This window comes from Pyxicephalus adspersus, chromosome 3, assembly GCF_032062135.1.
Source record: "Pyxicephalus adspersus chromosome 3, UCB_Pads_2.0, whole genome shotgun sequence".
NCBI lineage: Eukaryota > Metazoa > Chordata > Amphibia > Anura > Pyxicephalidae > Pyxicephalus > Pyxicephalus adspersus.
Genome location: NC_092860.1, coordinates 24,808,954 through 24,870,602, shown reverse-complemented (window position 1 = coordinate 24,870,602; position 61,649 = coordinate 24,808,954). Strand labels below are relative to the sequence as shown.

The 61,649-nt window shown below is 36.6% G+C and overlaps 1 protein-coding gene across 1 annotated transcript; it reads right to left on the bottom strand.

Annotated features, from left to right (window-relative positions):
* Positions 1–4,445: 4,445 nt before the first annotated feature.
* RAMP2 (receptor activity modifying protein 2) lies at positions 4,446–49,183 on the bottom strand. Its single transcript, XM_072403988.1, has 5 exons — positions 49,137–49,183; positions 48,864–49,009; positions 13,170–13,268; positions 11,138–11,234; positions 4,446–7,626 (listed from the first exon to the last, which is right to left on the bottom strand). Exons 2-5 carry the CDS (start codon positions 48,916–48,918, stop codon positions 7,374–7,376), a joined length of 504 nt encoding a protein of 167 aa, XP_072260089.1. The 5' UTR covers positions 48,919–49,009; positions 49,137–49,183; the 3' UTR covers positions 4,446–7,373.
* Positions 49,184–61,649: the final 12,466 nt, after the last annotated feature.

The window sequence follows — 61,649 nt, the reverse complement described above, 5'->3', positions numbered from 1 at the left end:
AGACACACAGGCTGCAGCCAGCATAAAGGACACACACGCAGGATCAGATATCTGGAGCTGTCTTATAAACAGGTGAGTGTCTTATTTTATTAATTTATTATTTTTTTTAAAAATCTGGGGGTGGCTTACTTAATGGGGATGTCCTAAAATCGGGGAAACACGGTATGTTCTGCACACAGCGAGCAGGGAAGCCCCATTTGTATTTAGGAGGCGTCCGTATGTCGGATGTCCTTAACCCTGGGACTACCAGTATAAAAGTCTACCCACATATATAAAAAAATCCATCCACATATTCATTAAAACCAAATCTGCATGGAGGAATATATAAGAATATATTTTGCATGTAGAATGTTATTATACATTATGGCAGCTCAAGGCATCCTGTTGAAAAACACTACAGATTGTGGTTAGGAACAGAACACGCATTATATTAGGCTATCCAAATAAATACTTTACTTTTCTTGCACTCTTCCTCCAAACAATGGATCTGCCAGCAATAGATTGATGATGTACACATCTAAATCAGGATATACAATAGTAAAATCATGCTTTACATAAATGTATATAGACTGTGTGTAAAATTAAAATGTAATCATGACCATTTCTTTACAATACCAAAGCTTAGTTTCCTAAATAGATGATGAAAAGTTCAGTCGATGCTGTCCGTGCCTTTTATTTATATTGCAACAAAAGTCTTGAGGATATTGAATTAAGTTCAGGTGTAATCTGAAGCGAATATAATGAACAAAGAAACTCTGTGTAAAACAGCTGTTACTCGATATATGCTCAGAAATCATTTTATTTATGATTGTAAAGTCATTTGAGATATTGGTTTCCCTATAGCTTTCCATCTTCCTATCCTCATGCCTTTCAACGCACTCATTTATAAAACAGAATGAATTATATAACATCCAAGTTTGCTCACATTTCTGCATTTGTCTTGGCAACACACGTTTACCACAAAGAAACACCTTTTTGTGCTGCCAGAAGAAAGAGGATTTTGTGGTTTTCTAACAAATATACTTCCCCCAAGGCCAACCGCCATAATGGTTCTAAATTGTGTTATTGATCCACTCGGATATTCTGATCTCATCTACAGCAAGCATTAAATACAACAGTTTCTCAGTTGTATGTGCACTTTTATAAATTAAAAAATTTGGTTGTTTGTGTGCCAGCATCCTGTAAGATAAACCTTAATAAAACCATTTAAATACTGAGACTTACAGGGTACTTGAATCGTATTTTGTACAAGGCATAGAAAGTTACTTTTTATTATTGGCCTATACTGTAAAAGAATATATTTTTATTCCAATTATACTTAAGAAACAATATCATGAGTGGTATAAATTGTGGCACAACACAAGCTACACTTTGGAGCCTAGGGTCCCAGGCTAGACTCCAACAAACAGACATATAAAAGATAGCCAAACCATTTTCTGTTCGACAGCAACAATTACAGCCAACACGATTCAGGGGCCAAAAGAACTCGCCCTTTATCAGAGCACTATAGTAATGTATGGACTGTTCTTTTTTTTGGACTGTTTTTTTTTAATGGAAATGGAAAAACCATTTAATTTCCTTTAAAATTGTTCACATTATTGCATATATTAAAAATAAATAAAAATATCCCTATTTAATGTACAGCGCTTCGTAATATGTTGGCGCTATATAAATCCTGTTTATTAACCTCCTGGGCGTTACACTGATGTCTAGATTTCTGTACCAAAAGCGTTACACTGTTTTTCATGAATTTTTTTTTTTTAATTTTAGACCTGTAAGTTACAGAAATATGTCCGAGCAAGGGTCTAGTAGATATCATGAATATAAAAAAATGTTTGAAACACACAATCATGTAAAACAAAAAAAATGTACTTTTAATAAAATCCTATCCTATTTTTTTTGCATAGAAATTTTTGTTTATATTGTGGGCTTGTAATTCTTAGGATTAACTCCCGGGAATGATAATTATATTTATTTATTATATTATAATCATAAATTATAATATAATACATAAATATAAATAATAATTTAAAACAATAATGAAATATTAGACAACAATGTAATCTAAAAATAAAATTAAAAATGTACTTTTATTTTTATTTCATGTTGTGTGGTGTTTTTGTACTGTAAAAACCATTTAAAAGCAGATTACATTGGATTTCTGCATTGTGCTTCACATCTCACTGCAGATGCCAGCAGCAATAGCAAATCTTTTATTTCTGCTAGAGGAGCTGTGGACACTGGGTAAGTATTTCCTTACGGGTTAACGATAATTGCAACTTTTTTTAGCACGGAAAAGTTCGGGTTTAACGGTTGGGAGGTTAATAATATTAATAATAATAATAATAATGTTCAGATCAGTAAAACACCTAGCATAGATTGCCTCTATCCCTGAGGAAATAGGCACATTCATGAATTACGTCTTAATATGTCTGAATTTTCTTTTACCCAAGTTGGTTCTATATGAGTGATATGTGATTTTTAACTTGGTAAACTTTGGCCCAGAAGGCCTAACTTTTTTCTAGGCCTCAGATTGTGCACTCGGGATGCCAATAAGATACATCAGGCTGCACGGCTAAAGAGAAGCAGAGGCCGCTGCTGCTATTTCTTTGTTCTTCTTGCTGTTGCAAGTGCTATTGCTGGACAGAATAAACAGTGTTTGATACTGCGATGGTGGACAGCAGGGGGATTGCAGGACACGGAGAGCCGCATGCATTCCCCCATCTGACAATCTGCCCTGATTCCCAGTCAATGTTAGGTGAGTAACAAGTTAATGTCTCTTGTGTCCAATGGCAAGCATTTGTTACACAATTTAAATGAAGCCACAGTGCCATCTACTGGTGAGACCAAAGTATAAACCGTGATTCTTAGTTCTAGTGGTATTTTGAAGGAAAAATATTGGTATATATGGCAAATTGCATTTTACCTTTTTCTAGATGTGGTCTTTGGCGGTATGATGGGCAGTAAGTGTGTTATTGTCTTTGCTATTTTACATGTTTTTTTTTTTTTAGTCAATAGATAGATACAAATTAGAAAGCAAGTTACTGTGCCTAGGCTGTGAGAAACATACTTTATAGGACTACTGAAACACTGAGCTCTCCAAGACTGGAGAAGATACTCTTTTATCAGCGAACCTGGGTGATCCAAAAAATCTGGTATGGATCTGGTCAATGAATGAAAACATTTGCTAACAAATAGCAAATGACTTTAATAAATCCATTCCAGGTTTGCTGGATCACCCAGGTTCACTGATACAAGTGTACTTTCTCCAGCCTGGGAGAGCTTTAGTAAAGGCCCATTAAGGCAGACCAAAGAAGTTGAGAATCTTCACTCAATAAACTGTAGCTTTATTCACTTTGAATAATCAGTCATATGCAGATGAAATACAGAAAAATACATTAACTTTTGGCTTGGTTGGTGTATCCTCATTCAGTTTATTAAGTAAAGATTCCTAACTCAGAAGAAAGGATTAAATCAGCTTCAGCGTATTATTCTCCCTGGCAGTTTACAAGGTGAGAGGCAGTAGATGATTTGTTTGAGACAACATGTGAACACACAACCAAAAGTATAAAAATGACTGTAAATAATTACGTCCTCCTGGGCCAAAAATGTAATCCAAGAAAAAGATAATCTTTTTAAATGTCTAAACAAAGTTGGAGAGAGGGAAGATAAGACATTGTTAGGAGATATACAGTGATCTCTTCCTAAATAAATTATACCTACACTTACACAGTATTTAGTACACATTTACTTAAGCTTAGAATTTTTTTTGTATGTTAAGCGGAGATTTAATTTACTAAATTTAAGATTATTGTCATTGACAATACGAAAGTCAATTTTTGCTTATCTTGCAGCTTTTCAAATGCTGGTAGAAATGTAAAAGGGAATATTTATGTGCTGCATTGTGGTGCCCTACACACCACAATGGGTCTGATATACTAGAGCTCTCCAAGACTAGCGAAGATATACTATCATGGGTGAACCTGGGTGATCCATCCACTCAAAATAATATATATATATATATCTACCTTTGGTGCTGGAAAGGATATATATATGCAGATTTATAATAATTAGGTAGAGCTATGTACACACTTTAAATTATTGTCGTTGGAAAGGATCTTTCACAATCCTTTCTATCAACAAAAGATTGAACGATGCATGAACCAGCGCTGTACATACTGCACCATTCTGCTTTATGTAGAAGGGAGGGGGAAAATGACGGAGCTGCGCCCCACTGTGCTCTCTCCTCTTCTCTTTCTTTTTAATTGTTTGTGGATCTGCCAGGACGGATCCATGAATGACGAACGCTATACACATGGCAGATTCTAAGCCTCAAGGTGATTATCAGACGAGAATCATCTTACGTGTACGTAGCCTAAGATTTACACATTATCCTATTTTCCATTTCCCAAACAAGGCCTCAATGAAGGAAACAGACACAGGCAAAGCAAAATTAGAAATTTTATTTCTAAAAATACTCAATGTAGGCAAAAATTGTTTAATTAGCATTGCACGTATGCACATGTTCACACAAAATATTTTCATTTGTAAAATCCATTATATCTGCAGGTGGAAAACCCCTGTTATCAAATACAAAACATCACAGCAGAAAAGAAGCATATCCACAGACCACATATATACATAAAACTATAAAGTGTTTACTCACTGACTGGCTCAGTATGTGATATATTTAGCAGACAACCTGTTTGTACAAATACACAATTACTAACTGCTTAATAACTAGTTCAGATATTTAACAAGTTTACAGTCTTTCTGACCTAACTTTTAAAGTGTATGGCACAGAAACAAATTTAAATCAGCAATACATTTACATTTGCCTATGTTTTTTGTTGTAAGTTCAGAAAACTACATGTTGAAAATCTAATAAGCGCCTAACTTCCTAAAATAGGATGATGGCATTGGCTGCATTGAATGTAAATCCCAAATAAGGGGGAAGGGTTCTGTAGTAAAGCAGGAAAATCAGAACAGATACAACTTCTTGGCAATTCAGTGCAGCAAAGGCAGAGTTGTCAGCTAAACTAGGAATTTATCAGATTGCTGGGAGATGTGGGAACCAGGGCAAATGTACATGATTCCTGAAAAAAAAAAAAAAAAAAAAAAAAATATATATATATATATATATATTGGAGTGCTTTTTTTTTTAGGCATACACTTTAGGTAAACCATTCAGAACAGTTTATTGATTACACTCAGAGTATATTTTCAGAAGTAGAGTGGACTGGACAAAGTTATGTTATCATGAGCTTGAATGATGCCAAGGGAGTAAATGTCTCATATTCCATTCTACCAAGCTTTTTCTTTCACATACTGTTTTGATTCCTTCCACATAGTGGAATAATCAGCAATTATTAAGCCTCATATCATTGATTGTCGTTCATTTAAAATTTCACATGTAGTGCAAGGGCCTGCCTTATTGAGTACAGATTAAATTGAATTTTTAGGTAGGAAATTAACATTAAATAGTTTTGAGAAATCTAAAGGGGATTGTACACAAAAAATATCTATTATGTCTGGCCAGCTGTAGAGTTCACAATAAATGTAATTTGTTGGATCTCTCAGAAGTCCAATTTTAGGAACCCCTTTTTCACATGTGAATATTATACAACACATTCAGATTATTTACTAAATGAACGTAAGCTGTTGCTTGAGCAATGTGGATTTTCACTTTACAAGGTTACATTTTACTTAGGTAAGTGGATAAAGTAAAACTGCATTGATGTTATTCAAATTATGTGTAACTTCTGTTTTACTTCTGGGCAAATAAAGGAAAGTAAGAATACGTGGACCCTGTTTAGTAGGAAGTGGAAGGTGAAATAGATTGGAAACCAGAAAGTATTTATCAAAATAATTGTCCTGCATTTGTTATTTACAGAGTTAAACCATTTAAGGATGAAATGAAAGATATGTGTTGGGAATAGTTTAATCACCTTTCAATATCAAAAGACTAGAAATGTTGATATCATTTATCCATAGGGCTATTAGACTGGTCAAAGAAGAAATACAACCACCTTGTCTGTTCTTGTGTCCAATCAATGTACTTCTACTGTTCCAAGTGTCATCTAAAAGTATGACACTGATCTCAAAATAAAACAGGAACTATTTGAGTCAAATTGCCTTATCTACACTTCAAAGGCATCCTTTAGGTTAATTGATGCTTTAAAGTATATGATTCTTACACCCATCAAGCATACCACTCTACTCATTCATTCACAAACATTATATTCAAAAGAATCTTAATTTTAAAAAAATATATATTTAGTACAGATAAAATTAATTTCACCATTTTTTTTGTATTTTCAGTATATTCATTCCGTTAGAATGACACAGGAGTTATTCTCACAATTTTCTTCCAACCAAGGAACAGAAATGGAAGTGTCTTCAACATTTTCTTTCTGACATGAATCAGAATTAGCAGTGTTTGATCCAACCAAGATGTTTCCTTAGAATTTGTATGTCAGGAAATCCAATTCCTCAGCTGTAGCACAGATGACTTCCAAAATACTTGTAAAATTCTGATTGTAGTTTAAATATGGCTAAATGATATATGTTTGTTTATATACAAAATATCAAGTTAGAGGCTTCACCATCTCCAACCAGTTCTCTCAGGCTGGAAGTACACCCTTCGTCTTAAATCATTTATCATTTTGAGATATTACTGTATTTTTATAAATATTGAAGAGATGATGCCAGAAAAAAAAAAAGTTTCCAGTATTTTGCAAAACAGTAATTTCCATCTGTACGATTGACTTTGTCTTTCAATGCGAAGACTATATATCTTCTAAGCAATAAAATGCCACAGTGCTTATTAATTTGCAGTCAGTGCTAGGAACCATGCTGTTCCCTACTTTACATACTGCTGTCAGATTTCCATGGTAGACTATTGTGCAATGTTTTCAATAGGTATTGTCTTCTACTTTCTTCATTCTTCTGACGGTAGTTCAAAAAGTAAAATCCTCTTGGGGTTACTTTAAAAAGAAATATATATATATCCAAGCAAAAGTAATTTTTATGAAGATGGATCCAATACAGCTATGAAATCCAAGAAAAGATCAGAATGATCCCACATAAGCTTTCTGGTTAAATGACATCTAATAAAAAGGCCATCATTGATATACAGTAGGTAGAGAGCTTCAAGGAGTCAGGTCAGAATTTGAGGTAAGTCATTTAAATTACTACTGAAGAACATATATGTTTGATGTGCTGGACAGTCTAAAACTGAATGCTGAAAATCCAAAACATAAGCAATAGGCGTGGTCTTAAAATTGACCAAATTCCATCCAAGCTTTCTGGTAACACCTTAACAAACAGTTCTGGTGCTTAATCACAGTGTTTAGTGGAGTCAGCAGTAAAGATTACGTTTGTGGTTTGCTAGTATTGCTCTTATAGACTACAAGGGTGACCAAAAATGGAATTATACAAATCGGTGTAAATATTAAAGCCAATAATACATTTTCTGGTGGATCTATGAATTCTTCAGACATTGCACAATTGGTAAAAAACTTTATATGAGCATTCAGAATGGCGTCATGTGCCAAGTCATTTGGGTAGCCGACAAGGAGGTGGTCAGCATAACCTTCCAGGCATTCCTGTAAGTCACTGTAGAATCTAGAGTGTAAAAAAAAAAGGTGTCAAGATTTCAGATACTGAATTCCTGTGAATCTGTTCACCATACAAACTCACCCTGACCTTAAGTTGTAGTGGTGAACAAGCTCTAAGTAAATCTATACATTTTATTGATATAATATGATCAAAGTCACCTTTTTCTTAGGTCTATATGTAAAGTATATGGTTAGGACTAAAAAAATTGTGGATTTAAGAATTACAATTTAGGAGTTAATTATATAAATAAAAAAATAATTATTTATGAAGAAGTTATTAATTAAAGTTCTGAAGTTTGATTATGTATTATGAGTAATATGAGATAATATTCTTTCCCCAGCTTATGTGAGGGTGACAACATCCTCCTTTTGGCCTGATTCCAGAGAATAGTGCTTAGCCAAAATTTCAGCATTGTGTGAAAGTGACTTCTCGGATATTTTGGCTTATTTGACATTCCCAGGGATCTTGCCATCAATAGGATGAAATTACCTCCCGTTCTATAAAAACTAAGGAAGGGCAAGTATCAGTAAAAATTTTTTACCCCCAAATTACCTTTTTATTTTTTGCATTGTTTTCATAGGAGGGCCACACTTAAGCAAACTCTGTCTGAAATGTAGGGTTTGTTTTAATCCTAGAACTGATGGCTTTCAACAATAAACTCTAGTCTTCACTAAGCCCATAAAAATTAATCACTTTACTTCTGGACTTTTTGTTCTTCTGTACAGAGCTGAATAATGTCATCAGCTCAAACAGGGGAATATAGAATATAGAACATTTTTCCCTAACTACCGATACTAACTCTACTCTCTCTATACTCTCCCATATCCCATATCATTTTAGTTCTTTTTTCTTTCTCGGTGGTGGTTTTCTCTCCTCCTTTTGTTTTTTCTGTATCCTCACATTTATTATATTTTATTGAAAAAAAATGATGGTTCTCTGAGAGCCTATTTATTTACTTACTACACACAACTATTTACCTACTACAAGCAGAGCCATAAAGTGCAACTAGTTCTGGGTTCACTGTGCACTTTTCTTTCTCATATTTGCATTGTTGTATTGTCTTAGTTATGTAAATTTGTGTTTATTTGTATTTAAGTTTTTCTTTAAAATTGACAAAAGTATACATTTCCAATATGCAGCATGTCCCCCTTTACCACACCCCAGACCTGGTCAATGGCAAAGAGATATCCATAACCTCGACCACAACCTTTTCTCAAACTGCCTTGCGTCCCTAACCCCCGCTCTTTCCAAAATCACCTCCCCAGATGAAGCTGCCACCCTTTTAAACCACTCTCTTTCCTTTCCTGGCACAGCATTCACACCAAACAGCTACAAAAGACTGTTCGTGCAGCTGAGCGCAAGTGGAGAAAATCTGGCCTCAGCGCTGACTTCATGGACTACAAAGCCAAGCTACAAAGCTTTACCACTAAGCTCACTCACACCAAACAAACTTATTTCTCCGCTGTTATTTCCTCCCAAGCTTCCAACCCACACAACTTTTTCTCAACAATTGACTCCCTCCTAAACCCAATACCTGCTCCCCCCACAACAGCCTTCTCTGCCCAAGACATAGCCACCTACTTTAGAGATAAAATAGACAAAATCAGACATGATGTCTCTGCTCACCAAGCCACTCCAACCATACCCACCCCTTCCACCTGTAAATCATCACTGGCCTCCCTCAGCCCTGTTACTGTGGACGAAGTCTCTTCTCTTCTCCCATCATCTCCATCTACTACCTGTCTGCTTGACCCAATTCCCTCTGATCTACTCTGTGCCCATTTCTCCACTCCCCTGCCCCTGCCCTAACCGAACTATTCAACCTCTCCCTTTCTACTGGTAAATACCCCTCCGCTTTCAAACATGCCATATTTCTCCCTATCCTAAAGAAACCCTCACTGGACCCCTCCCTACCCTCTAACTACCGTCCTATCTCCCTTCTCCCATATGTCTCCAAACTTCTTGAGCACCTTGTCCACAAAAGACTCACCGATTACCTGAGCACCAACTCTCTCCTTGACCCCCTCCAGTCTGGTTTTAGAGCTGCCCACTCCACTGAAACAGCCCTTACTAAAGTGGCCAAAGACCTCATCAGAGCTAAGTCTCAAGGCAACTTTTCCCTGCTCCTTCTCCTTGATCTTTCCTCTGCTTTTGACACTGTTGATCATCCCCTTCTAATACAAATCATGCGCTCCATTGGTATCTGTGACACTGCTCTCTCTTGGTTTGCTTCCTATCTGTCTGACCGCTCCTTTCAAGTTTATTTCAATGGTAACTCCTCCTCACCCACTCTCCTCCCTGTTGGTGTTCCCCAAGGGTCAGTCCTTGGACCAGTTCTTCTCTGTCCTCCTCTCTCGGTAGTCTCATATCATCCTTTGGCTTACAGTACCATCTGTATGCTGATGACACTCAAATTTATCTGTCCACCACTGACTTGTCTCCCTCAGTCCTGGATAAGGTCTCATGCTGCCTGTCAGCCATCTCATCATGGATGTCTGACCGATTCCTGAAACTCAACCTGGATAAAACAGAACTCAACATCACCCCCCCCTCAAATTCCAAATCTCCCTCTGACATATTTTTAATTGTTAATAACACTGTTATTCGTCCCTCCCCTCAGGCACGTTGTCTTGGTGTCACCTTTGACTCTGCCCTCTCATTTACCCCCCATATTTAGAACATTTCGAGGTCCTGTCACTTTCACCTACGCAACATCTCCAAAATCTGCCCCTACCTGTCCCCTGAGACCACCAAACTCCTTGTACATGCTCTTATCATCTCCCGTCTGGACTACTGTAACATCCTTCTCGCTGGTATTCCACTAACCCGACTCTCTCCTCTACAATCTATTTTGAATCCTGCAGCCAGACTCATCCATCCATCCCTCCGCTCCTCTTCCGCTGCATCTCTTTGTAGTTCTCTTCATTGGCTTCCATTTCACCTGAGAATCAAATTTAAGCTCCTGTGCTTTGCCTTCAAATCCATCCACAGTTCTTGTCCTACTTACATTTCTGGTAAAAAAATATTCCCCCAGCCGCTCTCTTCACTCCTCCAATGACCTACTAATGGCTTTCTCTCTCATAACCTCATCACACACACGGATACAAGACTTCTCTAGAGCTGCCCCAACTCTCTGGAATGGTCTTCCTCATCCTATTTGGCTTGCTGCTACTTTCTGCTCATTTAAAAGAGCACTTAAACCCATTTTTTCAAACTTGCCTACCCATCTTCTTCTTTCTTTTGAAACCACCACTACTTCCCACACTACATATCTCTCATCCTATTGTGTGTAAATTCCCTGACCTACTAGATTGTAAGCTCTTTGGGGGAGGGTCCTCTCCTCCTGTATCACTGTCTGTATTAGTCTGTCATTTGCAACCCCTATTTAATGTACAACATTGTGTAATATGTTGGCGCTATATAAATCCTGTTTATTATTATTAAAAATAATAATAATAATAATAATAACAATATAATATAATATGCACATAAGATTTTAATTTTACATTCAAAATACCTGACAATAGAATGCCATGAACACCATTGGCCATGTAGAGTCTTATTCATTTGAAAATCAAAATGGTTCCAACACATCTGAACTATATAAGGATAATCTGCAGAAAAGACATAAAAAGAATAGCATCTATAAAGCTAGCTATTGACAATTACTATAAAACTATAGGTTTTGAGCCTTTACTAAACACAACAGTTTTCACATTTCTGAGTGTATGTATACCCCCAAATTTAAACATACCCCTAACAGAATTTAAGCTCTTTGTTTGATTTTAAAACTAATCTGATACTTTTACATTATTTACCACTCACCACCAACATATGTACTGATGAATATATCTTTTACTCATATTCATAATTTATATCTATTATATGTTCAATTTATTAGTCCATGTATGTCTCAAGCTCCCCTGAGGAAGCTGATATGGAGAAACGCATCTTGATTTAGGGGACTTCACCCACTAGTGTATATAAAAGGATACGGTTTGTCTATTGAACCTACCAGGATCTACCTTCATCGTTTTCATATAGTGCATCTTTAGTACTAGAAAAAAACAATAAAATGCTTCCAAAGCTAAAGGAATGGGATTTGTAAGTTTCAAATTATGTCATATTGTATTTTTTTCACTTATTGTTTTGCCTTGTCTGACTAATGTAAGTCAGTCACTAATATATACAGTCAGCCAAAACCCCTCTTTCTCTGCTTTATTTCTTGAATATGTTTTATTGTATAACTGCATTAGATAAAAAGTAAATATTGCATTTTAAAGTCGCTAGAAAGGTATTCTTCTGCGGCCAGCAATGAAGCCCTTGATGAACGGAACAACCTGCAGACAGTGGCAGAATCAGAATCCAGCAGCCCTGTAATATACAGCACATCCACTTCCAGGTGGTGGGGGTAGCCAATGTGTTTGGGGCTTCCTGGCCCTTTCCTAAGCCTAATACAATTTTGGTGGTAATACAATACAATGCAAAATGTCTGGAAAGCCTGAAATGTGTGGCCTAGCACTTGCTACCTATGACCTCAAAGTAGACTTGTGTTGACCAGGGTTCTGATCCATGCCACTGTCTGCAGGCCATTTCATTTTCCAGCAAGGGCTCCATTGCTTACCATTGTTGGGAAAGACTTTCTGGCTGCTCATAGGAGCTACTCCCTTGGTTCACTTGTAAGTACAATATATATATATTTAACTAGTAGATATGGTGCATGCATTTTTTCCTTTTTTTTTTCTTCTTTTTCAGTCTTCTTTTTTGCTTCAATTAATAAACCTGTCTGTTGAACCAGCTACAGTATCTAACTTTAGATATCCTTTTTGCCCTTCCTATCCAGCTTTGGAATATTTTGCCAGCTCATATTGAGTTTTTTGGGTTTAGTTCACTAATCCGTTTTTACAGTGCTTTGATTGGTGTTTTTGTTACAACAATGTATTTATTACAATTTAGTTAACATTTAATTTTAGCAGGCAAAGATTACAACACCTTAGGTAGGATATGTTTAAGAACTCTACGCCAACATGTAAGGTATACATATGTTGATGTATGCATGGTTTTGTTATCCCTCTTTTGCAACCCAATGGTTTACAGTGAAGTACTAGAAATCTACCCTGACAAAACAGACACTGGTACATCACAGCACATATTTATATTACTTGTAAATTAACCACTTTTTTCACCTGAATATGATTTGAAAAAATGTTGTTCGAAACTTACAATATTTTTCCTTTTTCTCACCAACTCCACGACACCATCATATGATGACATGAAGCAGACAGAAAACATTTATATAAAGTTGAAATCAAACATTTGCTTACAGCTAAAAAACTATTTATATGCTTCAATAGAGCTTTTCAGAACAGGAAACAATGGTAAGTGTTAGACATCTATCAGAATGTATAATATTCTGATATTATACATACTTTGGAAAGCAACTAGGCTTTAAACAGTTATTGTTATGAAATAATGGTGGCAGCAGCCATTTAAACACTGAAAAAGAAAGCAAAGAGTGTACTAATAGTGATCACATCTGCATAGCTTACGTTCAGCTGTTAAATTGCGTGCACCAGTATCATTTCTGTGGGCAGTCGTGTTTCCCGATGTCACTGTCACGTTCCCAGGTGCTATTGTGGAGCCTGTAGCTGTTGGGAAAAACAAATTATTATTATTACACAGTAATTATATAGCACCATCATATTACGGAGCACTTTGCAAAATCCATAGTCATGTTACTAGCTGTCCCTCAATGGGGCTCACAATCTAATGTTTCTACTATAGTCATATGTCTTTAATACAGTCTAAAATCAATTTTGGGGGGTAGCCAATTAACCCAACTGCATGTTTTTGGAATGTTTGAGAAACAAGAGGAAACCCACAGAAACACAGGGAATACCTGCAAACTCCATGCAGATAGTGCCCTGGTTGAGATTTGAACCTGGGACCTAGCCCTGCAAAGGCCAGAGTACAACAAAGTTAAAACATGTGCATAATTTTCATATCCTACTGATAATCTTACCCATATTTTTTACTAACATCTCCCTTCACAATTAGACAGGGCAGTCCATATTAACGTATACTGTGAATATGCAGCTACTGACCCCTTAGGGGGTAAGTGCCTTGGTCAATCATTTATGTTCCTCAATATTGTGAGGTTCACTGCACAATATTGTGATACAAGGTTGAAGCTCTGGAGCAGTGGTATTTACATTTTGAATATACTCCTAAAACAAATTTGTAGAGGGAATAACCTCTGCTATTTACAGTGGTAAACCATACATGGGGCCTAATTTTTAAAGCTCTTCAAGGCTGGAAAAAATACAGTTTCATCAGTGAAGCAGAGTGATCCAGCAAATCTGGAACTGATTTCCTCAAAGCCATTTGCTATTTGCTAGCAAATGTTTTGAATCCTGGACCAGATCCTATCCAGGTTTGCTGGATCACCCTGCTTCACTGATGAAAGTGTATTTTCTCCAGCCTTGGAGAGCTTTAATAAATCAGGCCCTAGGGGTCTAATTTAATAAAGCTCTCCAAGGCTGGAGAGGATACACTTTCATCAGTGGAACTGAGTGATCCGGAAAACCTGGAATGGTTTGGGTCCAGGATTCAAGACATTTGCAAGCAAATTGCAAATGATTTTGAAGAAATCCATTCCAGGTATGTGTGATCACCCAGCCTCAGTGAGGAAAGTGTATCCCCTCCAGCCTTGGAGAATTTACTGGTTGTAATTCACTGCCATTTAAAAAAACATACAACGGAAATGTTCACTTGAGCTGAATGATTGTTGAATGTCAAATTCACTAAATAAATGTCACAAATTTCAGAGGCATTTTGTAGTCATTGAATACTAAAAAATGGTTTTAATAAGGGCTTCCCTGAGACTAGAACATTATTTCAAGGGTTCCTCAGGGGTGAAATGGTTGAGACAGGCTGGTGTAGATTACTTCTTCTTATTATTATTATTATTAATAATAAACAGGATTTATATAGCGCCAACATATTACGCAGTGCTGTACATTAAATAGAGGTTGCAAATGACAGACGAATACAGACAGCAACACAGGTGGAGAGGACCCTGCCCCGAAGAGCTTACAATCTTCTTCTAGTGAAATTCCCAAGTGGACTCCTAAACAACCCATATACACCTAACAGTTTCTGTTCAGGCAGCCTTTGTGGGATTTAATGCTGCCTATAAAGGAATAATTCTATACCATTGTAATAGTGCTTGTGTGGACACTTTAGCCTGTTGGCCTCTGTTGCTTTGAAGATAAAATTAAACTAGACCAATACTAAAAGATCAGGCTGTTCACTTCTCTTGGTCTAAATATGTGTGGAAGAGAATGGGTGGTGCTGGAACTTTTAAACATACCAGCTTTAATTTCCCAGCGCTCAGATTTAAGGCATATTTAGAGGATGAATGTATAGGCAGTAATAGAGAATTTCCTACCGTGACAGCTAGGAACAGAAAATCAAGTCCAGGATGAAAATTAGCCCCATAAAAAAGAACATAATACGTCCCTTGAGATGGGTAAATGTTGGACCTGAAGGTTTTTTTAATGAGCAATTTGAGTGAGTGAGCAACGAATGCTATCCAGTAAACATTACAGCTGTGCCAACATTGGAAATTATAAACCTCTTACAGGATAAGTACACACTACTTTATACAAAATCAATAGGTGCGCACTTTTTGAAAGTCTTTACCAATGGCTGCTTCCCACACCAAGTATTTACACATTGAAGAAACCATCTAAAAGCTATACATTTAATCAATTGGTCTATATTACTTGATAATGCTGAAAATTTTTGTACACTGAGCTTTCTATATATGAAAGACAAGACAAATGATGTTTTAACGTGACAAGTTCTAGGGTCTGCAGGAAACAGTTTACAGGGAGTGGGGAAAACTATGAAATACAGAAATATTTAATGAAAAATCAAGCTACTAGATTGCCCATACCCTCCTTAGGATGTAAAGAATATGTAAATGCTTTCAAACAAAAATATTGTATGTCAGTATAGTGCATGCTGGGCACTACAAAAATGTCTAAACAATACCGCTCCAAAAATGGTATATTTAGGTCACTTTTACAAATAGTCAAATAAAGTTCTGTACTATAAATAGAGTAATTACACCAAACTGTAATATGCCCAAACTGGCACTGAAACATGAAAAAATGGCTGATTTTATTAACATGCGCATAGTAATTCATTATTTTATTGAATATAATTATTAATTGCATACACTTTGTTCATTTTAACTGAGGTGCAACTTTAAAACTTACATTCTGCAGAACATGAATTGGTTTGCAAAGGAAATTGTTTGTAATGCTATTACATTCCTACACAAACTGTATATTCTTTTCTGATAAATTAATAACTTATGAATCCTAAACCAAACTTTTTGCTTTATTATTTTACATACAATGCATACTTAGTATTTAACAAGAATGACAACCTAATAAGTACACTTTAAAGTGTGATAGATTGTTTTAATGCCTGTTTTGCACCCCTCCTGATCAACTGTTCCACATTTCCATCAGGTTATTTGTAAAGTAATACTTCAACACATTTCCCCTGCACCGCCCAGCCATCAGTTTTAAAGCATGACCTTGTTCTGACACCTCTTTTCCTGAGCTTCCTTCCTGCACTGTGCTGAGTCCATTAATGTATCTGCAAGTTTCTGTCCTCCCTTCAGTGCTAGTTTTACCTCCACAAACAGGGCTTATTAAGATAATTCAGACTTTCTTCTCCTAATGTTCTACCAGCTCGTAAAATCCTCACCTCCTTTCAATTGCAATTACAGAAAACATTTTTAAAGAAAAAAAAAATCAGGATTACTTTTTCCACAAGGACGTACAGAGGGAACGCCAAATGAAAACCACTGAGATTTCATGCAGGCCCCCCTCTCTTTTTTTTCCTTGGCAAGAGAGCAAAGGAAGGTCGAACTCACAGGGGGATGACCAAGCCAGCCAATTTACTATAAAGACCTCTAGAGCTTGACATATGAAAAACATTATACTAAGAATATAGTCAGTGGCCTGTTACATGCTGCAAACAATCAAGGTGTTTTGTATTATCTTTATTCTTGGTTGTAATATCGGAAATGAGAACCAAGCAGAAATTTGATGTCGTTTGTATCATCCTGTCCTACTTGAAATGGAGATTATATATATATATATATATATATATATATATATATATTAAAAAATATGTATTTAAATTGAAAAACTAAGAACGTAAAATGATATTTAAACAATTACCAAAGAGGCGTATTGAATCAACTTTTTTCAAAGGATTTTCCAGGAAACTGTCTACTTACTTATAATAAGCATGCATTAATTGTAATCAGAACTCAAGATCAAATATTAGTTACAAATAGAGGTTGTTGGACTGGCATGTCAGGGAGAGAGATTCTTCAAAATGAAAGGTCAGCAAAAATGAATCCACATATTTCTTTCAGAGTAGGTTTTGGACAAAATCCGTTTACTTTTAAATTTACCGCTAGAAAACCCTGCTGTCTGTTTGTTGTTTAGGGTGAAATATGAAGTCTCACTGGTAGAAATAACATCTATTAAACACTTTATTACTGAGTGCTGTTGTAAAAGACTATCTGGTAGTAATTCTCTGCCAAAGCATAATTTCAAAATGGCATGTCAGAAATTAAAAAAAACATATGGCAGCAGCAGCTGTGGTTTATTTTCCTTGTAATGAAGGCTCTGCTTAACAATTTATTTGGGAAACTTTAAAGCTACCCAATAAATTTCCTAATGTGTTGTACTGCCCCTACCTGATACCCCCCCCTTCCTCCATTTGATCCAAGCTTACCTGATCTCTCTGTTGGATGGCAGCATGGGTAGTGTCCGTATGGTATGATAACCCAGAAATGTGCTTCAGAGCTTCAAAGTTGTGCAATCTGCAGTCTAAAAGGCCCCTGATATCCCCCAAAAGAGGACTTGTCTTCTGAATTGTGCTTATAACCACTATTGATATAGCAATAGGGCTAATGTTAAAAAACACAGTGTACACTTATAGACAAATGCATAGAGTGATGCAAATGCTTTGTGATCACCATTTTAAGGGCATACACAAGATTTTTTATTATTATTGTTATTATTATGAATAATATTAATAATAATAATAATAATAATAATAAACAGGATTTAAATAGCGCCAACATATTACACAGTGATGTACATTAAATAGCAAATTGCAAATGACAGACAAATGTAGACATTGACACAGGAAAGATTTAGGACAAATTACTCTGCAAAGCCTAAATTTACATAAACTGCATATCTACAAATATGCTTCCTAAATATGACACCTGAATTTCCTATTCTACAAAAATATTTGAGGTGCACTTGTAATTTGGTTGTTCCAAGCATACCTGACCCCCCTCCTTTCCACTGATCAGTAATGTGCAGCTAGGAGGCCCCAAAGCTAGATATCTGGAATTTTCAACAAAATAGTTATGCTAAGGGTGCCTGGGGGGGAAAGTGATTTTGCCTATAATGATAGTGTGATAAGTTTGATTTAAAACATTTTATGTGGCTGCTCAGCAGAATACCTTTGTTTATTATGTTCATGAGGCATTTGACATTACCAGAGTGTTGGATGCATGTGTCCTTCATAAGTCTATTTACCAATAGATCCATAATTTTTGGCAGGGGTCACAGGCACTGAACATTTGTAAATGAGTTAAATGCCAAACAGACTGGTGGAAGCTGAAGAGCTTGAAAGGACAGAAATATAAAAGACACAAAGGTGAGTATATTATCCTTTGTTTATTGGGAAATGTTATGTTTTGGTAATCAAAACCTGGCGTTTTGATACTTTATGTGATCCAAGACCTGACACTCTGAAATATTTCTGGGTCTGTGTTCACCACTTCCAGTACAATAAGCTGAAAGCACTTCTATACTATCACTGTTTTATGGCTTATGCTATATTTCTAAGCTTAGCCATTAATACTTGATTTAGGCCTACCCAGATAAGACGCATTAGTCGAGGTCACAATCCAAACTTTAATTTACTTCTGGTTTTTCTTTTCCCTCTTTATAATCATATTAGTACTTTTTATGAAACCTTACTGTTTTCATTATATCTCTTTTATTAGATCCGCCTCTAATGCTAAGGCTTCATGAATGTAAGAACTGAAATCCAATAAATAAAAGGTGGGTAAGGGATAGCTAGGGGTAGCTAATGCTAGACATCCTTCAGCTATAAATAGGGCGTTTTATAACTTACTGCAGCTTTTAATGCACTCTGCGAAAAGCTCATCATGTGCTGCAATATAGAATAAAAATGTTTTCAATAGGACAATAGATTGCACAACTATGCAAGACTGAAGATAAGGTTGGAGTTCAGCTTTAATTTGTTCCAGAATTGAGGCAAATATATTTTATATACACAGGGCCTAGGCCCTAGACCAGTGGTCCTCAACTTTTTGGATGTCAAACACTACTAAATTTACTGACTCCGGACCGCGCATGTGCAGGTAGCCGTGTATCACTCATAGGGGAAGAAACTTCTCTCAGAGTAACGCCATGATGCAAGAACCGGCCCACACCAATCGCAGGTCTGAGCCTGAGACACAACCCGCCCACTGCCTTGATCCTGCAAGCATAGAGCCCCGGACCACCAAAGTTTTCTCGTGGAACAACCGCTGCCCTAGACCATTGTTTCCTAACTAGGGTTCCGTAGGCTGGCCATTGTCACAAATGTCAGTTTAGAAGGTAATGTGTTAACTGGCTCTTAGGAGGGTTAGTGATGTGATTGCGGTCTATGATCCTGGCAATCCACCTTTGTTGATGGACATAATCCGGAGGGGCAGATTCTATTTGAGGCTGGGTAAAATATCCTAAATGTTCTTATTGCAGGGTATAAAGGGGAGTGTAGTTTTAGCAAAAGTGTAACAAGTGTAACAGTGTATACAAAAATGTAGCATTGTGGCACATGCATGAATTTTACCTAATGTTTTACGTATGTACAGCTGCTACTCCACCATACCTTTTGGTTGTTATAATAGAGTAGTGGTGGCATAACATTGGATATTCATATATATCTATACATTTTCTAATTTTACATTTTCTAATACATTTCCTTCATGGTGAATGTGCTGGTCAAAGGTCCCAACAACCCATACAGACCTCAGATATCAGATTACCTAACAATTAATTGGCTGAATGCAATGTACTTTAACAGTATTGCTGAAAGAGGGAGAAAGTGCACAGAAAAGCCGTGTTAGTTCTCTGCAAATTGATTTGTTCTTTAATGTGGTTTCACTTAAGTTAATACTATTATTTGTTAATAAGATCACAGGGCAGGATTAACAGCTCAGTAAAACCACATAAACCACTCAGGTCCCCGGGCCTTTTTCTCCCTAAATCCCCCTCATAGCATTTTTTGGCAATGTCTTGGTTCTACATGTTATTATAGTTTTTAGCATTTGTAGTCTACTGTAACATATTATGATATTTTTCTATAGACATATACCGATTTCATTCAGAAGCAAGTCTGGATGTATATATTTTTAATTCCTTTTTTTTTTTTTTTTGAGATGAAAATAATAAAATGTTTTCCTGTCATGCTTTTTTTTCCTTGGGGAAATGTTTACATATTTTGCAAACCCATATAAAATAAAATCAGGTTAGTGAGGCTTCTACGTACTGTGCTGGACTAATAGACCTCAAAGTAAATTTATGCATCCTTCTTGGAGAGCTCCATTTCCCTTTTGACACTACATTGTGACGCATGCAGGGAAAACAAACTGTCAGCATAACTGTTGATGTTACATCAATATTGGATGAAATTGGATAAATGAGTGCACAAATTAGCATAACAGCAACCTTTTCACATGTTAGCTATATGTGAACATTTGATGCTTGTGCAGTAAAAGCAAATGTCAACCAGCTCATACAACGTCATCATTGTGACCTGGGGATTATTTTTTAGAGTGAACGTTTTGTTGTTAATTTGGCAAACTTTGTGGTTGGAACACAAACAATTTACACACTTGTTGTACACTTTTTAGCACTACACTAAAGTACATTTACATTACATTTAATTAATACCCTGAGTCGTTACAGACATATTACCCCAATGTAGAATTTGGACCTCGGTCTTCTTTTTCTTTAGCAACCTTACACTACCAAATCCTTGAGCTCTACAGGTCATCTGGAGTAAGCAACCCAGTCTGGATCAACCTCTGCAACCTTTACAACCTCTGTTACTTTGCTACTGTTAATACATATTAAACCTGAATTGGTCAAAGTTTCCCTCTGCTCCAATAGGATTATGAAAATGTTCTTACTTATAGAAACAGAATAATTTTGACAAATAATTACCTGAAATTTATAAACTGATTAAATTTAGATTAACTTTTTCTGCACTCCACTTTCTGCTGTCATTCTTTAATGTAGCTGAGCAGGAGGTAAGCTTCCAATTGCTAAGTAAACAATGTAGGAAGACTGCCTAAAAGTTAAATCCGTGGTTAGCTACAAAATGAGTGTTTCTCATATGTACAGGAAATGACCTAAGAATGCATAATGGCTGCTGTCAACACTAATTGTACTGTGCAATAGGGACAATGGTGTTTATTACATAAACAATAGTTTGAGTCAAAGTCAGAAAGGTAACTACAAAATCAATATAGATTTTGGAGACAGGTTTTTAAAGTGTGTTATGTCAAACTTTACCTCAACTACTAGCATTGCCCAACAGCAAACTTCACATTCAGTAGAAGAATACTTATTCACCCTCATTTGCACAACTTTGACCTAACTTTTTGAAAGTTTATTTTTTTGCCAGAACAAATAAACAATAACTAACACTGTAATTGCAAATGCAAAATGTTAAATATATAACCCCAAGCATGGTATCCTTTAAAGCAAACTCATTTGGAGGTAAGTCAGTTAAAAAAAAATATTTATCTCAGTTTTCTTGTTTTTCTCAGTTTTCCACTCTTAAGACAGTTTATGTCTGGAACATTATATCCACAAATAAAAATGACATATAAAATCCCATTAATTATAAATGTTTCCACACTAGATAATAAAAATGCTCAAATGCCTTAAGGCTAAACTGTTACAATTGTAACATTTGGAAATATATTTGTATCACAGATTGAATCTGACCCAGTAAACTAAAGACAGTTGCCAGAGTTTGCTATGGTATAAATAACATGTATTTCCAATGATTTACTAATAGATGTGAAGAGCACGCATCACATATGCACAGCTCCCTTACGTCAGATGTGTTCCTGGAACATGGTAGGGGGTAGCCTAGTATAAACTTAGTTTGAGGGTTACCAGAGCGTTTTGAGTGAACAGAAGTCAATGCTTTAAAGGGACAATTCACCTGAAACAACAGCTTTATGTAAAGATATGAAAACTAGTTATTTACTATTTATCTACATTTTAATACATAACGACTGATATATATACTGACATATTATGCTGAGCTTTACAAAGTCCATAGTCATGTGACTAATGCTCCTACCATAGTCACATGTCATTAACATAGTCTAAGGTCAATTTTTGGGGGAAAGCTGATTAACATGTTTTTTGGGAAGAGATGTGGGAGAAATCCAGAGAACCCGGAGGAAACCAATGCAGACACAGGGAGAACATAACATTATAATGCATATTGGGGGAGGAAGGAAACAACAAGAATATTAGAAATCTTCCTTTCCACCATCATTTTTATCTCAAATATCTATTTCTGGTGGGATCCTAAAATGAATGTAGTGGTGGTCAGATTACATGCTAACATGGTCCTCAAGTGCCATCCCGAGTATTCGAAATGGATACACAAAATAATCCATGTTGGAGAATGAACATAATGTATTAGAAAAGATGGTCAGAGACTGCAGACAGACTACAGGAATAAGAAGCAAGAGGCTAGAAACAAGCTGCAGTAGACATTTACAGACTTTGGCATGTTACATAAGACTTTGAGATCTTTGCCCCCTTGGTCCCTTTAGGAAAGCAATGCTTATACAAGCACTTTGCCCTTTTGATGCACCACATTTTGTAATCCTTACATCAATATCCGATATAAAAACATTTAGAGGAAAAAAAAGAAAACAGATAACTGACACTACATAGAAAGTAGCTTAAATAAATAAATTAAATAATTGAAGTATCAAAAGCCAATATAATAACTATTATCCTTCATAGGCCCAAACAAATACTTAGACACTGAAAACACTGTCAGCTGTGGCCATAGAATTAATGGAAGTAGGACACATGCCATCATCTGTTAACAAGTTGGGCATCTGGTATTGTTTTTGCAATTAATACGTTCTTTTCTGGCTCAATACAATGGGCCTGATTTATTAAAGCTCTCCAAGTCTGGAGAAGATACATTTTCAGCAATGAAGCTGGTTGATTCAGCAAATCTGGAATGGATTTTAAAGTCATTTGCTTTTTGCTAGCAACTGTTTTGAATCCCAGACCAGATCAATTCCAGGATTGCTGGATCACCCAGCTTCACTGATGAAAGTGTATTCTCTCCAGCCTTGGGAAGCTTTCATAAATCAGGTCCATAGTCTGGTCTTCCTGCTGCCTGAAATGTTTTTATACCCTCAACATTTCTTTCCTTTAATAACATTAATGGTATTTACTAGAATGAGGTTGGAGACCAGCTTTAGGAAACAATGGCATTCTTCTTAGAGAATATGCTCCATTGAAGAAGCTAAACTGCAATTATCTTTTCCATGATCAGTCCTCATACATGGAATGTTAATAGAGGAAAAAGGTACAATATGTGTAAACACTGCTTTAGTCTATCTGTACTTTGCTTTTTCCAAAGCACCAGAGAGAAGAATATAAATCAACCTTAACATGTCTTTAGCAGCAGTAAAATAAATGACTACTAGTTTAGTCACCACATATCTGATTATTCAAAATGGTATTGCATCATTGTGGTAGATAGACCCACCTTTATTCCAGCATATTTCTTTAGGTTAAAAGAGTAAGCCATGGGGATGCTGACAACAAACAAAAGAAATCCTTTCCAGTGACAACAAGTGAGGAAATGAGCTCTGTAATGGACATAAACTGATAGCATTTCTAGTCTTTCCAAGAATTCTACTTTAAACTAGACCTGTCACTACATGGTTAAGATTGGAAGAAGCTATGTATGTAAAAGAAAAAGCAATATAATCACCTTTAAGGAGCCCATTGCCACCCTTCAGGTGTGTTGAATACCTACGTACCCTACCACAGTAGTGGCTCTTCTCTCCAGCTCATAGACTAGCAAGAGGAACCACGCTTTGAGACCTGAAAGTGTGAAAAATCTGCAGCGGCCAGGTGGGCATTTTTACATATAGCTCACTGTATGGTAAATATATTGTGCCTTCTTTAACATACATGCTCAGAAGGTAAGCTTTCATCATCACGCATGCGCAGTGAGATCGGCATGTTTTTCCCAATGTACGTCACCCAATATCGCACTTTGTCGCCTGACGTAGGAAGAAGAACCAGGAAGAAGAGAGAAGAATTGCTCTGCAGGATTGAAGGTAAGTGTATTTTTTGTTTTGTTTTGGGTAGTTTTGGGTTTACTTCTGCATTAAGCGCTATGTCCCTTTAATCAGAAATTATCTCAGTTCTGTCCATATCTTCTTAATATCTTCTTTAGTGTCTTCTGGGCATCCCCCAGGGCTCAGAGAGGCCTCTCTTCCCCATATCACTCTCAACCTCACGCAGACAAAGCAGCTGCAGAGCCATTTATTTTATTTCTGCCTGCATCTCTTCCAAGTCAGCACTTACAGCCAGACTCAGAGGGACACAGCCTGTCATACACTCTATCTTGTCAATCCTTCTAGGCGGGGTGTTCTCCTGGCACTGAAGACATTGGACAGGCAGCGACAATTTTTAACACATGCTGGGAGCTTTAGTTTGCAGATATACAGAGGAATAAACATATTAATGTCAAGGATTGGGGCCATGGTTGCATCCAGTAGAAAGTAAAAAAAATGAATATCTTGCCTTTTTCCACTCTGATCCACATTTTTCATATTTACCATAGTGTGAATGAAATCCAGCTTGTGATAAATCTTTGTTTTGTACACAAAACTGTTGCAGATTTAAGTTATATCAGAGCTGTCCAACTGGTGGACCAAATGAGGCCATCAAAAGCTTTGTTGTGGCTGGCAGACTTGCCGAGAGCGTCATAGCCTCTCTCATTTTCTTTCTTTTTTATTTTTTGTTTAAATTACAGCTCCAGTTAAGTTCCTCTGTGACCCAGCCTATTGCAACATTTAAAAATGTGTTTCCATATTTCACATGTTTTTAGTTAAGTCTTCCTCATGGGAAAGAAAATTTTCATTTTCACCTTCTATTTTATTAACCTGGCTGTAGCTAAAGAATCATTGGGGGGCCCTCTTTGGCTGTAGCTAAATATTCATTGGGGGGCCCATTGCAGTAATTCATATACATAAAGCAATAATTTTTCTACACAAACTGTATACAGATATATACAATCTCATACACTTTTTACACACATATCCACACACCTTTACCTACTTTCCTAGTGTGTAAAATGTAAGCTTGGAACTGTTCTTGTTCAACAACTGTTGTTGCATCAATCAGTGTAGGCTTTTGATCATACCGCTCTTCATGGCCTTGATTGGGGACCTTTATTGATAATATTATTATTATTATTATTAATAATAATATTAATAATAAAAAACTGTATTTATAAAACACCATAGTTTAGGCCAATCTATGTGTCACTTGTGACCAATGAATTCTCCCATTATGTGGGATTATCAAGTCCGGAAATAGTACTGTGTTTTTCCATCTTTTTAAGTCTATTTACATGTCTTCCTTTCATTGTTACTCTGACTCTAGTAGGACAATACCCTATAAACCTGTTTTAGCCAACTAGATTTTGTGCTCCCAAAAAAACTTTCCTAGTCCATAAATCCTTGTAATCCTAAAGGAATATATTGGGTGTCAGATGACAGTATATACACCAACAATATCCATTTTCAGTCCAGACAAGTCTGGTCACTTGGCATTGGTTAGATATGATGTTTACAATATAAAACTTCACTTATATTTATTACCTTTGAAGGTAACAAGTCAAAGTTCATCTATCTACAAGTTTTCACATCCAACTCAATAAAGCTTAGGGCCAGTAGATGTAACTGTTTTTGAAAGACTGAAAGCACTTTCTGGTGTGCATTTAAAAGTTTTCCATTCAGATAAATACTGATGTCTAGTGCATTTATTATTATATGTTGGTATATGCAAAATGGGCATTACCTAGCATGCATTATTTTCTGCTGTACTACAATGTGTTTTTAACATACACATAGTGTTTTTATTACCTTAGTGGTTTTCTAATGCTTTCCAGCATGTTCAAATGCAATGCATTGGTATGCTCACCAATTTATACAATTAACGTGAACTGAGGTCATAGGGACACAAATGCTTTATCCCTGTGTTGGGATTGTGATATGAAGTGCAACCCAGTGTTGATAATGTAAACTTTTTGCATGCTGGAAAATGTGTCAATTAAAAAGTCTTATTATTAGTAATAAGCTAATGAAACACAATTCCACAATAAGCTTTATGAAACACAATACCACTAACATTTGCCATTCGACCCAAATGAAAATCTTTTATCATATATATATATATATATATATATATATATATATATATATCTTGTGGTATATTACTGGGGGTTGCTCATGGTAACAACAGGATGCTTACAGGGCAGATTAGAGGCAGCAGACACAAAATGTCCAAAAAACAGCAGTTTTATTTATTTAGCCAAGTGTTACAGCACACTCTCCAGCACTTCACAACAAAACAAAAAACAGTAGCCCGGCTGGGCCTCTGGCTACCTCATCTAGGTGCCCTCTCTTACTAACACACACTAAATCAGTACTGTTAACTCACAACTTTGTAGTACTGTTTGGCCGCAGGCTTTCCTGGTACCCTCTGGCTCTCTCTCAGCTGGGAACACTCTGGCTCTCTCTTCAGCCTGGAACAATCTGGCTCTCTCTCAGCCTGGAACACTCTGGCTCTCTTCAGCCTGGAACACTCTGGCTCTCTCTCAGCCTCCAACACTCTGGCTGTCTCTCAGCCTGGAACACTCTGGCTCTCTCTCAGCCTGGAGCACTCTGGCTCTCTCTCAGCCTGGAACACTCTGGCTCTCTCTTCAGCCTGGAACACTCTGGCTCTCTCTTCAGCCTGGAACCCACTCTGGCTCCTTTATCCTGCCACTCTTAGTGACACTTTGTCACAATATAAATATTTATATATCACATGTCAGTACTATATATGTTAGCGCTACTGTATGTATTACTAGGTCCCCACAGCTAGCACTTTCAATGTTGCACTTAGTGATTACAACAAATCTTCTCCAGTCTTGGAGTTATTTAATAAATCAGACCCACTGTCACCTGAAGCCAGAGCATGGGTAGGATTATGACATACATCCTCAACCTAGTTTACCACCTCCAGTGGGAATGTGTAAAAATAAATTTTAATTAAAAAAGGTTGCATGCCATAAAAAATAAATTAAATATTTAAACAGTAAGGCTTTAAAAAAATCAGAAGGAACACTTAAAATATGTTTCCCAAAGCAACTGCTACATTTCCAGCTGTCACTTTTTATGAGTTGGATACTAAATGATAGTGAACACTTTCCTATCTCCAGACTTTAGAGCAGTAATGCAGAGGGCCTTGGTATCAGTAATCTAGACCCAAACCTTATAAGATTTATCTGTATGTAATGATAATTTCTCAATATTTCATACTAAACAAAGGCACAAGAAATGTACTTTTGTGGTCAGCCAGTAATGAGAACAAAACATACAAATATAATGTGATAGACCCCATTCATGAAACTAAAGCACTAGGATAAATATCTTTATTTTACAAATAAAGTGACAGTTTTATTTTACTTAGGTAAAAAAGAGATTCAAAATTACAGCCACATGTCTAAAATAAAGATTCATTTTTTTTATAATAAAGCTTTGTAAATTGAGCAATATTACATAACATATATATTTAAATTTACTGTATTTATGCAAACAAACACATCTACAGAGATTTGCACAAACAGGCATGAAGCAGCTGGATTCATAACTACCATGGGTTTACAGTGGATCTATAAATTTCATAATTCCCGAATCAATACAGACCAAATTCTTTGTAACCATAATAAACTGCTTGGTCTGTAAATTTAGGTCAGCTTGCTTACAAAGAACAATATTGGAGTTTTTGGATAAGCAGACCCTCTCACTAGAAAAGTGTGTGTGTATATATATATATATATATATATTTATTTATTTATATTAGTTGTTTTGCCAACATTAAGCTTTGGCCTGTTGTAGACCATAGGCGTTTACTGTGAAGTTTTGTTGCTATCTGCCTTCCCCCTGGGTTTTGGAAGGGTCAGGCTAGCTTTTGCCCTTCAATTGCCCTAACTAATGAAATAAAAATATGAATTAAATTATACAACTGTTTGTTGAATGCCTAGAAGGATAAAGAATACAGAGAAATTGTAGATGTGTCTGGCGTCTGATGTGTGCAGCCCAACAACCTCCCCAACATCAATACCAAAACACCCTAAAAATACAATAATAAAAGTACATATAACATAAAAAATAAGGTGTCTGGTAATCTGTCACTTGGGTACAACCCAAACTAGGAAATTTCCTCTAGATTATATGAGAGTGGTTGTAACATAAACTCGGGCTTAAACCACTATAGTTTAAAGATTATAGTGTAGCTTTTTTTTTAGCATGGCCAGGTATTATGTGAGGGAGATTTTTTTTCACTTTAGGTGACTACAAAAGATTGCCATGTGATAGGAACATTTTTGTGGAGCTGGGTTACAATCTGCCTGCTTATGGAACACAAATATTCATATCACAGTGACTGATGTTGGCACTGAAAAGAATCTGCTTGTACTTAATTTTCTATTCACCTTTATTTACAAAGTGCTTTTTAGATAGCATTGACTACATGCACTATGCACTAAACTGACATGCATTATACATTCCAAAGTCAAGCAAGGGAGGTGGGTTCCTTACATCTTATCTGACACTTGATCACTCCCCAGATCAATTTAACAGAATTTTGTAATACATCTGTCACGTTACCTATAATATTGATATCAAAGCTTTATTGTTTTATTATTTAACTGTGGCATATGGCCTGGTGAGGATATGTGGCCCCATATGATGCTTGTGCTGGTGGGGGGTCGCTGTGTATTGAGCCTGGTCATGGTATGATGTCCAATCACATACAAGATATATATATATATATATATATATATATATTTATATATATATAAAATATAAGGGTGAGAAAGAGGATATGCATGAATGATCTGTTTTTGACAATTTCAGTCTATATGCACCGTTGATGAAATATATAAGGAAGGGTGTATCTCTTCTCTTCTATTGTTTGTACATCTCTCTGTAAGTACCAGATGACTCCGTGTAGTGTTTTTATATCCTTTTTAAATAATTATCTGCTTCTTTTATTCAGATCTGAACAGTTCTAGTTGGGTGGTCTTCCAGTTGGCATATTCAATTAGGAATGATGGCACTCTTTATAAGAGATATTATTTAATATATATTTTGTTAAATATAGTTTTATACATTTTTCTCTTAAGAACACAATCTTGGGAATCTAATGTGATGTCATTGACCAAATTTAGTGAATAATATTTAACATTTACTTAACTATTACTCCAGTGCTGGGGAACTGTCCTTTAGCAATAGTACTTTATTGGGTAAACACCGCTGGAGGATGTGATTGATGTTGATTGACTTCTGGAACCATAAGTAAACATTATTTTAAAACACTTTAGTACCAATATACTCAACACATTTGATTACAGGGTCAGTTTTTACAGTCCTGATGTATTTGTTTGACTTTAATGTCCTGATTTATTAAAGCCCTCCACAGCTGGAGAGGATACACATTCATCAGTGAAGCTGGATGATCCAACAAACCTGGAATGGGTTGCTTCAAAGTCAATTGCTATTTGCTAGCAAATGTTTTGAATCCTGGACTAGGAAAAGTCCAGGTTTGCTGGATCACCCAGCTTTACAGATGGAAGTGTATCCTCTCCAGCCTTGAAGTGCTTTAATAAATCATATATATCTTGTTAGTTTTTTATTCTATCTAAACAAATGTAATATTGTATTCAAGACAAATAGGCCTTTCTTTTGGTAGTTGTTAGTAATATTGCAGCTGGTATTTATGCCTATGGCAATACCTGGCTCCTTATTCTCTTTCTTTTGACTTTTACTCTTCTATTTTGATCATCTTTAGTACTAACTGTAAAATACAACAGGCAGACTATTGCTATTGTTAGTGGTCCACTTGTACAAACCACGGCCTCAGCTGTCAAACCAGCCACAGGCCCTATAAGAAGAACACACAACTGGGGGCACCATGGATATATGCTTTGCGGTCTTAGGGAAACTATTTATATATAAAAGCAACCCAATTTATAACATGTTCAGGATTTAAATGAATTCACTAAAAAAAAACTTTTTGTAAACTTTAACAGCCATTACTTCTGACCATTATTACTTGTAATATATGAAGACCTATGGTTCAACAAATCTACACCACATCTAGATGGATGCATAGCAAAATACATGCATGCTAATCATCAGTCTCCAAGGAGAAATAAAGATAAGTAAGGTAGTTTTAATAATAAAGAAAAAATAATTGTCTCTACCGTGGGCCTGATTTATTAAAGCTCTCATACATTTTCATCAGTGAAGCTGAGTGATTCAGCTAACCCGGTTTGAATCTGCTCCAGGATTGAAAACGTTTGATAACAAATAGCTAATTAGTTTTAGGAAATCCAATCCAGGTTTTCTGCATTACCCAGCTTCACTGTTGAAAGTGTATTTTCTCCAGCCTTGGAGAGCTTATATCAATCAGGCCTCATCAGTAAAGGGGGTTTCTTTTTTGAACGATTGTCTATAATAATTTAAACAATTTTTCTTGATAAAATATGTTAACAAATTTTTTAAGCCTCAACCTATAACATTCATGAAGTTTTTCTGTTTTTCTTTCTTTTTTCCCATCTTTTCTATCAGAAAACAATAGCAGTAGTTTGTGTTGGTCATTTACAAAGACTAAGATAAAGATTTAGAGTAAATAGTAAGAATAGGGTTGAATTAGGTGGTAATTTTAAAGGATACTTTTGGGCTCAGGGAGTTGATTTTAAAGGTCTTGAAGTTAAAAGTTATTGTTATTCAGGTAAAGCAAATCATAAAATATCACATATGTTTTAGCATATGATATCTGCAAGATGTCAGCATATTTGTTGGGTGAAATGTCAGACAAGAAAGATCCAGGCCAGGCACAGATTTGTTTTTATAAAACACAAGAAAAGCAGAGAACAGCTCTTCTTTTCAAGTGCACTGTTTTTATTACTATTGAAAAGTTTTTCTCTTTATCTATTTGTCATATTGACCAATGTCATTGAAACTAAAATTAAAAAGTAAAAATCCAAAACCTAAAGCTGTCAACAAAACAGGAGTAGTGAGAAGATCTTCCCATGGGAATAGTTCTGAAGACAACTTTTAAAGAGCTTTTGGACTTTTTCAAGAAAGAAAGTGAATGGAAATATCCCCAATGCAACAAAAACATAAAACCACCACAAGTAAGACCTTCAAGTTATCACAATATATTTTTTAAAACATGTGCACTCTAATGTAACACAGATAACAATGGGCTTCCATACTGCAGAGGGTTGTGTCAGCCTCTTTCCAATGAGATGCTGTAGAAAGTAGAGAAGCCCAAATCTTGTCCATGCTCCAACACAGTGCAGAATTAAGGCTAGTCAGAATTTTCATGTGGGACTGTAGGTTTGTTCTTAGGTTGAATTTGTATGTAGGTTGGAACAGGTACATAGTTTTAATAAATGCAATTAGGACAGATGTTTGTCTCAACATATTATTAGCCAGTGTATTGTCAGTTACTCATCACTGTGAGTTAATCATAAACAAAGCTTAGACATTCATAAACTTCTGGAGCAAGCTGTGCTTTTATATGCAAAAAAAAAAAAAAAAACAACGGCAGAGTTTGTCTTGATCAGTAAAGAGTTACAAGATGTTGCAGAAGAACATAAGATTTCTTCTGAAAGTTATTCAAACCCCCCTCCCCCCATCAAGCCTTCATCCTGCACACGAAGCCTCGTTCGTGTCTAGGAGTCATCTGTATGTTGGATGTCCTTAACTTGGGGACTACCTGTACACGTATTTATTTTTCATTTTTATATACATTTTTTGCATTTTTTTTCCATTTCTGAAAGGAAATATTTTAATCGATAACCAGGTCTTTCTTTTTTGGTCTGTTTTAAGCATTTATGTCAGTTAAAGGGCTAGAAAGAAAAGGGCTGCATATTTTTATAGGAGCTAAATAAATACTTTTATTATTATTTTTAATAATAATAATAATAATAATAATAATATTGTGTAGTGAGTACACACAAAAAAATCACATACTTTAACCCATCAACAGGGGGTTAGCAGCACCAAACACTAACTTACTGATAAATGAACGAGTGTTACTTTTTAAATATCATTCTACATATGCATTGCACTTTTTTTAAATTATGGAAAAGCAGGATGAAGTTTAAAGATATATATTAAGTTTTACGAAGAATATGTAGCCACAAAGAAAAAAATCTCTTTTTCCAACAAAAAGTTCAATAAAAAAATACAGTGAAAAGTAACTTACAGTGTGTGATTTCTAAAGCTATTGAAATACTGTGGATTATTCACTAGGAGTGAAAATGAAGCAAACAATTATTCATTTTCTTGAATGGATTAGGCTAAAACAAAAGTTATAAAGTTGAAAGTAAAAGATAAGATTGTGTCTTTGTCCCTTACGTTCCCATCACTCTGCACCCTCACCCTTTTAAGAGATTCTGATGACAAGTCCACTCGTAGCAGAGAACGCACAAGTCAGCATTATCTGGCACCAAAGGAAGGATGTCTGTATCACTTTGTCTGGCATAGAGAGGATGTAACTATTATTTTCAATTTCAAACATCCTTTCCGTGTCACTCAGACAAATGGGAACATCCTTTTCAAAATAAAATGGGGCCCCAGGCAAATATAGAAAGTGTTTCAATGCTAGAAACAAAGACTGCTGGAGAACATTATGGGTAGGCTCTTTTAATTAACATATTTCGTTATTGATAATTTTTTTATTCGCTTGCTGGGGAAAGGGAGAGGAGTCTGTTTTTAAAACAAAAAAATTTTATTTGGTATAATTTTGTTGCATCTCTGTATTTTTCATACGACAAAATCTCAACCTCACCATGTAACTGTGGGGAGCAGGATTCCTTGACACTGTTTTATCAACACAATAAATACTGAAAAATCTGCTTCAGTGCCCCCTCTGACATAACGAAATTAAAGGGAGTGTCCATATCTAATGTTCTAATTTTGGCAGATCAGTCATGACTCTTGGATTTCAATGGGTGGGTATTAATAAGGAAGTATGATAAATACAGGTGGGGTTAGAAACTAAATGGTTTAGGGACGGGTTTACACTTCCAAGTTTTGATTGTAATAGAAGGAGAACTCTGGTATGCAACAATTTATATTTTTATACTTCCCCTATCCGCTTTGCAGCTAACTTTTTTATTTTAACTTTATTTCTGGTTTCTTCCATAAAATTGAAGGGGAAAAGGGTCACGTGGACAACCTTGCTTATTTTTTTATTTGCTGTGCACTGGCTAAGTGGAGGAGCCATGTGGAACTAGCACTTTATTGCTTTTTTTACTATTATTTTTACAGACATCACATCTAGGAGAATACACTCAGTGCTTTGCTTAAATGTAAAGAGCACAGAGCAGTAAACCAAATGCAGTCCAGTATATTTGGATAATAAAATAACTTTGGCTAATAAATCATTATAGAAAAATATAAGGGTACTCATACCAAATATTTACAATGTATAATAGATAATATACTATTATTCTACAAAAAGAATACCATCCTCTTGTTAATTGTATTAGTTGAAGTTTAAGCACACATCATAAGGGATTTATTGGGGATAATGTCATATACAGGTAAATACAACATAATTATCATGTATATTTTATTCCAACAAATCTATTAAAAAAACATTCACAAAGCATACTTATAAACCTTAATAAAAGTAATAAATCTCTCTACTATGTGGTGTTTTGCTAAATTAATTTAACAGGTCATATTATACTTTAGGACAAAATTTTGTTTGTTTACGGTTATTACCAGATCTACTATTTGGCCATAACATCTTAGGAAAATTAAATAACCATACAAGCATTCACAATATCCCTGGGCAAGTAATATCATAATTCATTGTCCCTTCATTAGACACATTCATTGCTAATTAAAGTCAGTAAGAAATGATAATTGCTGGTTGTAGGGATTAAATGTGCCACCTAGTAATAAAATTCTCTATTACAATAGGAAATTTCAGTTGCTGCATTTACACCTAGAGAGTAACCAGAAACTTACACTTAAAGGCCTGAACAGAAGCTAAATAAATGTTCAAAACTAAAGATTCCAGACCCATTGATGTCTAGTCCAAAAGATTCTTTGAATAATTATTGTTTATCCTTGACTGCATGTACAAATGGTACTGGACAAAGAATGATCCTGCCCAGGAACTGTGCAGCACAGGTGGTAGTCAGTTAACATGTCCACAATGTTCTTTATTATCTCATCTGTAGGCAGTATAGTCAGTATAGCTAGCTCCACAATTAAGCACATCATTGAGCATATATAGAATCCAGAATTGTGAAACTGTTTGGCGTGACCCTCCTTTGTCTGGAATTGTTCATTCGTAAACTTAGTGGCTGTGTAGACCTTACTAGGTAAGGGCAGAAGAAGCCTTTTTAACAGCTATCCATAAATGCAGAAACAATAAATATGCTAATTATTGAAGTGGATATAGTACAGTGGTCGCCAACCTTTTTTCGGACTGGTTGGACCACTAAGTTTACTGAATCCAGACCGCCAATGCGTGGGGAGCCGGATGTCACTCAAAGCGGAAGAAACTTCCCCTTCAGTGATGTTATGATGCCAGAACCTGCCCACTCCAGAGACACAACCAGCCCACCGCCCTGAGCCTGCGATCCGTATGGGAGACCCGGTCTGCGGCTCTGGCCGGTGAGTCCCCCCAGTGGGGCCCTTCTCCTGAACCTGCTCGGGGGTGCACGGGCCAGAGCCGCAGACCACCAAACATTTCACCGGTTGGCGACCGCTGATATAGTACATATAGTACTATGAGAGACAAGACGTCAGCTTTTATCTATAGTAGGTATACTGAGAACTAGACCCAGACCCCTGGGGCATGTACCCAAGGCCTAGCAAGACAAGGCAAGCCAAAGCTAGTGGTACATGACATGGAGCCACTATGCTGTATTTATAAATACTCCTGAATGGCACACCTAGTAAAGCTGTACAGTTTGTGACTAGATTATATCCAAAATGTTATCAGCTGTGGGTTACTTTACACTGTAGTGATATTAGTGTAGTTTAAATTACACTTAAAGTGCAAACTCATTGTCTATAATTCATGAGCAGAAATACACCTATAGGAAAAGTTTCCTTTAAAATAATCCTTCAAAAACTTCACTTGTTGCACAACATTGAAAAGAATTTTGGTGGGTACAAGGCATATGCACACTAGAGTATACAGCAATTTGGCTCAGATTCTAGTTAGTCCTGGTTCATAAAGCTTCCTTTACTTACTGTAGCCAGATGCATCACTAGAAACACTGAAGTGATCAGAGATCAAACTGTCTTTTGGGTGCCCCCCAAGCTCTTCAAAACTATACATGGCTGAATAACAGCCACTTTGTAAGATAAAAAGAAGCCTGGAACTGAGGAGCAGAACAGTGTAGGTGGGAGGTTGGACATAATGGGGGGGGGGCTTAAGGAGGCAGAAAGAATGGGGTTAAAAGTGGTGAAGAAAGAGGGGGAGAGGTTAAAACAAAGTTGGGGAGGTGATAGATTCAAATGTGGGGATCAGACGGTTAGGGGGGAGAGGAAGTGAGTTCAGAAGTGATGTGACCCACCCACCTGGAAGGAAGTGGGGGAATGGGGGATCGAAGGTGAGGTGAGTGCTTGAGTGGAAGGTGGATCACAGGTCCTCGGAGGGCAATAGTTGAGAATTAAAGAGTATTGTTTTTGGTGGTGGGGTACCACTTTAGGTGTGGTGTCTGCATAACAAATGGGTCAAAAAAAGCTGGTGACTTCCAGGAGAATAATTTGGTAACTTGTATTGTTTGAGTCTGTGTGATGCAGCTAGGAGTAGACAGTTCAAGGTGGTAGTAGACCCAAAGTGGAGGAAAAAGTGGGTGATGCCCTCGAGGACCTGTAGCCCATGGGTTGCTGGAGGACAGAGTTATGGTATGTTGAGGTTGGATGTTGTGATGTTTAAAGGGAAGTGGTAGGCTAATGCAAAGGGAATGGGGTTGGAAGGTAAGGGGGGTAACAGCTCTGAGCTTCCCATTTAAACAAAAAATCCTAATAACCCCTAAAGTTCACTAGATGTTAATAATCTAGGATAGGATAGTCAGATCATTTTCTAAATATTATAACTACTATAGCTTTAACAACATAATTAATTTTACACATTGTACAATGCCCCGAAAGATTACTATGTACTGATTGAAAAATAGCAGAGGAACTGCAGCATACATCAAGGTTTTTCTCACTGGACACTTTTATAATTGCTATGGAATTCCACTGCCCTCCTTCAGGTTGTTTGAGTAATATTTCTGTACATACTTGTCTCTATGAAGGAGGTTAGGCATTTATCAGAAACATATTCAAACTTACCTAGTGCTTTAAATCTATTATCATTGTCTTAATCCAGCTTTTTGGTCTTTTTTTCTGTTGTACATTTGCTTGACAGTGTAATTTTTTTTTTGTTTTTACACTTTTTACAAAAGTGGGCTATGTTTGACATTTGTGTTTCTATGGGTGGAATGTTCTGTTCAGCATTGAATGCAAGGTGGGGTGGATTTTTCTTGACCTAGATGATGGGGGGACCAGACCCTGCCCATTTGACTGAGTGTGGCCAAACTGTAGATAATATTGGGAGAGGCTTAAAGAGGTATGGTATGTATATCACATGCAGAGGATGGAGTAAAATGTATGTAACAGGAGTGCAGGGATCAGAAACACGTTAACACCATACACACTGTATGCACATGTATGCACACACATGCTGTATACACATACACCCTGTAAACATACATACACACATAAAGACACACACACACTCCATACACATATACACACAAGCATAGTGTGTAAGTGTGGTAAGGGGAGCAGTTGAAGGGTCAGTGCCCCGATATCTTGCAAGCCGATGCCAACTTTTTGACAGCACTTTTCCAAACCTAAGTTTTTGCTACTGTCAGGAATGGCGGGTTTATTTTACATAGATAGGACATAAATTGTAAGCCTACAGTAAAACATTTTAACTTTGAAGAAATATTTCTCCTTTACTTTGCACATAGTTTTGACTGTTGTCAAAACTGACTTCCCAGTTAGCTCAGAAATACAAGGCTTTGTCTTTAGTGAACTCCTGCAGATTGCCTATTTTCATAAGAAAAACGATTGCAAACATTAGCAATGAGAGATCTTTATCAATAAAAATTACAATGTTCAATATATATATATATATAGGTCTTTTAAACTATTAGGCTTGGCAAAGTTTCAAATACATTTCCTTTTTTAGATAATTTCATTTTTGTATATACTCTAAAATTCTCTGTACTTTTAGTCCTCATCTGCTTCCTATTTGTACAGTAATTACTAAGCCAGGTGAATTTAATTATATAATAAACTTGAATTTATCATTTTAAAGGGCTACTAATGCCAAAATGTTTTATAACAGATTATATTTGGTCTTCTAGTCATGTTGTATAGGATACAATAATGTGTATTAGTACTACTGCATTATTTGGAAATGTGTAATTCTAGTTTTGGAGTGCCATTGTCTTGCATCATTACCATCTTCATGTTTAATCTACTTTTCCTAATTGAGGTCAATAGGGCAGTAGGCTGGGTAGCCCAGCCCAGTGTATCCTTTTCCTGGCACATACTCCTTGGAGATTGCAAAGGCCAACTGGCAAATACTGCAGTGCCTGGGATTTCCTGCAAGCAGGGCATGTCTGGACAATTTTAGTGGGTTGCTTATCAGGGGACAACTAATAAAAATGATCAAACAAGACTTAGTACCATGTAACACGGTCTATTTGCATGCAACTTATTCCAAATGTGTAAAAATTGTAATCAAGAGAAACATTTGTTTAAATAGTAGTTAAAATCCCTACACATGCCTATTTCCCTAGTTCCCTAGTTAAACATGCCTATTTCTGTTCTTAATAAGCTGTTCTGGCAGTCAGGAATTGTATTAGAGAGGCTGGGTATGAATGTAATGTTTGTTGGGTATGTTACATGCCTAACTGCATATTAGATGTTCTCCCACTGTAAAGAATGAATTCAGAGGTATTATTTGATTATATTGTATTATACTTGCTTTGCCAATCGATTTAGCCACCGCAGGAACTCAGGAGCAGCGGTCCCCAACGGTGGGGTTAGGAGAAACACCGCCCAGAGCCGCAGACCATGTCTCCCATACCTATCACAGACTCAGGGTGGTGGGTTGTCTCTCTGTACACAACCCAGGCTCAGACCCGCGATGGGAGAGTGGGCAGGTTCTGGCATCATAACGTCACTCTGGGGGAAGTTTCTTTCCCTTTGAGTGACACACGGCTCCCGGAGTCCGTAAATTTAGTGGTCTGTGACGTCCTAAAAGTTGGGGACCAATTTGGACAAACCTGTAGATATTTAATGTATACCCTATACAAATCTATTGTTACCTTTTTATACAAAAATAGCAGAAGATCAAGAAAAAAAAAAAAAAAAAACAGCACCAGGGCGAAGGAGTCCAAAAACAACCTGAATTATTAGGATAAAGAATAATCAGTGCATTTTGGTTGCTATTAGTCTCTCTCCTTATAGGTTTTATAAGGACGTATGTCCTTCATCTGCTGACACATTCATCTACACCTACTTTTTTTCTTTTAAGAAAGATGCAGCTATATAATTCACCTTTTTTATCACTTTTTTGTATGTTTGTTTTTCTAATAATGATTATATTTAACAGCCCTGGCATCTACATCTTTAAAACGAAATTAGCAAGGCATCATCTATGTTTGTGTTGTCCTATTAGCTTTTCTGGAAAATCCCCAATGTGAGTTCCTGGACTTCTTAAAAAAAAGTGATCATAAGGTCAGCGGGACCTGAACATCCTCTGTCCCAACACTGCCAGGGGGAAGTATGTTCAGCTGGAGAAACATTTTTTTTCTCTGGAAAATTTGGTTAAACCCCTACAATTATGAAATGCAAATAGCTAATTCCAATGTAATTCTTTACAGTAATATAGACTAATGTTGGCCACAATGAAAATAATTAAGGTTCTCACTACTCACTAAAGTTGACCATAAATGGCCCTCTAAAACAAAACCTTTAAAGGAACTTTTATTAGCACAGAAAATTTGCAACAAGTATTCCTACAGAAAAAAAAGTATTTATATTTTTAATAATTATATTATTTTCTGCTTTTCATGCTGCCAGAATGCAAATCTGTACAATACCATTGAGGTCAGCTGGAAAACCAACACAAGAATTTCAAGGTCATCCAGAGGAATCACTAAGCTTTATGGTACCAGAAAGATTGACATTCCTAGAAATGTGGTTTTCCCAGCTGACTTTATCATAGACAGAGTTGAATTCTGGTGAAGCAGGTTGCAAGTAAGGCAAGTTTTTAACTCTTTTTTTCACAGGTATGCCTGTTTGCAGTACATCAATTTTAGGTAGAGCATAAAAAAAACATAATTAGCTTAGGGCTAAGCATATTGTTTTACCTTGGACAAAATGTGTCACCCTTGCTTTCCACATGGTAATATACATACACTGCAATAGATGGAGGTATCAATAAATTGCTAAACAAATGGAGCAAATGCCTCCCAATGAAGTAAGCTACAAATACATTTTTTAGAACATATTTGTGTTTCATGTATCATACAATGTAGACTTTTTCAGACACTTGAGGTCCCTTTTTTGAGTTTGACAGGAAGAATCAACATAATAAACAGTTCATGTGATGACAATAGGCATAATGATAGGAAAAGAAAGCAATAACAGGGAGATGATGCTTTTGTTTTCACTTTAGTTACAGGCTGGGGCAGCTTAGGACAGCTTGGGCTCAAAGGAAGTGAATGGAATGATCCTGAGCATCAGACTGAGGACATCTAGTGGCAGAGAAAAGGACTGTAAAGGTAATATATATATATGGAGCTAAATACTTAAGCAAAAAAATAGCATGGTTATGGTAGTTGACTCTTTATGTGTAGCTTGTTATTTTTGGCTGTTCTGTTTTATACATCAAGATTGTTTTTGAGAATAAGATGGTTCTGACTTTGCTAAATACAGCTATTCAACATGGTATGTACTCTCCAGTGACAGAGGGGATTATTCACAGTGCAGCATCTAACACTCTAACAACAAGGTTGTTTTTCTGAAATTGCACAGAGGTTTCAAAACACGACCAATTTACATTCAGTTTGTTTATAGCAGAACTCCTGGCTCACATAATACCAGTGGAAATCATATTGTGAAACAGTCCAGCATTTCAGAGAATGCCACCTGTTCATTTATTGGAAGTCAGAGAGGCACAAAGTTATGACCAATTTTTTTTTAAATAATAATGATTTTTAGTACCAGATCAAAGAATAACTATTTTCACAAATTTATCAAAAGGCAGACTCAGGAAAAGTTGGGTCTATCCACACTTTTAGTTTGGTATTATGTGTGCTGGAGTAAACATTTAGTTCCATTCTGGCTGTGTTTTTTATCCAAACCCTCCCATTTTCGTACTTATTTCGAACTTCCATTTTGTGTGACATACTGTCCTATTCCATACACTGTGCTTGTATTCACTGTGCTGTAAATAACATATTCTTACTCCACTCACTGTTCTTTAAGTGACATTTTCAGACAAACAAACTCTATATGCTGTGCTGTAAGTGACATGCCCTGGACTGCCTTACTCCATTCGCTGCACTGTAAAAGACATGCTTTAAACTGCATTACTCTTATCACTGTGCTGTGAATATCTTACCTTGGACTGACTCCATTCACCATGCTTTATGTGGGATGCTTCAGACAAACAAATTCCATACACTGCTGAAAGTGACATGCTGTCTTAAGCTACGTACACACTTCCAATTTTTATCGTTGGTAAACGAACGACGAACGATCCTGCACGATATCTGCGAACGATCGTATGGCACCGATCCTGTACCTACAGATAACGACACGATCGTTCAAAGATATTGTACACACGATAGATGCGATCGTTTGAACGATACAGGAAGTGACGTGCACCACAGGAAGTGAGCGAACGTTCGTTCACTGCGCATGCTCAGACCGTGGACAACCACTGAACGACCGTACACACGATAGATGGTCAAGGATCGTCGTCTAATCCGATCCGCCGGTCCGGTCGTTCATTTCCAACGACTATCCTCGTTCGTCGGCGTCGTTGGTTACTTTTTTTACGAACGATTTTTGGCCAATCGGTCGTTCGTCGTTCGTTCGTCGTTCATTTCCAACGATAAAAATTGGAAGTGTGTACGCAGCTTTACTCTATGCATTGTGCTGTAAATTACATACTTCAGACAGACAAATCCATATACTGTGCTGAAAGTGACAAACTTTATCCTCTGACATGCTTTATCCCAGGCATATACGAGGTTCCTGGCTTTGCCCCCTTCCAGATGAAATAGAAAAATGAGTGTGGGGGCATATGACAGCCTAATATCTTAGTATGTAACTGTGCAAATATCAGGTCTTTGCAATTCCTAAAACGTCATGAAGTTTTTGTTTCTCCAGGGAAAGTCAGCAAAGGACATTCACACTGAGATGTTACAAACACTGGGGGAGGTGTCCTTCTTTTCCCTGGAGAAACAAAAACTTTGACGGCCCGCAACTCCAACAACGTGAAACTTGCTTGTGCCTCTGCCATCACAGCTTCTCATTAAGAAAAAACAGTTTTAAGAATCGCAAAGACCTGATTTGCACAGTTACATACTAAGATATTAGGCTGTCATATGTCCCCACACTCATTATTCTATTTCATCTACAAGGCCAGGAACTTCTCAGCACCTCCTCGTATATGCCTGGGATAGAGCTCCTATGATATGCTCTTCACTTAACCACTGCATATACTGTACTGTCCTTGACATTCTCCAGGATTCCTCCCTATGAGACATGAGACACTCTCTGTACAGCCTAATTTATTGCAAGTGACATAGTGTCTACAGCCCAATGCATACAATGTAATTCATAATCTGCACTCTACATACTGTGATAGATGTGACATACTCCAGACAAACTCCACACTGTTCCATTCTAATGGCTCTGCTGTACACTACATACCCCATACTGCTAATAATCACAGTATTGTCATAAATAAGTTATTTCTGCAGCTGGAATGTTCAATTCCTACCCAGTGAAGGTGAACTGGCATATATTTGCAAATATTTATTAAAGCAGAACAATGGTAATATGGAAAGTGACTTATAGTGCCATACCATATAGAGAATGCATAGTCATGTCACTGTCTTTTAGAATTAGTAATGTGTGTTATTCATCTTGCACAAATATACCATTAATCAAACTTCAAGTAACCTTAGGAGCGAGTGTTTGATGTCTTTCACCACATTGGCCTCATGCAACTCAACCGCTAAAGTGCAGTCCTTAAGGGTTTGTCAGGAATGAATTACCTTCAATTGTTACAGTGGCCACACACATTGTGATCCAAACATCTGATTAGAGGGCTTTGGCCACACAAGTAGATGGCAAAGTGATGTCAGACCGGTGCAGGTAAATTGCTGGTGTGGGCCTCTTGCCTAATGAATGAGTTTCTGGGCTTGCAACAGAATTCTTAACACTCTGCAGCACAATGTAACGCAATGTTTTTATATTGGAGTTTAAAAGGAAATCCCATGACATCATCTTTAAGTCCTCAGGATTTCCTATGAACTCTTTAAGCGGGGTAATGCTTATCTAGCGATATATGGCTCGATGATAATAGTGATCAATAGCTCACTACTGTACTTCTGCTGTATGTGGGGAGGGCTGGATCACGTCCCCCATGACTTGATCTAGATCCACAATAGGAAAAAAGTGTAAAAATATTTTTAACTACCTAAATCCTTTTTTGTCCCCAATTATCCCACAGAACTTTTTCTTTTTTTATTTGAATTTTTTGTCTTGGTTCTGCACCTTTCAGTGTTGGTGGTTTACCCTAAAATATTAAACATTTTTGTTTTATGTGGGGAGGTACAGATAGGGCTTTTATATTTGGATACGTTTTAAATTTGCAAGTTTGGTTACATGTCTTTTTTTTTCCTTGGCTTTGGTAGGTAAAAAAGTTATTTGCACACTCACATATTTGGTAGATAAGTTTGAAGCAGACCTAATACCTATTTTCTTTTTTGTTTAGCCTAAAACCCTTTTTTTAAAATATGGTTAAAGCCCTCCCCTTCTGTGACAAAATGGGAACACACATACATATGCATCCCAGGATGCTTCTGCCTGCTCCTTCTGCGCATCCCTGACATTAGTGAGATTGGTACTCTTTTTTTACAGCAGGCTAAGATAGCAGCACCCGGCGCTTCCTCTGCCATGGGACAAAGGTGTATTACAGGACAGCCCAGGATGCAATCCAGGAAAGCTCTGGAGGAATCAAGGGATTTGTGAGACTTAAAGCTAAACTCAGACAGTAGACAACCCTTTTATTTAAAGTAAACATTTTGTTTGTGTTTTTTTTAAAAAAAAGGGTGCAACACCGCCCCTTTAATTGGTAATTGGAGTATAGAGCCTCCCGGGATACCTACGTCACGCATCCTGGGAGGCTTTTGGCTGCTCCTTCTGCGCATGCCTGAGCATCTCAGGCATGCACATAAGGAACCCTTTTCATCAATAGGAAATACATTTTTTCCCCAATCTACGTCACCTGATCTTGTGCCTGCGTAATTTTTGCAAGGTTTGCAATTGCAAAAAATGTAAATTAGGTTGATTTCACATTGTTTTATGAGCATTTAAGGTGGACCTAAGCTGAGAGATGATGTAGGCTGCCACTGGTGTACACATTATAAAGAATGCAAATTCTGACAGCTGGGGGTTTCAGCAATAGATGCTACCTGGATCCAAGAAGCCAATGACTCAGTGCAGTTGGGACAAATAGCCTTTTACACATGTGGTTTAAACACCAACTGCAAACTGCACAAAAGTGTTAAAATGAATTAATATTTTGTTATGAATAGATAATAGAATGGATATTAATTCTGTTTTTTTCGGCTTTATATTTGTCTGCGTGTGGTTCAACCTCTCTATATTTGTCCTGATGACTATTGCCGCAGGAACTGAAACTAAAGAGGAAATTCTGACTTGTCCCTGAAAGAGGAATAGAGGGACGCCCAATGGGGAAGTTTCATCCAGTGACAATTGTTTTAGGCATATTCACACACTAGATGATTGACAGCTGTACACATGCAGCATGTATAGCACATGATAGATAAATAGAACCACCATCAGACATTTCTAGGCCCCATACCAGGTAAACTTTCTGGGCTCCCCTTCTCATGTTTAAAAGTTACAATGTTGCCAAAGTCGTGCTCTTTTGATGGGGGCCCAATACAGACGTACCCCTCCCCCCGCAGTTGCTGCCTTGTACATAAAAAACAGCATGTGTGCAACTGTCCCCCAACATTATTTACTGATCCATCCTAGCAGATCAATGGACAAAAAAAGAAAAGATCATTTCCAGTGACAGAAGTCTAACATGTGTACATAGCTTTAAAGAGAATTCTCCCATATTCCATCATGATCAAATCCTAATTGTTAAAAACTCATCCTTGAAAAGCTTTTGACATGTTAACCCTTTTACTGCTCATGCTGGATATAAACTAACAATGGAACTGTGGCCACTGGAACTATGGAGGTGGGATAGAGGAAATTAGTTCAGCCTGGGTAAAAGGGTTATCCTTTAAGGTAGATGTAAACCCTACATTAGGGAAATATTGTTTTCTTTCTTATATGAACCACCACATTTTTTTCCTATTGCAAAAAAGTCTGAAGGAGAGGGAAACATTGTTCGCATCTCATGCTGCTACTTTTCAATCACTTCATGTCTACAATGTCTACATGCACTCGGCAGCACAAAATCTTATAAAGACGTAGACGGAACTCACAAACTTACAAAATAAACATCAATGGCCAATAAAAGCATGTATGTATGAAAAAAAGTATGTATGTAAGTTTAAAACATATTTAGGATTTAAGAGATTTTTCCAATAAAGCAGAGCTTTAGTCAAATTGTCCTGTTCCTGGTAATTTGCAATACCATTCCTTGTAGAAGCAGAAACCATTTTAAAAAGAAGGACATAAAGGGGTAAATTTATTTTATTTTTGTTATCTCATTTAGGCAGGAAGTGTGCCCAATCAGTTCTTGCTGTGACATAAATGTTTCCTTGATGTATGGAGTGCGAGAGATAGGCTCCTGATTGCTAAATAAACAAACCAGGTATGATAACTATATGGGCAATTTGAGAGATGATGTTTTTTCTATTCCAGACTGTTCTTCTATTTTGTGTACATCTACTTTAAGAAGTTGTATACATTAGCCTCAAACTGAAGAAACACAAAATCACATCAGGTTCTCTACTATGTGCTTCAAGTTGCTTCTTGGCTGCCTTTGTTAGCTTCTAAATGGTTCTGCATTTATATAGATTTTTATGGTGAAGATAAAACAGTTAGAAGCAGAAAATACTTACCTACACAAACCTTCACCCTAATATAGGATGAGAGTGCTCTTTGTATGTAATTGGCAGCTGAGCAGAATTTTGATATGTGAGCGGTAAGGATAAAAAAAGGAAAGGACTCATTTTTAGAACACCTTTCCTTCATCACAAAAGTATGTGTGTATGTAGGGGGTCCTCATACCACCATATTAGAGACAAATGGGGTAGACTGGTAGACTGGAAGAAAAGTGTGTAACTTGGGATCCCTATATGGTTCTCAAGGTTTCCTTTTTAGTTGTCCTTACAGTAAATCTTTAAACAAAAGTAAATAAAGACTGGAAGTTATAACACTGGCTTATATTTGGACATTGCAGATAATTATTTACCCACACCCACATTACACTTGGTATTATATAATGAATGTGAATTGTGACAATTTGATGGAAACTTATTTAACTGATTATAATAAATGTGATATTTTGTGTTTTCTATCATTCTTTTCTAGGTAAGAGATTCTCTTTTGTATGTCAGGGCAAATGTTACAAAATTTATACATGTATAGTCTTTGCAAAACATTTTGCATTATCTTTTTTTAAAAGGAGTGAAAGTACAAAACCTGATGATTTTTTAGAAAAGCACCTATGTGGGCGAACAACATACAGCATTCTAGTAGCCAGTCTTGTCAGCCCCCAGCATTTCCACTCTCAGATCCCTACAATATAAATGCTGTGTCGTCCCTGATATAAACTAGGGTACCAGGTTACCCAGAAAGTGTGCACAAGACAATCCAGAATTTAAAACTATTGAACAGATATGATGATTTATAAATAACAGGCATAAAGAGAGTAAATAGAAGAAAAGTTAATTGTTGAGGTTTACATACAATTAACATGACACTCACTACAGTCAAATATGAAAATGTAGCTACAGGAACCTGAAAATCCTACTGACTGCTGCCTGAAGGAAAACACAGATGGGCAGACAAGATGCCTACAGACATTAGAGAATGCTCACCTTATCCAGGTGTTAAAAGTTGAGGAAGATCTGTAAGTTTTTGGAGCTTCCTTTGAAAACTGATGGCTTGCACTTGTCCATTGGGAAGAAATGATGGATAATTCTCCCATCCAATCATTGGTATTCTTCCCCAATACAATCCAACTCTTGATTCACTTCTATTCCCCTATCATTGGGTACAGCCATGCAATGGACACCATCATTTCTCAGAACGTTTGGTTGACAGCTGGATAGCACACCCATAGTTGGCCGCCCTCTAGCGTCTATAGACGCCTATAGGAAATCGGTCCCAATTTCTATTGTTTTTTCCTCTATAAGCATGTTGTTAATGTCCTCTCATTTGCTTCACATCACCCCCCTCTCTATTTAAATAGTCAGAACCAAACTTTCAGTAAATTAGTCAAACTTTAATACTAAATAGGATTTACCACAAACCTAATAGGAATTACCCAAAATGATTAAACATAAAAACTGTGAGAGTTAAAGAAATTAAGGAAACACCAATTATGTATGCATCCTTTAGAAAAAACATATACAACGAAGTACACATGATCAGATTGGTTAGATGTCCCAAAACACTGCACACATGTACAATATTCTGTCCGTCTGATCATTTTGTTCTCTGGTAGAAACAGCTGCTAATTTGCCTTCAGGTTCCCTTTAGATCTGATCAGATATATGATCAGAAGAGGAAATTGGCTTGTATGTACTGGGCCCCATTAAAAGTTCCTTGGGACACTTGCAAAATGTTTGGCAGACAGACAGCAGATGGACAGACTTGCATTTTGGCAAGCTATAGAAACTATAGACCTATGCTGCAATTACGGTAGTTTAGACTAATTAAAAAGTTTGCCTGCAAACTATATTTTTCCTTTTTTCCTATCTTGCTGTTAGCACCAGTTATAAAGTGATATATATATACTGCTCAATAAAAGTCCATGGATAGTAACCACAAATTGGTATGGGGTCTTGCAAATAATTTACCTAAAGGACTACTTTCATATTTAAGCCCTGACTACAACTATAAATGATTGTAATGAGATAACACCATAACAAGTAAAAAGAAGTTTTTTAGCACCTTTGAAATAGCAACAGCCTATTTAGCAGGGCAATACATAATAAAACATGGCAATGGGAACACTGTATAAGTTTACAACTAAGCATGCATCACATGCAGTTATGTAAACTTTTTTTGGATATGGTGTGATGTTGTACTTTACAATTCTATAATATTGATAATCCTCACTATGAATTACTCAAGGTATAGATAAATCTGATCAGATTTGTGTAACTATCCCCAACATCAAAATCTCTTTGGACAACATAGCTGTCAACTGCTACTTTGTTTTGTTGTGACAGCTTTTTGTACAAGAAACAATACAATCATTTAATTTAAAAGTATTTTGATGTGAAACCGCTTTGATTTATATTAGATCAGCTTCCTAGAAATGCAGCAGTTTCAGTTTGATCAAATTATTCTGCAAAACTTTTCATATGAAGGATGATCCCGAATGACTGAATCTATGACTGGTGTCACAGGGAAGCAATTATCAGCAGTTTAATATCTTGCTATTAGGGATTTGTAGCAAACCCCTAAAGCTAAAACTTAGCCATTACATCAAAGTGGGACTTTCCTAATTAGGAATTACAAGGGGATTTACTGTGATTTCACCACCCATTTGACATGGTCCTATGAGATTGGTGGGTATTCGTCATATGTATGGAAATCATAAGTTTATACATGCATCTTGTAGACAAGTGTCAGCTGTCAGTCTTTACCAGCATCCTTTCAATACAAACCCCAGGTATCAGCAATGCTATCTAGATGCAGGGAAATTACTTTACAATACATCAAAGCTGCTAGGACACAGACGAGCATAGAAATTTGATTCCCTAATCCCTGTCCTGTATACAAGTTCATGCTAACAAGAAAACAAGGCTTTTTAAACAACACTAATTGAAATCAGCTTTGTGATTCTTTTCAAGAGGTTACCAGCTTGAGAGAACAATAAAATGTGTCATTTTGTTAGTATTCCCAAGGGGAAAGGTCTTCTGCAACAGAAATAAAGTGACAACTTCAGCCACTTTAACACTTTCACATCCTGGTAAACTGCTTACCTTCCAGCAAGAAAGTTTGCTAAATTGCAGTAGAAAGAAGGAAGAGGAAAGCCCTCCAAAGCTGCACATGAACAAAGATCTAAAAGTTCGCCTTTCCCCAAATCTCAAGTTTCAAGGAAATTAGATCAAGAAACACAATAAAAAAAAAGTTACACTAAACAGATGTGCAGGCATATCTGCTTGTAAATGAAAGAGAAGCCATTGCGGAACAACAAGCTTACCCCAAGTGAACAGGCACAGCGCGCTTGTGAGCATGCACAGAATCCCACTCTCCATCCTCTCTCTCTCTCTCTCCGCTTATTAACGCAGCACAAGCAGCTGAGTGGGAATTAAGCGAGAACAGCAGTTCAGGAAGCGAAGCCTTTTCCTGCACAAATACAGAATTCGTGTAAATAATGAGATTACTCAGCACTGCCTTAGAAACAGACCTCCCACCGGGAGAACCGTCACTGAACATATATGACGTGACGTGTAAAAAAAGGGGCTTACTGCACCTCGACTGTGCGCTGGAGCCCTGTCAGTTTACTGTCCTAGCTGGCTGGGGCTCGGCATCTGGGTCACATATTAAGGAGCAGAGAGGTCGATTTATCAAAGTCTGCAGGCTGAGCCAAACCAGTGCGAGCACATTTATCTAATCATTCATTTCCTAAACAAGACCTGGGATGTTTTTGTATCGTTTCAAGATCTGACCCGAATTTGCAAGCCAGGAAAGCCTGGTAACCCTCCTAAAACATGGAGTGGAAAAGTTTTTTTTTTTTCAGTGTACATGAACTCCTGTATCTTTAAAAAGAAATGTCCGCTTGAAGAAAAAGAACAATCCGCTCGCAAATTCATGACTGCATTCCTGATTTTACCATATAACTTTCTCCTTTCAAATGTTCACAAGTATAAATATTTCATGGAGGTGCGGAATACATATTTTTCTGTTTTGCATGAAACAATTGTGTATTCTTTATAAATCAACGTTCATTGACTGTAGGCTAGATTGTACATCTGTTAACCCTTTCGTGGCCAGGGTCCTGTGACACTTAGACTTTCAAGCCATGTTTATCAGCATTGGTATGTGTAAGTTAACTTGACAATAGGGAATAATCCAGACTCTGTGTTGGAGGCCGCAGTTACTTGGAGGCTGACAGCCTACCAATCACTACCCTAATTTTCTATTATATGAGCAATGAGATCTTGATTTCTTGCAGCATCTGGCTGTCAATACTTTTTTGTTGCATCTTGCTGAAGTTGAACAAACAATTTTAACAAATGCCTAAGCGCAGTTTTGGAAAAAAAATGCATGTAGTTGTAGGTAGCTAATTATTATACAGTTGAAATGCAACTACCACACCGCATTACAACCTACAAGATTACATCCTTTTAAAAAAGTGCCTACTCTAATATTGCGTTTTTCTGATTTAAAGCGGGTCTGAGACATACAAATACAAACCGTTGTACATTCATGGTTATCTGCTGGATTAATTATTGATTTCATGACAAAGGACATTTTTACTTTTAGACTTACATATAGGAATTGCGGTCATGAAGGAGTTAAAGTTTATATTGTAAACAGTTTACAATGTAAACTCTTAGATTGTAAGCTCTCCTGGGCAGGGTCCTCTCTTCCTCCTGTGTCACTGTCTGTCATTTTCAACCTCAATTTAATGTACATCTCTGCATAGTATGTTGGCGATGTTGTAAAAAACTGTTTATTATAATAATAATAATTAATATTATTATTATTATTATTAATAATAATAAGTATATAGTATAGGTAAAGCTATTTAGGTTTTGAATGGAGGAGAGAAGGGTTAAACCCTTGACTTGTAAAACATTGCAATCTGGGTCCCATTGGGGAGATTTCGTTTCAGATCGTTCCCCATAGAAGCACAATTTAGTGAGAGAAGATTGTGTAGTGTAAATGTAGTTCTCCTCCTGGAGAGTTGTCACCAAAGTGGAAATGGTGTCCCTGTTGGAAGATTTCCCTTTTAATTTAGATTTACCATGAGTTTCTAAGTGGCAATAGTCACCAGGGTAAATAAAGAAGGTGAATCCATCTATCTAAAACACATCTCACTATTGTATCCCAAACCTAAACAAAATATTAGGCTTTACTCTTCTGAAAAGCTACAGTGGCCTAAAAATATTCTGCATCCAACATACTTGTGGGTTTGTCAAATCCCCGGACTTCCCCTGTAAATGTTGTGGTTCCTCCTGGCTGCCCATACTTTATTGTCTCTTGTCATCATGTATAGTGACTAGGTGGCTGACAGATGAAACCACAGAATGCAGAGGGGGCCCGGGCATCCTAATAAATACTAGAATGCATTGGATACTCTATATCATTTAGCTCTGCAAAAGTGTTTGAATCAATGGCTCAGGTAAGTATTTCTTCTTTTTTTTTCTTTTGAAAGGTAATTGTTTATATTTAATATAGTGGCTTTACTAGAAATTGCATCTCAAGCTCCTATTCTTGTACTCAATCAACATTTTATAGCCCCCCACAATTGTGGCCTGGCATTGGCTATGTTTAAGGACCCATTCACACTTAAAAACAACATGTTAAACATAGGGCCTGATTTAATAATCCTCTCCAAGGCTGCAGAATACACTTTCATCAGTGAAGCTGGGTGATCCATCAAACCTGGAATAGATCTAATCCAGGATTCAAAACATTTGCTTTAAAGAAGAAAATTCCAGGTTTGCTGGATAATCCAGCTTTACTGATGAAAGTGTATCCTCTCCAGCCTTGGAGAGCTTTAATAAATCAGGCCCATAGTTCATATTCATTATTATATCCCATTGATCTGGGCTGCCAACACACCAAAAATGAACAAAAACTGAACTGCACTGGTTTTGGCAATGCATTAGAAAACATGGGTATAATGAGATTATCATGGACTACCTTTATGGGTAATGACTCCCCCTATGTGGGTGGAAAGTGCTTGGCATTCAGTATGGGTTTTGTTCAGTGTGAGTTTTATTAGGTAATTAGTTTCATAGACAAATAATGTGTACAATGTTGATTTGATGACGCAGGTCAACAAGTCATTTTCATCAGATATAATTCTATGTAGGCTTTGCAGTATTTTTCATACGGATTCCAAATCTGTGTTCAGTTTTCCTCTAGCATGTCTATTTTTTGTGATGCAGATTATTATATATTGTGTGAAATTCATTATTAATAGCCTGAACATATTACATCATTTAACAACAGTTTTCTTTTTTTAAGGTTGGAGACCGCACTAACTGCGGTTGATTTATTTGTCATCATGCCTAGAAATTGCCTTAATGATCCAGACAGTTTCTGTTATGTGTGTGGTTCATTCACGATGAAAGCACATCGTGTTATGCCTAAGAATTATAGCCTACAATGTAAAATAAATTTCCATGAAAAAAAAGTAACGCCTTTTTCATGGAAATACAGACAGCATTAGAATGCTGGGGGGGTTGACCTAAAGGAGTCCTATGACAACATGAAGTTCCTACTTGAAGTAAACCAGTATAAAACACACCAGTGGAACATCTGTAGGGATCTAAAAGTCATTGGCTTGCTGATGGGAATGCAAGGAGGAGTCAAAAAATATTCAATGCCTGGTTTCCAATGCCTGTGGGACAGCCGATCTACAGGAGACCTTTATGTCAAGCGTGATTGGCTACCAAGAGATCCCTATAAGCCCGGAACAAGAAGTGTCAAGTTTCTGCCTCTGGTTGACCCACATAAAATATTTTTCCCAAATCTCCATATCAAGTTAGGCTTGATGAAGAACCTTGTAAAGGCCATGGGTAAATCAAACTCCATGGGTTTTCAGTACCTTGTTGAGAAGTTTTTAAACATAAGCACTGCAAAAATGAAGGAAAGGATATTTATAGGGCCACAGATCAAGCCTGTTTTGCAGGATGATGTTTTCAAACAATCTCTCGCAGCAGCTGAGCTAGAAGCTTGGGATGCATTCAAGTGGCTGTGTGAAAATTTCCTGGGCAACCATAAGTCTCCCGCATACAAGGAAGGAGTTCAGAATCTGCTTGATTCATACCAGAAACTGGGTTGTCGCATGTCATTAAAAATACATTTCTTGCATTCACATCTAGAATTCTTCCTGGAAAATCTTAGTATGGTGAGTGACAAAGAAGAAGAACGTTTTCACCAGGACATTCAGTTAATGTAGCACCGCTAACAAGGTTTCTGGAATGAAAGTATGATGGCTGACTACTACTGGATGCTGTACCGCGATAATCCAGATAAAGAGTACACAAGAAAATCATACTCTAAGCATTTCTGAAGAAACAATGGTACCTGACTGACACTGTTCAGTAGATCTATACCACAGTGTGCTTTATTTTACTTCACACTGAAGATGTATTAACATTCACGTCAATGGTGCTTACATTTTAGTACAAAATATATGCACGTACAATGTTAACTATAATAGTACTCATAACTCAAGAACTGTACGTGTTAGGGAAAAATGGAAAACAGATCTGAAATCTGCTAGAAAAACTGATTTAAAAAAAATGATGATTATCAAAATACATTTTTTGTTGACCTGTGTGATTATTAAAAATTATGCTTTGTTGATTTATTCCCCACAGGTCTATGTATTGTGTTTTATTGATTAAACTTGTTTTATTAATGTGATTAACTTTTAATGTGCTAATGAAGTGTTTTAAAACATTGTAACTTGTAGATTACTGTAATAAATGGGTCCTAAAAATCCATAAAAAGTATAACCTTTAAGTTGAAAAGTTTATTTGTTCATTCCACTGAAGAGCAAGACACAAATCATCAAGTCTCATTTTCACCTTTCCAGTCTATTCTAATGTGTTAATTGCACCTAATTCTGCCACATTGCAAAGTTTTTAGGCCGACCATTTATTTTTTCTTTAATCATGTTGCCAGTGCCAAGAAATCAGGAATGCAAAATCAACTTTTCTTCAAAACTTTAGCAAAAAGCTGAATAGTGTTGTGATCACTGGATACTGTGCCGGGAGAATGCAGAAAATGCTAAAATGTGCCAGCCCCAAGAATGAATTCAGTGTTTTACTGCAACATGAACCTGCAAGCAAGGCACAAAACCCTGTGATAAGGAATATTTGGCTTCTGCACCACTTGGTGTTCCGTAAAAATGTGAGCCTGTATCAGAAAAAAAGTCTGTAGTATAATGCTGCTTCTGTGTGGTTGTGAGAGCAGCTCCTAGCTATTACAGAGGCCCCAATAGGAAATCCCTCTTACACATGAACCTGAGATTATATACATTTTTTGGTGATTTATGTATCTGATTTGGACTGGATTAGTCTTTTACTGTGGACCCTTCAGAAACACTTTAATGTCTCCAGTTAATGCACTGGCTCATTGTGATGACAAGTTCTTATGGAGATCCTGCATTTACGCGTCCTGTGAAGGATCGTACATTCTGTACCAGTCACGGTGCTGCTAGTAGCTCAGAGTTTTCTTTTTCTGTGTGTACTTAGAGTAGTCGAAATGACAAAAAAATCCCACTGTTTGCATTGGAATTAAAAAAAGAGCTTCTCCATCACATTTTTGTTCCTGGGTTTAACACTTTAACTCAAGTTTATGTCCTGTAATAAACTGACATATGCAAAATATATGATAATTTTATAAGACATATCTATAAAAGAATCAGCTCAGATTTTAATCCTGTTAATGCTACAAATGTTGTTTCTATACAAAGTTTGTAGTTATTATAGCATAATAATGTGCTCACTGTGTATACAGGCTCAGCAGAATACTTTATAGTGCTAAGCAATGGTTGTTCTTTTTTCATAACTCAAATCTATGGATCACTCATTCCATTTAAAAGAGTTTATTCACTGTATGACCAATATGTTATTCTAAGTATGTCTTTAGTTTTAGGGCAACACTCCCCCACACCCCAATTCAAAGAAAGGTATGCATACTTATTTTTCTAAGAATATTACAGGTCCTTCCTCTTTTCTTTTGGTGGTTGGCAACCTCACTTACTCTTGCTCTCTTAGCTTGCATTGGAATTTAGCTCATAAGCATGTCAATACTACAATTTTCCTATACAATAAATGTGATACTTTTATTTATTCACAAATTTCATTTGGATAAACACATTACATTGTTTAATAACTGGGTACACTTGCGATCTTTACAATGCATTTTCTTTTATCTCCATATAAAGAGTGTACTATCGTGTTAGCCATGTATTTATTTATTTTTGTACAACCAAATTAAGTCTCTGTACAGGATAACTGACTACAGCCTGTCACAATAATTATTTATTGCAGCTTTGTTTAGTTTAAAATGTTATGAAAAAAATGGCATGATAACATTATTATCTGGTACTCTTCCCCCAAACTGTGTATATAAAATACTTCACTAGTACATACTTACAACAAATAACACACCTGTGTGGCATGCTGCCACATGTAAAGAAGTAAGTAAACCTCATTGAAATTTTTATTTTTTGAACAGGCAAACATATGGTCTTCATTCAGACAGTACCTACAGAAGGTGACATACTTGCATAGATTTTACATTTTAAATATTTTGCCAACAAAAATACTTAAAGATGTATTAGCAGCCTGGGGGAAATGCAGAAGTTAGCAGAAATTACTTCAGACATCGACTACATTTACTGTATATTCTTGAGTATAAACTGAGATTTTTTTTAACTTGAAAATGCCAACAGTAAAAGAATTTCTGTTTATTTTCGGGTCACACCACTAGATGCAGCTGTGACCACATGTAAAGTGTATACCAAACTCTCACTATCAGACATTATTAGTTTGTTACACACTTTACATAAGGACACAGTGCCATCTACTGGCAGCCAACAATAATGCACAAAAGATCATTTAAAGAGGACCTAAATCCACATGACTTACCCATCTGTATTCCAGCTCAGGGGACCTCCATTTTTTTGTCTCCTCTTCCTTCTACAAACAATCTTTGGTCATCTTAATGCTGTGCAGGATGCAGTTCATTCATCCATGCCTGGTTCTCTGATAACCAAAGCTGACACTGCGCATGCACAGCTCAGCTTTGACATCAGAAACCCAGAGCGATCAGGCAGGTAAAACACAATATGGCAGATAGGACATCGCCTGTGCTCTTCGTCAATAATGACTCAGCTGATCATTCAAAAGACATTTTAATCTGTAAAAAATTGGCATTTCTGTTGATTACTGTTTTAAATGTTAGTGGTGATGGATATACTTGAGCCAGTGTTCCCGTTCCAGTTTTTTTCAGGTAAAAGTGGGTATATATTTAGTATTTGTAACCACTCATGAATGCAAAATTCCTTTATTTGGTTGATGTTTGAGGGTTTTTTGCATGATTACCCCCAGAACATTTCAATGGGTTTCAAATCAGAGTGTCAACAAAGCCAGTCCATACCTTTCAATTTCTACTTTGTGAGCCATTCCTTGGTAGATTTGCTAGTGTACTGCTGATCAATATTATGATAAAATATCTATTTCCACCTTCCAACCTTTATTATTTATTAACCTATTTTCCACATTTCCAAACTTAATTTTGTGATTGCCTCACAAGCACAATTTGATATGATGCAAAATGTGTTAGATTGCAAACTAACCAGATCCCAAAGCAGCAAAACAAACCCAAACCATAACATTTTCACCAACTTGCTTCACAGTTTGGGCCTGATTTATTAAAGCTCTCCAAGGCTAGAGATGATACACTTTTAAAAGGTGAGGCTGAGTGATCCAGCAAAATTGGAATGGATCTGGAGGATTCAAAACATTTGCTAGCAATAAGCAAATTACTTTTAGCAAATCCATTTTAGGTTTGCTGAATCACCCAGCTTCACTGTTGAAAGTGTATCCTCTCCATCCTTGGAGAGCTTTGATAAATCAGGTCCAATGCATGAGGTTCTACTCCTAAAATGTTGTCTCTGGCTTATGCCAAACAGCTCAATCTCAGATACACGAGAGCACAGAATATTGTTCCAAAGGCCTGGTCTATACCTACCACTAATGTTCTTTTTGAAGAGAATTATTTTTTTCCTGGCACACCTCCAATTCAGATTAAATTAGGACAGCCCTTTGTGATTGTATATGCATGTATCTAGACAACCTGTTGCAAGAGTTATCTGCATATCTTGTGATTACATTATGGCATTCTTGGAAACTCTTTAAGCATAAAATAGTCAGATCGTCACATCATTAGCTGGGTTGGCCAGTACAAATTAGCAGTCAATTAAAAATTATGTCACTTGTAGATTATTTTCTTTAAAGGGGAATGATTGATTTCAAACCATTTAACAATCTTTTGAAATTCTTTTACCAGAGAAATGCAACCATAACCTTCACTCTGAACTCTTTTGATCTTGACATGATGACACAATAATAGCAAGAGAACACTAGACCCTACATATATAAAGATATTGAAAGACAGTTTCCATCTGCATATTCACTGGGGGGCTTCCATCTGAAAGACATGATTCTAATTTCAAACTGGTGGTAAATCATGAGAATGAATACACAGTTTTCCGTACAATTTAAACGTAAGTCATTTGTATAGACCAGGGGTGGGCAAACTTTTTGTCCCAGGGCCCACAATGAGTGTTTGTATAAACTGATATGGATTAAAAGCCATTAAATAAAAGTAAAATAAAACATTCAAATTACATTCATTTTCAGTGAAAACATTTCTGTTGATCACCCTTTTTTGCCAGTGGACAATTTTGTACGAATATTTGATGGGCCAGATTAAAAGACCCAATGGCTTGTATATGGCCCATGGGCCGTAGTTTGCCCATACCTGGTATACACTCTTGTATCCTACAAGCAAGATAAAAAATAAAGAATACCAAATAACTAATGTGCAAAATATAATTTGTTATTACTGTTTACAACTATTTCTAATTGTTAAAAGTTTTCTTCCATTACATCTTAATGAAATATGGTGCCACCACCTCTCTAGAAAGTGTTTGTTGCTTGGCTGGTTTCCATACTTTATTGGTGAATAGTCGGAAACAAGTAATGCCAATTTTTTAAGAGTTTTTTTAAAGATACCCCCACACCCCCTACCCACTTTCTTCTCTGATGCTATATCCCATCTTGGGATTGAATGACGCCCTGTGAAATACATACTTGTTAGGTTAGGGATCTCAACTTAACAAAGGAAGAGACATTTAGCATTTGAAAAAAGCCAATTTTTCCAAGGAAGGGCCCAGGACTGATGAGGACATATTGTAAATGTAGGGCATCCTGGACATGTCCTCTGATCTGGCTTCACCACAGCACTTTTCACATGTTTCATTTTTTGTATATTAATTTTTTCTAGATGTCTTTATTCTGGATACCTGGTTTGCGTAGTCATTTTTAGGCCCTGTTCAGACATCAGATCAATGTCCAGTGATGGATGAACAAAGAAATACTGTACACAACACCATATTGTTCTATGGAGATGGGAGGGAGGGGGACAAGGAAGCAGCACCCTGCTCTGCTCTCCCCCGCTAAGGCAGATTTATGAACAACATTGGGGGAATGAGATTTTACCTGACCGTTTGATTTGGGTGACAATTTATCTGATGTATGTATGTAGCTTTACTCTCCCACTAAGAGGATTGTCTGGAATAACCCTAGCAATAAAGAACTAATACAACTGTTCCTTGACTACAAATGTGAATTATATTTTTTATAAATAAACTGGAACTAACTGTTGAAGGTTTTCTGTGCCAATGGCAATAGCATTTATGAGACCTTATGAATCTTACAGTGGAATACAGCGATACTTCAAAACATTTTCTTGATGCTCAGATGGGTTTGATGGCTGAATCTAAAGTAAAGCTATTTTGCCCCAGGGTTACTTATTAGTTCCGATCATTTATAATGAACAAATGCATCAGCTCTTATGATAAAATAGACAAATCTATATTGTTTAGAAGGAAAAAACTCAGACTGGTACATTATTTTTTTCTCTCCGTGACCAGGGAGTTTTTTTTAAGTGCATGAATAAAACATGGCTTTAAAACCTGAATATTACCTAAAGCCTCTAAGACAAGCAAATGGGAACTGTAATTTTGGTGCCTCTATTTGTAATTTTTCCTTATTAGAGTCATTGGTTTGGTTGTTTCTACTGCTTGTTCAGAATATATAAATCCTCTAACCCCCTCCTGAGTAATTTATAGATGCTTAAACCAAATTTAAAAGCAGAAGTAATCTGGGAATAAATAGAAATCACTCACCTTTACCTTGGAAGATCTATAGATCCCTCCAGGGGTTTCCTGGATCTGGTCACGCATCGTCTGGGTATCCTCCATCACCCCGTGTGGAGGAAGCACTTTTTCCCAAGTCATCTGATCTCGCAGTGCGCAGGTATGAGATTGGGTGATGTAGATGGAAAAAAAATTGTGCCGATCTCACTGTGCATGTGTGAGATTGCCATTTTTTTTTATCCCTTAAAGAAAAAGAACAGGCATGCGCAGAAGGAGCCTGTAGAAGCTTACCTGGATCCATGACGTATGTAACCCGGGAGGACAGTCAAGACAGAAAGGGTAGGAAGCCCCCCAATATAAAGAGCCCCCCTTATATAAAGAGGGTTGTTTACCCTATTATGTAAGGTAAAAATTTTAGTTTAGGTCCACTTTAACAGCACTGGTATTTATTATTTAACATGACAAAACCCCTATGACTCAACTTGGTTCAGGGTCTTTGAACAGACAATTGCACATTCCTAATTCTCTTTAACATTCTTATGGCAGGAGATATTTTATATTTGCCTATAAAATTATATTGTGGTCAGGAATGGGTTAATAGGCATTTTCTGGGCACATGATTACTTAATAAATAATTTCTTCCAGGAGTAAATCCACCCATAATTAAAAATAACTCTGAGGAATGAGCTATGTAAATAGTGCTTATACCAGAGTTCTTATCCAATGTAAGCCCTGTATTGTGCATTTCATGGATCTTTTGTGTTTTGCTGAAAGGTATAGCCATTGTTTATTAAACTCAAGTACATTGCCCATGTTTAATAGAGTAATTTCCATTGTTATTTCTGCAATAAAATGGAACTTGCTGTGTTAATCTACACTTTATAAAGATGTACTACTATTTTCACTTTAGTTTTGTATATGAGGTCATAATTTTTATAAAATATATTTGTTCATTGCTGCCCTTCATTTTTAAAACAAATAGTACTGTGTATCTATTACCTATCTAATATTTATTCACTTACATGTAAGAACAGGCCTAAATGAAAGACATCATTCAGTATGAGTGGTCTGGATGTAAAAAATACATAATAGACTTATAATAATAAAATACGAAGAACATAAACTAGTCTAGCATTTTACTATTATTGCACTTTTATCACTGTTTTAAACTTATGAAACCTTTCTGTATTAAAGTGTTTTTATTTTATTTGTCATTAGAGTAATCTGGGATCAAACTATAAATCAAATTATCAAATAAACTACATGTGAGTACATTTATAAAGTGGTGTTGGGGGAGTTTATTGCAATATTGCCACAGAGCAGTATTTGTTATTTCTCCTGAAATTTATTTGATAATGAATAGTACAAACGTTCTGCTTGGTGCTTTGTGGCGCCCCATCAATTATACATAGGCATTTTTTATTTTTCCTCACATATCTGGCCCCTTATTATTAGCCTGGGACTACTTTTAAATAATTTTAGCAGATACTGTTTGAACCCTTTATTAAAAAAATGTATGCATGTAAAACACCAAAGCTAAAGCAAATTACAATACCAAAAAATTGTTATTAGGTGAAGAATGACCCTGAAACTTTTCCTCTTAGTCTGGTTTATGAGGTAATATCCAGTCATACACCTGACGGTAATGTATGCATGGTTACATATGTGTGTAGCATTCAATACCCTTTTTTGATTTTCTCAATAAAAAGGAATAAAATGAGTATCAGGATTTCCCCTATAGAATTAAATGTGGGGATTATTCTGATTTTTGGAATTCAGACCCCAGCTGATACGTTCATCCTTATAACTTGGTCACCTTCTTTTAATCACCATTATTATTATTATTATTTTTATTATTACACAGTATTTATGTAGCACCATCATATTATGCAGCACTGTACAAAGTCCATAGTTGTGTCACTAACTGTACCTCAAAGGAGCTCACAATCTAATGTCCCTACCATAGTCATATGTCATTAATGTAGTCTAAGGTCAATTTTAGGGGGAGGCCAAAGGCCTGAGTGCTAACCCCTGAGCCACCGTGCTGTCATGTAATATGCTAAGATTGTTTGTATCGCTTGATAAACAACACGTAATAGCCTAGAACTTTGCTTTTAAAAAAATCAAAAAATGACTAAATGTAGGATCTATAGGTATACCTTAACAAAGATATTTTTTACTTCCTCCCTGCCTGGATTTTTTTTTAGCATCTTCAGCTGAAAAGTATAGAATTCTAGTTACAGAACCAAGAGCAGGTCTTATGACCTATAATGACCCAAAGAACCAGAACTACAAATCAATAGTTAGATACAAGTCGAAGCTGATGACATGTCCAAAATGTTACCGTAAGGCCCTGGTCAGCACCAGTACTCACCAGATGCCAGTCCCTCAATGTAATGCAGCGGTCTTCACCTTTAGTAAGACCCCACTCGGGGTACTGATTGCGTCTCTAAGCACACGGTTGCCCCCAGGACTTCTGTGCACAAAGGATGGTGCCTGGGGAAGGGCTGGCAGAGGACCAGGAGCCCACAGATTAAACAGTACAAGAACTACCAGGCAATCCAGAGTACAAAGCCAAAGTCATACACAGGTGATCAGTCCACCAAACCAGGTACAGAGGTATTAGGCACAAGCAAAGTCGGGGTCACAGTCAGAGGTCAGTCCATGCTGAGTACAAACTATGAGTCAGGGAACATACAACAGAAAATCACATGAAAAACACTCCAGCACAGATGAGCCCTGCTAAACGCTACAAAAGGCACTGGAATCTGAGAGCAGAGCGGCTAAGGACCCAGCAGACATTGGCAGCATGGAAATTTTCAGGGACTATTTTGCTCATCAGCTCCAGCA

Coding starts and splice junctions, on each gene's coding strand:
- RAMP2 (XM_072403988.1), bottom strand. CDS start 48,918: ATGGAGAGTGGGATTCTGTGCATGCTCACAAGCGCGCTGTGCCTGTTC. Junction 13,269..48,863: donor GCTGTGCCTGTTCACTTGGG/GTAAGCTTGTTG, acceptor TTTTCCCAACAG/CTACAGGCTCCACAATAGCA. Junction 7,627..11,137: donor TCATGGCATTCTATTGTCAG/GTATTTTGAATG, acceptor TTTACACTCTAG/ATTCTACAGTGACTTACAGG.